The sequence below is a fragment of the Notechis scutatus genome, chromosome 14, assembly GCF_049901735.1.
Source record: "Notechis scutatus isolate UNSWTSFEM ecotype Mainland chromosome 14, rNotScu1.2, whole genome shotgun sequence".
In the NCBI taxonomy this organism is placed as follows: domain Eukaryota; kingdom Metazoa; phylum Chordata; class Lepidosauria; order Squamata; family Elapidae; genus Notechis; species Notechis scutatus.
In genome coordinates this window covers 4,788,617-4,858,848 of record NC_142022.1, presented here as the reverse complement: position 1 = coordinate 4,858,848, position 70,232 = coordinate 4,788,617, and the positions used below count along the sequence as shown (strand labels likewise).

The window sequence follows — 70,232 nt, the reverse complement described above, 5'->3', positions numbered from 1 at the left end:
CATCTTTCTTTCTCTCCTTTTTCTCTCTCTTGTCTCTTTTTATCTCTCTCTTTCTCCCTCCCTCTCTCTCTTTTATTTCTCTCTGTCTCTTTCTCTTTTTTCTCCCTCTCCTCTCCCCTCTCTTTCTTTCTCTCTGTCTCTGTGTCTCTTTTATCTCTCTCTCTCTCTTTCTCTTTTTTTTCTCCCTCCCTCCCTCTCTTTTTCTTCCTCTTTCTTCCCCTCTCTCTCTCACACACATCAGGTTTCTGTCCAATTATTGCTGCTTTCTAGAGCTGGATACTCAGCAATCGAGGTAATCCTTGATTTACAACAGTTCCTTTAGTGACCATTCGAAATTACAATGGCATTGAAAACAATGACGATCATTTTTCACACTTACGACCGTTCCAGCATCCTCGTAGTCACCTGAGTTGCCAGATGCTTGGCAACTGGCTCATATTTATGACGGTCGCAGCGTCCTGGGTGATCCCCGTTTGCAACCCCCTGACCAGCAAAATCAATGGGGAAGCCAGGTTCACTTAACAACCGGGTGGCTAACTTAACAACTGCAGTGATTCACTTAACAACGGTGGCAAGAAAGGTGGGGCCAAACTCACTTAACCAATATCTCACTTAGCAACAGCAACTGTGGGCTCCCTGGCGGTCATAAGTCGAGGACTACCTGTGCATCAACTTTTACACACCTCTCCCAGCCCCAAGCAGATGAATTTTCTGCACTTTTCTTGCCCGGAATCCACACATTTCCTGCTTTTTCCCCCCAGCCAGGATGCCTGCTGCTTTCAGCCTGCACAAGTCTCTGATCCTGGTTAGCAAACTAACCCCTTTTCTGAGTACTCTACGCTCCCCATCTGGCCTGTGTTTGCACCTCTATAAAAAAAGGGGAAAAGGAAAAAGAAAAGAAAAAAGGCACAATTGTCTTAAATTTCAGTGTTTCCTGACTCTGCCTGGCTTCGTCCAGCCCCCCTTAGGGTGATGAGTTGGGGGGCAGGGAAACCTCTAAATTGATGCTGGGGCTTCTCACTCCCCCACCCCCTTAAATCCCAAAATTGTTAACCCTTTGCAGGAGGGTGCAAGATGCTTTTAAAAACCCGTGGGGAAAATCGGCTGGCTCTCCATGGAGAAAAACCTAACTTTATTTGGGGGTGCTTTGAGAATTGGGGGGTGGGTGGGTGGGGTTCTTTTCCAGATCCTTCTGATCCTGTCCCGTCCCCCCGCCCCACCATTTCAAAAGGGAACATTTTTAAGAGTAGGGGGCACGTCATTCTCGTACTCCCCCCATCGATTAGTTCCAATTCTTAGCATTCCTGCATCGTTCCCTCCTTCCCTCCCTTTAAAAAAAAACACCCCCTTTGATCACAAATTTTGCTTTTTTCTTTTTCTTTTTGACTGCTTCCCAGATTTGAGTGGGGTGGGGAGAGGGATGGATAGAGGAGAAGTTGCCAAAGGAGGTTTTATTCCTGGATTATTATTATTATTATTATTATTTTTAAAAAGGGGGGGGGATTTTTATTAAAGAGGGGAACATGGAGAGGGAAGAGAAGGGTGGTGGGTTGTGGGTTTTGCCCACCCCTAGCACAGAAGGGGTTAAATCCTGGAATGTGCATTTTGCAGAGACTTTTAATAAAGACCAGATGGAAGAGACCACATGCTGGAGGGGAGAACCCGACCCCCTCCCCACTGCCCCCTCCCACAGATCCCATTAGATCAGGCAGTCCCTGGCCTCCTCCACTGGCTCAGAGGAGGAAGGCTGATATTCAACAGGTAGAGAGCTTCTCCATCTTCCTATTTGGCTAAGGGTCAGGGGGCTGAATCGGTTGAGTGGCTACCGGTCCATGTTTGAGTTCTGCAGGGGTTTCTGGTCCAAAGGGTTTCTGGTCTGAAGCAACATTGAAAAAGAAAAAGAAAAAAAGAAGAAGGAAGACACTTCTGGGCTGGTTTTACACACACACACACACACACACACACACACACACACACACACACACACACACACACCCTCCGACAGAAGATAGTAAGCAAAGGAATTCATTTTGGGGGTTCAAGGGATGTAACTGATAGAGGAATTGGATTCTTGCAATCGGTTGAGCTGGCTGGCAAATTGGCTTATGCATTAACTTTGCATTTCAGAATCTATCTATCTATGTATAAAAGCGAAAGGCCACTCACGCATCATCACAAAATCTCCAGAACCGTAAAGTCTACAAACTTGAAATCTGGCACGTAGGTTCCTCTTGGCTTCTAGGTGCTCACTAAGAAAGGATTTTTCCAAATAACCATTAGAGCATTAGAATTTCCTATATTATTATTATTATTATTATTATTATTATTATTATTATTATTATTATTATTATTATTATTATTATTATTATTATTATTATTAAAACACTCTGATGCTAAGGAGTTCTACTCCCCCTTTCCACCTGAAAAGAAATCTCTTCCAAATGCAAAACGCAAGCAGAGGAGTTTCAGTTTCACAGCACCAAGCAGCTTGACTACAGAACAGTTGAGCTAAGCCACGCCCAGGCTCCTTGCTGCCTCCTTCCTGCTCACACAGCAAATACTCTTTCAGTTTCCAAACAGCCCTCAACTCCCACACGCTGACAGAATGCTACTGGGCTCTTTGTTGCCCTCCATCATCCATCTGAATTATTGCAGTCTAAATGAGCCAGCATTAATTTATACTGTAGTCGTACCTTAAGCTCAGGGCCCAGCAGCTAAATCCCTCGGTAGTTGGTTTTTCAAACCCTCCTAGCTAAAAAAATTTCTGAGAGGCTTCACACCTCATGCTAAACAAATCCTGGTGGTTAAACCCTGGTTTCGAATGCATGAAGCACAATAGGTGTGCTGGGAAGGGAGGGAGGGAGGGAGGAAGGAAGGAAGGAAGGAAGGAAGGAAGGAAGGAAGGAAGGAAGGAAGGAAGGAAGGAAGGAAGATAGCAATAGCCCTTAGACTTATATACCACTTCCCAGTGCTTTTACAGCCCTCTCTAAGCGGTTTGCAGAGTCAGCCTCTTTCCCCCAACAATCTGGGTCCTCATTTTACCGGAAGGATTGGAAAGCTGAGTCAACCTGGAACCAGTCAGGATTGAACTCCTGGCAGTGGGCAGAGTGAGCCTGCAATACTACATTCTAACCACTGGGAAGGGAGGGAGGGAGGAGAAGATAGAAGAAAGAGGGAAGACAGAAGGAAGGAAGGAAGGCAAAGAAGGGAGAGGGGAGGGAGGGAGGAGAGGGAAGGAAGGAAGGGAAGGAGGAAGGAGAAGGAAGAGAAGAGGGAAGAAGATAGAAAAAGGGCAAAGAAGGGAGAGAGGGAGGGAGGGAGGGAGCAAGGAAGGAGAAGGGAAAGAGGGAAGACAGAAGAAAGGCAAAGAAGGGAGGAGGGAGGGAGAGGGAAGGAAGGAAGGAAGGAAGGAGAGGGAGAGAGGGAAGATAGAAAAGGAAAAGAAGGGAAGGGGAAGGGAGGGAGGAAGGAGAGGAAAGAGGGAAGGAAGAAAGGCAAAAGGGAGAGAGAGAGGAAGGAAGGAAGGAAGGACAAGAAGAAAGGGTAAAGAAGGGAGAGGGAGGGAGGGAGAGAAGGAGAAGGGAAAGGAGGAGACAGAAGAAAGGCAAAGAAGGGAGGGAGGGAGGGAGGGAGGGAGGAGGGAGAAGGATAGAAAAGGAAGGAAGGAAGGAAGGAAGGAAGGAAGGAAGGAAGGAAGGAGAGAAGGAAAGAGAGAAAGGCAAAGAGGAGGAGGGGGGAGGGAGGAGAGAGGGAAGGAAGGAAGGAAGGAAGGAAGGAAAGGAAAAGAAGGAAGGAAGGAAGGAAGGAAGGAAGAAGGAAGAGAGAGGGAAGATAGAAGAAAGGCAAAGAAGGGAAGGAAGAAGGGAAGAATATCCAGCATGGGGTGCGATTCAGACCGCCCTCTGATGCCTGCACATTCTTGATTTCCTCGGCCAAAATATCTCCCACGTTTCCCAAGTTCTTATATTTTCTTAACTAATCCTTGGCTGCAGTCCTGCTTTTGTGAACCCCACCGAGCTTGACAAAATCCCCCCCCACCCCCTGAACCTCCCCTCCCCGAAAAGGGATGCTTGGACTGGGTATCAAAGGTAGTCCTTTTCCACCCTTCTTCTGGGTCTTGGCCGAGTGGAGAAATGGAGGGGGGTTGTGAAAGGAAAAGCTGGAAGCAGCTGGAAGAGCTCTTGGCTTTTGGCTCCCCCCCGCTTGGGGGTCTCGCTTACACACCCTCCTCTGGGCTGGGACCTGGCAAGCCAACCGTCCCACAGCTCTCTGAAGCAATTAAGCAGGAGCAACGTAGCCAAGAAAGCAGGGGGAGACCAAAGGAGAATTAAACACCGATGTCCCAGGACTTCCCTCATCGAGGGGTTTCTTTTTTGGGGTTAATTGTTGAAGATCATGAGAAGGGGGCCTTTTTCCTTCTTGGTCTGCAACCCTGCGGCTGTTCTCACGACTCACGTAACCTGGGTTAACCATGCCATGGCAGACTATATGAATCTCTACATCTCTAGTCTATTTATCTATCTATCTATCTATCTATCTATCTATCTATCTATCTATCTATCTATCTATCTATCTATCTATCTATCTATCTATCTATCTATCTCATCTATCTATCTCTATCTATCTTTCTATATCTCTATCTCTATCTCTATCTCTATCTCTATCTATCTATTATATTTCTCTATATCGATATCTCTCATCTATCTATCTATCTATCTATCTATCTATCTATCTATCTATCTATCTATCTATCTATCTATCTATCTATCTCTATCTATCTATCTATTTCTATATATATCTGTATCTATCTATCTATCTATCTATCTATCTATCTATCTATCTATCTATATCTCTCATCTATCTATATCTATCTATCTTTCTATTTCTATATCTACATCTATCTATCTATCATCTATCATCTATCATCTATCATCTATATCTGTCTGTCTGTCTATCTATCTATCTATCTATCTATCTATCTATCTATCTATTTATCTATCTATCTAATCTATTATATTTCTTTATATCTCTATCTCTCATCTATCTATCTATTATATTTCTCTATATCTCTATCTCTAATATATCTATCTATCTATCTATCTATCTATCTATCTATCTATCTATCTATCTATCTATCTATCTATCTATCTATCTATTATCTATCTATCTATCTATCTATCTATCTATCATCTATTATGTATATCTATCTATCTATCTATCTATCTTCTATCTATCTATCTATCATCTATCTATCATCTATCTCTATCTATCTATCTATCTATCTATCTATCTATCTATCTATCTATCTATCTATCTATCTATCTATCTATCTATCTATCTATCTATCTATCTATCATCTATCTATCTATCTATCGATCCATCCATCCATCTATCTATCTATATCTATCTATCAGCTACACATATACATATGGAAAGAGAGAAAGAGAAGGAAGGTAAGTAGCTAGGTACAACTATAGTTTAACCTTTAGAGAGAAAGGTTAAAATGTATTTGTACTTACAACTCCTGCAAAGTCTATCAGAATTCACTATTTTTCTGTCTTTCTTCTTTCTATCCTATTTTTCTCCAACTGTTTTTTCCCTTTTCTTGCCTTTTTTGTCTTTTGATTTCTTTCTTTTTCTTTCATCTCCTTTACTTCATAGTCGTCTGGATTAGCTGTTATCTTTTTGTAAATGTTTCCATAAAAATCACACACACACTTACTTCCTGAACTGGAAATGAGAATATTATCCTTTGTTAATATATGTCTGTCTGTCTGTCTGTCTGTCTGTCTGTCTGTCTGTATGTATGCAAGTATGTAGAATAGATAGAATAGAATAGAATAGAATAGAATAGAATAGAATAAGTACAGAACAGAATGTAAGAATAAGAATAAGAATAGAATATAGAATAGAATAGAATAAATAGAATAGAATAAGAATAGCACAGAACAGAATAAAGTAAGAATAAGAATAGAATAGAATAGAATAGAATAGAATAGAATAGAATAGAATAGAATAGAATAGAATAAGAATAGCACAGAACAGAATAAAGTAAGAATAAGAATAAGAATAGAATAAGAATAGAATAGAATAGAATAGAATAGAATAGAATCGGAGTTGGAAGGGACCTTGGAGGGCTTCTAGTCCAACCCCCTGCCTAGGCAGGAAACCCTGCACCACTTCAGACAAATGGTTATCTAATCTCTTCTTCAAAACCTCCAGTGTTGGAGCATTCACAACTTCTGGTGGCAAGCAGTTCCACTGGCTAATTGTTCTCACTGTCAGGAAGTTTCTCCTTAGTTCTAGGTTTCTTCTCTCCTTGATTAATTCCCACCCATGGCTTCTTGTCCTGCCTTCAGGTGCTTTGGAAAATAGCTTGACTCCCTCTTCTTTGGGGCAGCCCCTCAGAGTTTGGAAGGCTGCTCTCCTGTCTCCCCTGGTCCTTCTCTTCTTCCCTAGACTAGCCAGGCCCGGTTCCTGCAACCGTTCATCGTATGTTTTGGCCTCCAGTCCCCTCATCATCTTGGTTGCTCTTCTCTGCACTCTTTCTAAAGTCTCCACGTCTTTTTATTGTAGAAATAGATATACAGAGATAGAGAGATATAAAATATATAAATAGGATGAATCAAATGGTCTGGTTTATCACTCTACCCGGGAGTGTAGAGTGATAACTATCCTTTAATTAAAACAATGGATGATATTCCCATTTCCATTCAGGAAACCTCTCACCCCTGAGGAAACCTTCTGCTTTGGTCTCAAAACAAACCAAATTTTACCCCTTTCTTGGGCAGAGTGATAAGCGCGACCATTTGAGTTTTTGCTTGCCTTCCTCCTGTGTATACATTTTATTTTACGGCAGGGATTGGAAGGCGGAGGAAAAATTCCCTAAAATCTCTCACCCTCCCCGTAGGTCCCCGTACAGATGCAAACAGGAACCAGATGTTTGCCCTTCCTTAGGGAAAGGCCTCGCTGCCTTTTCGCCTCTCCGGGCCTCAGTTTCCCACCTCCAAGTCTGCTTTCCCCCCACCCAACACACACATATAAATTTGCTTTTCTTTCTTCTTGTCTCTTGCAGGGATTTTATGCCAGGGAGGTCCTGCGTGATCCAAATTGGCTCCCCCCTCCCAAAAAAAACCTCCAGCCCAGAAAAAGAGGGGAAAGAAAAAAAAAATCCCACCCTTCTTAAACTCTCCAGCCAGGCCCCCCCTCCCCGAAAGGGTGGGGCCCATGACACATCCTCCTTTGCATCACAGCTAGCCCCAGCCAAAAACAAAAAACTGCAGAGAACATGGACAGAAAAAAAGGGAAGAAGAAGGGGTGGTGGTGGAACAGCAGAACTGAAGGATGTTCGTCTCCTTGTAGGTTCACACCCAAGGACGTGCGAAGCCGTGTTGTAAAAGGGCCAACGTGTGTTTCCATGGTTAAACAAACAGGGATTATTATTATTATTTTTTTTGCAAGAAGGGGGCCCGTTCAGAAGCTGTGCGGGGACAGAACTGCGAATTCTAGGATGGGGCACCACAAGGAAAGCCTGGGGCTGGAGGCTAGGCTAGGCAAGTTTTTTAAAAAAATAAAATAAAATCCCGGCCTTGTCCTCAGACCTTGACTTGATGGAGGGTTTGCTTAACAAACCATGGCTTAGCCGTCAACTCTCAGGCTGACCAATGAAAGCGACAGAAGTGGGATTTGTCTGAATCCTGGCAGAATTTAGCTGACCTAAATCTGAGGATAAACTTGAAAGGAAGGAAAGCCAAATGTAACTTGGGTTGCATAACACGCTGCTGGCCATCAAACCCGGTTCAAGTGCCAGAAAGTCAGACTGAAAGAGAAAAAAAAGCCCCGAGCCTAAGCAAAATTTTCCCTTATCCGCAAAGAACAGCCAATTTTGGGGACCTTTGAATGCAAGAATACAGAACGAGACAGTTATTCTGGAAGGGACCTTGTGAGGTCTTCTAGTCCAACCCCCTGCTCAAGCAGAAGACTGTATACCCTATTTCAGACAAATGTTAGTCCTGTTTCTTCTTAAAAACCTTCAGTGATCGAGCAGCCACAACTTCGGGTGGCAAGCTGTTCCGCTGGTTAACTATCCTCGCTGTTAGGAACTTTCTCCTTAGTTCTAAGTTGCTTCTCTCTTTGGTTAGTTTCCATCTGTTGCTTCTTGTTTTGCTTTCGGGTGCTTTGGAAAATAATTTGACCCCCTCTTCTTTATGGCAACACCTCAAATACTGGAAGGCTGCTATCATATCACCCCTAGTCAGTGGTGGGATTCAAATAATTGAACAACTGGTTTCTGTCCTAATGATTTTCTTCCAACAACCAGTTCACCAAACTGCTCAGAAAGTTAGGAAGGAAAAGAGGGAAGGAGGGAGGGAGGAAGGAGAAGGGAAAGAGGGAAGATAGAAGAAAGGCAAAGGAGGGAGGGAGAGAGAGAGGAAGGAAGGAGAAGGGAAGAGGGAAGATAGAAGAAAGGCAAAGAAGGGAGTGAGGGAGGGAGAGAGAGAGGGAAGGAAGGAAGGAGAAGGGAAAGAGGAAAGATAGAAGAAAGGCAAAGGAGGGAGGAGAGAGAGGGAAGGAAGGAAGGAGAAGGGAAAGGGAAAGAGAAGAAAGGCAAAGAAAGGAGGGAGGGAGGGGGGGGGATGGAAGGAAGGAAGGAGAAGGGAAAGAGGGAAGATAGAAGAAAGGCAAAGAAGGGAGTGAGGGAGGGAGAGGGGGGAAGGAAGGAAGGAAGGAAGGAAGGAAGGAAGGAAGGAAGGAAGGAAGGAAGGAAGGAGAAGGAAAGAGGAAAGATAGAAGACGGAAAGGAGGGAGGGAGAGAGAGAGAGGAAGGAAGGAAGGAGAAGGAAGAGGAAAGATAGAAGAAAGGCAAAGAAGGGAGGGTGGAGGGAGAGGGGAGGAAGGAAGGAAGGAAGGAAGGAAGGAAGGAAGGAAGGAGGGAAAGAGGAAAGATAGAAGAAAGGCAAAGGAGGGAGGGAGGGAGGGAGAAAGAGAGAGGGAAGGAAGGAAGAGAAGGGAAAGAGGAAAGATAGAAGAAAGGCAAAGGAGGGAGGGAGAGGAAGGAAGGAAGGAAGGAGACAGGAAAGAAGAAAGATAGAAGAAAGGCAAAGAAAGGAGGGAGGGAGGGAGAGGGGGATGGAAGGAAGGAAGGGGAAGGGAAAGAGGGAAGACAGAAGAAAGGCAAAGAAGGGAGTGAGGGAGGGAGAGAGGAAGGAAGGAAGGAGAAGAAAAAGAAGGAAGATAGAAGAAAGGGAGTGAGGGAAGGACAGAGAGAGGGAACGAAGGAAGGAAGGAAGGAAGGAAGGAAGGAAGGAAGGAAGAAAGGAGAGAGGGAAGAACTGGTGTCAACTGGCAGAATCCCACCACTGCCCTTAGTCCTTTTCACTAGACTAGCCACACCCAATTCCTTGAACCATTTTTCCTGTGTTTTACGTAGCCTTGCCTGTTTTTAGCCTCGATCTTGCCCCCCCCATCCATTCTAGGACCACTACAGGGAGTCTTCGAGTTCGTCACGGCCAAACTCCACGACGCGGTCGTAACTCGAGGCCTGCCAGGAATGCTCCTAAGGGGAAAGAAGAAAACGAGAGAGGGGGGGGGAGCTAGAATTGCCGGGGTTTTTATTTTATTTATTTATTTGCCTTGACCTTTTCTCCATCTGTTTTGCTTACTGGCTGTTCTGGTGCCGAGTTGAGATGAAGTCATACATTCCACACCCAAGGCGGCTTCTCATCCATCCATCCAGCCTCTCTGGCCTGCTGACTCAAACAAAATCTCTTTTTCCCCCCCTCATCCGCATCCATTGATTGATAAACCGACCGCCCGGCTTTTGATTCATGGCATCCAGCTTTCCAAAGCAGGGGCCCCGGCCTGGTGGCCCTTCCTGGATCATCTGTCATGTGCGAAACGGGACTCCGTTCTCCGTGACCTGGGTTAGTAGTCGGGCCTATGGTCGCAGCTCCCGCTGGGATACGAACCGGGGGTGTTCTCGGAAAGACCCGCAAGAGATAATTTTTTTAAAAATAAAATAAAATAACAGAGTTGGAAGGGAACGTTTTGGTAATCTTTGAAATGCAAGGATGCAGAATAAGAGAGTTATTCTTGAAAGGGACCTTAGAGGTCTTCTAGACGAACCCCCTGCTCAAAGGAGACCCGATACCATCCCAGACCATCTCTTTGTAAAAACCTCCAGTGATAGAGGCACCCACAACTTCTGGTGGCAAGCAGTTCCACTGGTTAATTGCCCTCACTGTCAGGTCAATCAATCAAAATAGAGCTGGAAGGGACCTTGGAGGTCATCTAGTCCAACCCCCTGTTCAAGCAGGAGACCCTATACCATCCCAATCAATTGGCCATCCAGTCTCTTCTTCTTCTTGAAAGCCTCCAATGATGGAGGCACCCACAAAGCTGTTCCACTGATTAATTGTCCTCACTGTCAATAATCAATCAATCAGATCGATCCATCAGACTAGAGCTGGAAGGGACCTTGGAGGTCTTCTAGTCCAACCCCCTGCTCAAACAGGAGACCCTATATAATTTGAGACAAGTGGATGTCCAGTCTCTTCTTAAAAGCCTCCAGTGATGAAGCTCCCACAATTTCTGGTGTCAAGCGGTTCCACTGGCTAATTGTCCTCCCTGTGAGGAAGTTGCTCCTTAATTCCGGGTTGCTTCTCCCCTTGATCAGTTTCCATTCATTGTTTCTTGTCTTGCTCTCTGGTGCTTTGGAGAATAATTTGACCCCCCTCTTCTTTATGGTAGCCCCTGAAATACTAGAAGATGCTAGCATGTCACCTCTAGTTGGCCAAACCCAACTCCTGCAACTGTTCTTTATATGTTTTTAAGTCTCCAGGCCTTTAATCATCTTAGTTTGCTCTTCCTTGCACTTCTCCCAAAACCTCAAAAGCTTTTTTTTGTAATGTGGTAACCGAAACTGGATGTCGTATCCCAGGTGTGGCAGTAAATTTCTCCTTAGTTGCAGGTTGGCTTCTCTCTTTGGTTTGTTTCCATCCATTGTTTCCTGTCCCGCTTGCTGGGAAGAAAGAGAAAGGAAGGGAAGGAAATTTCCATTGCTCCTTACCAGATTCCCACAATGAAACTCAATAGGGAAACTAGCAGGAAGTCGGATACTATTCCTGCTCTCAGGGCTTTTTTGCTTGTGGTCATTCTGCTTGTCTGTTTAGGTAAGAAAATATCTATGAAATGATGATCTAATATAGAACTGGCTCTCTAGTAGAGACCAGTTAGTTCAGAGTGCCTTTATTTGTTGATACCCTAATATAGATATATTTTTCCCTATAATACATCTGGATCTTACAATCATACAGCCTAGCCTTCAAAACAAACAACAAACCAAAAACAAAACAAAAGTTAGCACAGAGATTTGCCTCTGACGTCCTAAAAGCCTTGATATAAACTGCCGTAAGTGACAAGAATTTCTTCGTAGTGGACACTGTACCGAGGAAATATCTTAGCGTTTCTGTTTTCTGCTTCCATTGTGGGATGGGGGAAACAGGGACTGGATTTTATGTCATGGATTTTTAGTGCCATAAGCTCCAGAATCACCATGTATAATGAATACTTAAAGCATGCTGGCTGGGGAATTCTGGGAGTTAAAGTCCACCCATCTTAAAGCATAATGAATTGCACAATTACGGGTGACAACGAAATTGAATAATTCTTCTTTTCAAGATACAGGTCGTCCTGGCAACTGCAAAAGGCAGTTTTGCCTTTTAAAGTTAGTCTTTTAATACCCCCAAACAACTACATCTGCCTAGCCCAGGCAGTCCTTGGGAAGGACTGAATAGGAGGCCAAAAGGCCAAATCAAATGTGTAACCAACTATCATAATTCCACTGCAGAAAATCCCAAATTACAAAGACCTGCAAATAGAAGTAGAACGACAGGGGGCAAAAGAAAGCAAGGATAGAACCAACACAGGTAAGTCCTCGACTTATGACCACAATTGTGCCCCAAATTTCCCTTGCTAAGCAAGATGGTTAAGCTTTGCCCTATTTTACGACCTTTTCTTGCCACCGTTGTTAAGTGAATGGCTGCCGGTTGTTAAGTTAGCAACCCGGTTGTTAAGTAAAACTGGATTCCCTATTGACTTTGCTTCTTGGATGGTCGCAAAAGGGGACCACGTGACACCGCCCCGCCGGGACGCTGCCACTGTCATAAATATGAGTCAGTGGTCAAAGGTCTGGATTTTGATCATGTGACCAGGCCAGGGGATGCGGCAAGAGTCGTAAGGGTGAAACACACGGTCGCAAGTCCCTAAATGAATGGTGGAGGATGACTTGTAACTAAATGATGATTTATTGAATAAGCCACCGAAGGCCGGTCTCATACGACACGTTAATTGGCCTCATTACGTCTCCGGCGGCTGCACCAAAACGAGTCATTTATGATCTGATTATGTTTTGCCACAGTTCATTTCAATAACAGTTTGTTAAATAAACCACAGCTGGCTGGCCTTACATGTCGCTCCAAACCGATCAACTCAGATTTATAGGTAGGGTTTGGGGCCTGTTTTAATAAGGCAGAAATTAAAACAACCCCCAAATTTCTGAACCCACATTCCCAGACGAGGATGGGCTTTCCCATCGAGTTAAAAAAAAAAGAGAGAGAGAGAATTAGAGCCATCTGTCTCAGTGAAGCAGCCCCCTCCTGGCTCCAGGCTGCTTTGTTGGAATTAGAGCAGGGTCTCCATTGGCACTTTAAGACTTATGGACTTCATCCCAGAGTTCCTCAGCCAGCTTTGCTGGCTGAGGAACTCTGGGAGTTGAAGTCCACAAGTCTTAAAGTTGCCAAGGTTGGAGACCCCTGCATTAGAGCCTCCACATTCAGTGGCAGTCTACCTCAGTGGCTTAAAAGCACAGGCTTTTTTTTTTTTTCCCAGCATTGAGCCATCCTGACGGTTCCCTAATGGGAAGCCAGCTGGTTTTATTGCGTTGGTAAAGACCACGCTTGGAATGTTGCTTTTGGTCACCACAATCGACAAAAGATCTTAGAAAGAGTGCAGAGAAGAGCAAGGAAGATGATTAGGGGGCTGGAGGCCAAACCATACGATGTGGGAACTGGGAAGAGAAGGAGCAGGGGAGACATGATAGCATCTTCCAGTATTTGAGGGGCTGCCCCAAAGAAGAGGTTGTGGGGTGGGTGGGGGTCAACTTATTTTCCAAAGCACCAGAAAGGCAGGACAAGAAGCAATGGATGGAAACTAACTAAGGAGAGAAGCAACCTGGAATTAAGGAGCGATTTCCTAACAGGGAGGACAATTAACCAGTGGAACTGCTTGCCACTAGAAATTGTGGGAGCTTCATCACTGGAGGTTTTTAAGAAGAGACAGGGCAGCCATTTGTCCAGAATGGTGTAAGGTCTCTTGCTTGAACAGGAGGGGGGGTTGGACTAGAAGACCTCCGAAGTCCCTTCCAGCTCTATTCTGATTGATTGATTGATCGATTGATAGTGAGAACAATTAACCAGTGGAACAGCTTGCCCTCAGAAGTTGCGGGTGCTCCATCCCTGGAGGATTGAGATTTGTCTGGAATGATATAGGGCCCGTGATGGTGAACCTATGGCACGCGTGCCACAAATGGCGCGCAGAGCCATTTGGGCTGGCATGCAGAGCCTCAGGCAAACTTACCTCACTTGCGCATGCCTGTACCTCAGGGCTGATTTTCGGCTGGTTTGAGGCCTTTTGCGGCCTTTTGCGGCCTCCCAGACTCTTGAAAAAAGCCTCTGCAGGGTTTGCAGGACGAATAATAGGCCCGTTTTGTCACTTCCTGTAAACACCAGAAGTGACGAAACAGGCTTATTACTTGGCCTGCAGAGGCTTTTTTCAAGCCTCTGGGAGGCTGAAAAAGGCCTCAAACCAGCCAAAAATCAGCTGTGAGGGGCCACTGATATAGGGTCTCCGCTTGAGCAGTGGGTTGGACTAGAAGACCTCCAAGGTCCCTTTCCAACTCTCTTATTCGTTGTTCTACTAGGAATGCTCGGGAGTTTCCCCTCATAATGTATTTTTTATGGCGTAGACAGCCCCAATTCACTGCCACCGAGGTGGGTCTCAGCAGCCAAGGGGCCCCGTGATCGGAGCTGGGATCTTGACAAGATCCTTTCTCCCCTCCACCCCCCCCCTGGGAAGTGAGTCAGCCCGGCAAACATCTGGAGTGCGCCGTTGCACTCACATCTGATGCAAGCACCCCACCCTGCCCTACACACCCAACGCCAAATGGACCGGTTGAGCCTCTTCTCTCCAAACCACAAAGAGGCCAAAGGTTTACAAGCGGCCCTTGACCCTTCTGGGAATGTCCATCTCGAAACCCGGAGGCCTCTAACCACTAGGCGTCCGCTGCCTGCTGCAAACTACTCTGCGCATGACCTGGGGAGCTTTGTTAGGGAGGGTGGGCTGGGCTGGGCTGCTGCTGTTGCTGCCTCCTCTTCCTTCCAGCCTATCGCATGACCTGAGCCAGGAATGACAGCTGTGTCCCCCAACCTGGGCAGTCCAGATGTGGTGCGCATTCGCTAGGGATTCTGGGAAATGCAGTCCAACAGGTGTGAAGGGAAAGGAGCCATCCCAGGACATGGGGGGAAAGTGGTTTCAGTTTTGGTTCCAGCAGCCAGACACGTTTGGCCTGTGAACCGCAGGGGCAGCGTGAAAAGAAAACAGTGTCTCTGCTCATGGGCAGAGGGCAACATTGTCTGGTTCTGTGCAACAGGGGAGATCCCTCGCATTGTCACTGAAATTACTAACCCAGTGTTTTTCAATCATAGCAACTTTTAAGATTTGGGGACTTCACATCCCAGAATTCCCCAGCCAGTAAGCTGGGAGTCTGTGCTTGGGAACATGCTGGCTGGGGAATTCTGGGAGTTGAAGTCCGTCCATTATAGAGCATGCTAGCTGCGGGGTTCTGGGAGTTGAAGTCCACTCTTAAAGCATGCTAGCTGGAGGATTCTGGGAGTTGAAGTCCATCTATTATAGAGCATGATGACTAGGGGATTCTGGGAGCTGAAGTCCATCCATTCTAAAGCATGAAGACTGGGGAATTCTGGGACTTGAAGTCCATCCATTCTAGAGCCTGCTGGCTGGGGAATCATATAGATGTCTCCCTCAAATACACCAGGCACCGAGTTCAACTGGAGGAAAGATCTTCTTTAAAACACTGCACACGGAAGTAGACCCACTGTGTGCTGATCGAAACAGCAAACATCTGGCTTATAAAGAATTCTTCCCAAGAGAGGAAAAAGCAACTAAATTTAGGGTATTTGTCCCCAGCCCATCTCCAGGGCCTGTCTTCTTCGCCCCCGGAGGAACCGAGGGTGGCAAAGCATGTATTTCCCTTCCCAGCCTCTCGGCATCTGATTTCCGATGCTCCCAGCGCTGTGACACATGGAGAAGGGGAGGTCAGGCCAGATCGGGGCTCCCCTGGGATCTGGTCTCCAGGCCAGCTGTGGGCCAAGGAGGCGAAGGGATCAGAGGGCCGAGGGAGGACGGAAAGTATCCACACAGCTGCGCCCAGCTGTGGCCAAAGGGAGGAAGAATTGGGATCCGGGGTCCCAACAGAAGAGACCACCGGAGCTGGCCAGAAAGAACCGCAAACTTTCCAGTGCTCAGGATCCGCTGGGATCCACTGGGATCCCTTTGCCCCGGTCTGAATCCTTATAGGTCAATTATGGCAGAAAGCGTCAAAGCAGCTGGGCTAAATCTTGGAAACTGGGAAGGGCTGCCAAGGAGAAGTCAGAATGGCCGCTGAGGCTATGCGGAGATTATTATTATTATTGTTATTATTGTTGCCTGCCTTTCTTCCAGATTTTTCTTTTTAATTTATTTTCTCCTTTTTAATGCGGGCTCTTTTGTTTTAAAGGGGATGATTTTATGAAGAAAGGCTGCAGGATTTGGGTCTGGCTAGTCTAGAGAAAAGAAGGATTAGGGATGACACGACAGCAGTATTCCAGTATTTGAGGGGCTGCCACCCCAAAGAAGAGAAGGGACTCCAATTATTCTCCAAAGCACCAGAAGGCAGGACGAGAAGCAACGGATGGAAACTAATCCAGGAGAGAAGCAACCTGGAATTAAGGAGAAACTTCCTAATAGTGAGGACAATTAACCAGTGGAACTGCTTGCCACTAGAAGTTGTGGGTGCTCCATCACTGGAGGTTTTGAAGAAGAGACTGAACAGCCACTTGTCTGGAATGGTATATGTATAGGGTCCTGCCTGAGCAGGGGGCTGGACTAGAGGATCTCCAGGGCCCCTTCAAATTCAATTCAATTCAATTTAATTCAATTCTATTCCATTCCATTCCATTCCGTTCCGTTCCGTTCCATTCCATTCTATTCTATTCTATTCTATTCTATTCTATTCCTTATTCTGTTCTGTTCCTAAATCTGTTCTATTCTGTTCTGTTCTGTTCTGTTCTGTTCCCAGCCAGCAAAGATGCCATGCTGGTTGTAGTTCCTCACCAACAGAAGGGCGATCCAACTTACGACCAAAATCTTTCTTGATTCATCCGTTCTTTGGTTCCAAACAACACTTCCAGCGTAGCCTCCAAAACCAAGGCAGAAAAAAAAACAACCCACCATATTATATATGTACAAATGGAGGAATGTCCTAATGACTAAAACTGCCTCATTACAACCCTGGGAGAATAAACAATGTGGATCTCTACCCCAAACAAACCCAAGCTGATCATCATGCGAATTTCTTCTGAGGATGATGTTTTATTCTTAAATTACCACCACCGGGAAGCTTTGAGGCTGGGTGGCCAGCCTCTCTGCCCATCGGGGACAGCATAATGAGTTTATTTTGCTAAATGCAAAAGAATGCAGACATTTCCCCTAATTCGAACAAACCCAAAAATGTAGTTAAATGCTCAAATCTGCTTTCTCCTCTCTGGTTAGACGTAAGGAAACGATGGAACAGGAGGATTTGGGCAAACTTGACTTACAACATTTAATGACTATTCAAAGTTACAACAGCACTGAGAAACATGACTGAGGACTAAAATAGAATAGAATAAGAGTTGGAAGGGACCTTGGAGGTCTTCTAGTCCAACCCCCTGCCTAGGCAGGAAACCCTGCACCACTTCAGACAAAGGGTTATCTAATCTCTTCTTTAAAACCTCCAGTGATGGAGCACCCACAACTTCTGGTGGCAAGCAGTTCCACTGGTTAATTGTTCTAACTGTCAGGAAGTTTCTGCTTAGTTCTAAGTTGCTTCTCTCCTTGATTAGATTCCACCCGTTGCTTTTTATCCTGCCTTCTGGTGCTTTGGAGAATGGCTTGACTCCCTCTTCTTTGGGGCAGCCCCTGAGATATTGGAAGACTGCTATCATCTCTCCCCTAGTCCTTCTTTTCATTAAACTAAACATATATCCAATTCCTGCAACCATTCTTCGTATGTTTTAGCCTCCGGTCCCATAATCATCTTGGTTGCTCTTCTCTGCACTTTTTCCAGAGTCTCAACCAGAGGTGGTAATTCAGCAGATTCTGACCAGTTCTGGAGAACCAGTAGCGGAAATTTTGAATAGTTGGGAGAACCGGCCAATCCCGCCTCCAATTGGCCCCGCCCCATCTATTCTCCGCCTCCCGAGTCCCAGCTGATTGGCTGGGTTCTTTTTTGGTTGCCCTGCACAGGAGAACGGAGCTGGAAAGCAGGTTAGTGGAGTGGGGAGGGCATGGGAATTTGCAGTATCCTTCCCCTGCCACACCCACCAAACCATGCCACACCAATCACGCCACGCCCACAGAACCGGTAGTACAAAAATTTGAAACCCACCACTGACATCATGGCGACCAAAACTGGAAGCACTATTCCAAGTGTGGCTTTATTTCCAAGGCCTTATAAAGTGGTATTAACACTTCATGTGATCTTCATTCTGTCCCTCTGTTTTCACACTTATGACCGTTGCCCCATGGTCACGTGATCCAAATTCGGACGCTTGGCAAGGGACTCATGTTTGTGACGGTCTCAGGGTCGCACGAATCCTCTCTTGCGACCTTCCGACATGGGAATATCACGATCGCTGAACAACCGTGTGACTAACTTCACAACTGCAGGGATTCCCTTCACGATGGCGGCAAAAGAAAAAAGAAAAAAAGAACCGAATAACAGAGCTGGAAGGGACCTTGAAGGTCATCCAGTCCAACCCCCTGCACAAGCAGGAAACCCTGCACTATTTCAGACCAATGGCTGTCCAATCTCTTCTTAAAAACCTCCAGTGTTGGAGCACCCACAGGTTCTGGTGGCAGTCTGTTCCACTGGTTAATTTGACCCCCTCTTCTTTGGGGCAGCCCCTCAAATATTGGAAGACGGCCATCATGTCACCCCTGGTTCTTCCCTTCATTAGACTAGCTATAGTTCCTGCAAGTGTTCTTCATACGGCTTCGTAAGGTTTAGTCTCCAGAATCGACACAATTCTGCACTATTGAGCTGACCAGCTTTGCCCAGTTCAACTTCTCACCGGCTCATATGTTGCGTTCCCTATCCTTCTTTTTGGACTTCCGTTTTGCGTGACCACATTCTCCGGCACATCTGGAAAAGGCCAAACTGGAGAGATGCGGCAAAAGATGGATGAGAAAAACAGCTCAGGATTCTGCCTGTGGAAATAATAACGAGGGGGTCTCTGTCTATGTGGTTGAACCCCAGAAGGGTTTCGGGGCAGACTGTTAGGAAAATCACTGGGTGTGGGTGACTGACGGTGGGTGGGTGGATAAATTAATCATTTATCCAGAGCAGGATTCCTGATTCCAAAAGTCCATGGAATATAGCTAGGATTGAAGAGAGCTTTCTGCCCTTTCAACCAGCAAAATTTAATTGAATAACAGAATAACAGAGATGGAAGGGACCTTGGAGGTCATCTAGTCCAGCCTCCTGCTTGAACATGAGACCCTATGTTATTCCAGACAAATGGCTATTTAGCCTCTTCTTCAAAACCTCCATTGATGGAGCGCCCACAATTTCTGGTAGCAAGCAGTTGCACTGGTTAATTGTCCTCACTGTTAGTAAACTTCTCCTGAGTTCTAGGTTGCTTCTCTCCTTGATTAGTTTCCATCCGTTGCTTCTTGTCCTGCCTTTCTGGTGCTTTGGAGAATAGCTTGACTCCCTCTTCTTTGGGGGAACCCTTCAAATATTGGAAGTCTGCTATCATGTCTCCCTATTCTTTCACTAGACTAGACGTACCCAACTGTCATGCCCTTGTTGGAGTCTGATTCTGAGGGGAGTGGGAGTGTGGCTCCAGTGGCTGTGGAAGAAACGGGGGAAGGGCACAGTCTGGCTGGGCATTCAGAGGAAAACCCAGGCCCACCCTCTCTTCATCCTGGGGCACGCAGGGAGAAATGGAGAAGGGAGCAATGTGGCTTACGGGAGAGAAAAGGGCCCTGATCCCCTTCATTAGTTGCAGCTGGGAGAACAGGATATAAGTGGGGCGTTTGCACACAGCTCCTTGCTGGAAGCAAAGAGTGCATTTTCTTGGTCGAGGCTTATCTGGGTTTTGGCATCCTCCCAACTGTGGGTGCTGCGTTATGCTTTGAAAGTCTGCAATTTATCATCCTGGCCTGCCGTGTTAATTACTTCAGTGTGGTTTGTGTTAGTTTTTTTTATTTCTAATTATCTTTACTTTGGGTTCAGACTGCATTTCTTTCCTTCATAGACTGTTTTTTGGAAGAGTTTGATCTCCAGCTGAGGATAATTGGACATTGGGGCCAAGTTGGAGGCATTAAAGGGAATTTATTCTACTTTCGTGACTTTGTTATTTTTGTGTCACGTCCCGGGCCATCACACCAATTCCTGCAACCGTTCTTCCTATGTTTTAGCTTCCAGCCCCCTAATAATCTTTGTTGCTCTTCTTTGCACTCTTTCCAGAGTTTTTTTAATATATCTTTTTATAATATAACATAATGACCAAAGCTGGATGCAATATTTCACGTGTGGTCTTACTAAAGCTTTCTAAAGTGGTACTAACACTTCACAATCTTGATTCTATCCCTCTGTTAATGCAGCCTAGGATTGTGTTGGCTTTTTTGGCTGCCACCAGCTGGCTCATATTGAAGTGGCTGTCCAATTAGGATTCCAAGATCCTTCTCACAATTCCTTCTCCTGAGCCAGGTTTCACCTAATCTGCACCTGTACATTTGGTTTTTCTTCCTAAGTGTAAAACCATCCTTTTCTCTAACATTGAATTAGATAAGGTTCTGTTACATCAGATTTCACGGTGTTAGAATTTAGAGGCTGCTGAAAATTGCGTGGCATATAAATTTAATAACTTGAAATGAAATGAAATCAACCCCACCAGTCAGAGACAAAATACTTCTGCTCTGTGTACGTGTCCCTGTGAGTCATTTGGAGCTGAGCTCATTTTACAAGGAAGCTTTTGGGCTTTTTTTTTTTTTTTTTTATAACCTTCCCAGGCTCTGGGGTTTGCAATTTCCAGAATTCCCAGCCAGCCTGCTGGGAACTGGAGTATGCATGTTGTCATCAGCTGAGCAAACCTATTGCAAACTGCAAAGCATAAACTTTTGCAGAGTCTGTCATCTGCACCTCTATAACTGTCTGGTTCGGTTCTGCAACCCAACAGGACAGACACAGACTGTGTCACAGAGAATGATTAGGACTGCCAACCTGCCTTCCATGGAGGACCTGCATCCTGCATGAGTCAAAAAGAGGCCTGTGAAAATATTTACAGACCCCTCACATCCTGGACTTAAACCTGTTTCAACTCCTATCCTCAAAATGATGCTATACAGCACTACACATCAGAACAACTAGACACAAGGGGAGTTTTTCCCCGAACGCCATCACTCTGCTAAACAAATAATTCCCTCAACACTGTCCAACTATTTACAAAGTCTGCACTACTATTACTGTTAACCTTCTCATCACTCCTTATCACCCATCCCCTCCCACTTGGGACTGTATGACTGTAACTTTGTCGCTTGTATCCTTACGATTATTATTGACTGTTTCCTAGTATGATTTGATATCTTATTGTACCCTATAACTATATTCTATTTACTATATACCCTATTACTATATAACTCTATGACAATTATTAAGTGTTGTAGCTGATGATTCTTGACTCTGGACGAATGCATCTTTTCTTTTATGTATACTGAGAGTATTTGCACCAAGACAAATTCCTTGTGTGTCCAATCACACTTGGCCAATAAAGAATTGTATAGTATAGTATAGTATAGTATAGTATAGTATAGTATAGTATAGTATAGTATAGTATAGTATAGTATAGTATAGTATAGTATAGTATAGTATAGTATTGTATTGTATTGTATTCCATTCCATTCCATTCCATTCCATTCCATTCCATTCCATTCCATTCCATTCCATTCTTTCTTATTCTATTCTATTCTAGAATGCAGGCCATGAGATTGAGAAGTCGGAAGGTGAGCAGGCTAGTTTTGAAGTTTGCAGCCAATGGGAGTTATAGTTTGGAACAGCTGGAGAACGCAGGCGCCCCTGATTCTTTGCAGTGGGTTTCCTCCAAGGGGCAAACCAGGATACCCCTCCAGAAAGTGGCAAATCACTGCTTGATGCTGGTCAGCATCACCTCCAATGGCAAGCAAATAGAGGCACGCTGCCCTCTGGTGGCAGGTCTGCAAAACTACAAAGCAACTCTGGCTGGTTGAACATTTTAGAAGATTTTTAAAAAGGAGAATTTGCAGACCTAGAGAAATTCAGAATATTTGTGGTCAGGCAGCTGACCTCCATTCCTCACCCCAGTTCCCAGCCAAGCCTGAATGATGTAACTACAGATACGGCAAGCAGGACATCAGCAAATTTCTCCCCTTTTGGAGGTCAAAAGGCTCATCAATCTTCCGCGTTGGCTTTGAATGCAGATTCTTTAAGATTTTTTTTTCATGGCTGCCCTGAGGCTGCTACTGCTAATGTGGGTGAAGCTTTTGTTCTGAATTTGATTTGGTTTTCTTTGAGATATTTTTATATCAGTTTGCGACTTGGGTAGGGGCTTCATCATAAATAGCACATTTCAGCGACGGGGCAGTTTAAAGTTTTGATATGAACAAAATAACAGAATAACAGAGTTGGAAGGGACCGCAGTGGTCTTCTAGTCCAACCCCCTGCCAAGCACTTATTAAGTGACCGTTTGCAGCTACTGTGTCACTCAAAAAGGGACATGACTGTTTTTCACACTTATAGCATTCCCGCGTGATCAAAATCCAGACGTTTGGCAACTGGTTTCATATTTATGACGGCTGCAGTGTCCCGGGGACACATGATCCTCCTTTTGCAACCAAGAAAAATCAACAAGGAAGCCAACGTGTTCTAACTTCACAACTGTGGTGATTCAACTTAACAATCGTGGTCATAAAACAGGGCAAAACTCACTCGGCCAAGGTCTCGCAGCAGAAATGCGGAGCGTAGTCGTCGGTCAAGGACGACCCATCCTTTTATTAGGATACTTCGACAGGTTAAAAAAAAAAAAAAAAAGACAATGGTGCCATTTTCGGAGCTCTACAGAATTCTTCGTCAGCTGGAGGTGGGACATTCCTTGCACTCAACGATATTCTGGAACTGATTATTTGGAAGAAAGCAACGGGAGGAAAACAGAACCAGATGGGAGGGAAGGAGCGAGAGGCAGAGCTATCAACTCCGGCTTGCCAACCACCCTGGAATGACTCAGCCTGCAACCATCTGCTCCAACGGCCAGCAGCGTCATTAGGTGGAGACCATGTCTTCCCCACAACGCCCCGCGTTCCCGAGCAAAGCTGTTGGGATTTGCAAGTCCGCAGGGAGAGTGAGAGAGCCAGGCCCATTCCCATCTGGAGGTGGCCACTATGCCATCAAATATCAGGAACATATTATCATATCTGGTGGATTTGCCCAGAGGCTAAAATGTGTTGGACTAAGATACACATGTGGTTGGAAAAAATGATTAAACAACATATAAATTTGAAGCTTGAAATATATTCCTATTAGGAATGGTACCAGAAGCTTATAGTAAAGATTTACTTAATCATACATGTCTTAACAGTGGCTAGAATTGTATTTGCCCAAAACTGGAAGAGTGATAAGATACCGATAAAGGGAAAAATTATTGAAAAAATATTTGAATGTGCAGAAATGAATAGACTGACACTAGAAATTAAAGAAAAAGAAGAATCTGAATACGATATGGTATGGGATTTGTTTTATCAATGGATAGAAAATACAAATTAAAAGGGATTGGATGTATTCATAGAGCAATAAGAGAAACTACTGTAATAGATATATTGGATTTCATTTCTATTATTTACATAGGAGCGTGATTTTTGTTATATTGTTAAGTTTGACAAGAAGAACATTATTAATAATGGCTAAATAGTTGAAATATGTACCTAATCAATGCGCGATTGAAATGGAATGGATTTGTTGTATTTAAAACATACTTAATATTTTAAATATTTAATATTTAAAAAATTAAAACAATATAAAAAAGAAAAGAAGTTTGAAGTTCAAGAAAGTTTTGGAGATAACCAGGGGGTAGAAAACTAAGATCGTGGCATCCGTCCCTCTCCATTCCTGGCCAATAGATGGGGAAGAAATGGAGGTAGTGACAGATTTTATTTTCCTGGGCTCCACTGCAGATGGGGACTGCAGGCAAGGAATTAAAAGACGCTTGCTCCTGGGGAAGGAAAGCTATGGCAAATCCAGACAGCCTCCTCAAAAGCAGAGACAAATCCCCTGCCAACGAAGGGTGCGTAGAGTCAAGGCTGTGGTTCCCCCAGTGGCAATGTATGGCTGGGAAAGTTGGACCGTAAGGAAGGCTGAGCGCCAAAGAATGGAGGCCTTTGAACTCTGGGGCTGGAGGAGACTCCAGCGAGTCCCTTGGACTGCAAGGCCATCCAACCGGTCAGTCCTAGAGGAGATCCACCCTGGCTGCTCTTTAGAAGGCCGGATCCTGGAGAGGAAACTCAAAGACTTTGGCCAACACATGAGAAGGAAGGACTCGCTGGAGAAGAGCCGAATGCTGGGAACGATGGAGGGCAACAGAAGAAGAAGAAGGGGACGACAGAGGAGGAGGTGGCTGGATGGAGTCCCTGAAGCAGTCGGCGTGAGCTTCAATGGACTCTGGGGGATGGTAGAGGACAGGAAGGCCTGGAGGAACGTTGGGTCGGACACGACTTCGCAACTAACAGCAACAAAGAAAGGTGTCTGGGTGTGTGTTTGTGTGTGTGTGAATTCCTGCCCTGATCTACTCTGGCTTCTGGGCGAGGAAGACTCCCCAGCGTTGGTCTCCGGCTGCACAGCGTTGCAATTTTGCTCGCCAACTGGACGCCATGGATTCAAATTCTTCCTCGGAGAACTCCTGAGGATGAAGGAGGGGAAAAAAATAAGAGAGGAATATTAAGAACGATCCCTGGGGAGGGAGGGAACTCTTATGAGGAAGGATATGGAGAGCCAGTTTAGTTTAGTGGTTAAGGCAACAGGCTAGAAACCAGGAGATGAGGAGTTCTAGTTCCTGCCTTAGGCATGAAAGGCAGTTGGGTGACTTTGGGCCAATCACCAGGAGACAGAGAGTTCTAGTCCCACCTTAGCCAAGGAGCTGGCTGCATAACTTTAGGCCAATCCCTGTCCCTGAGCACAACCCACATGTTGCAGGGAAAACTGGAGAAAAAGGTGTATTTGATATGTTAGCTGTCTGGAGTTATTTATAAAAATAACAAAGAATGGAAATAGATAGATAGATAGATAGATAGATAGATAGATAGATAGATAGATAGATAGATAGATAGATGGATGGATGGATGGATGGATGGATGGATGGATGGATGGATGGATGGATGGATGATGAGATAGATAGATATATACCATAGAGGGATAGATAGATAGATAGATAGATAGATAGATAGATAGATAGATAGATAGATAGATAGATAGATAGATAGATAGATAGATAGACAGACAATAGATAGATAGATAGATAGATAGATAGATAGATAGATAGATAGATAGATAGATAGATAGATATAGATAGATATAGATATAGATAGATAGGATGGATAGATAGATAGGATGGATGGATGGATGGATAGATAGATAGACAGACAGACAGACAGACAGACAGATAGATAGATAGATAGATGATACAGATGATAGGATGGATAGATAGATGGATGGATGAACGGATGGATGGATGATGAGATAGATAGATATATACCATAGAGGGATAGATAGATAGATAGATAGATAGATAGATAGATAGATGATAGATAGATAGATAGATAGATAGATAGATAGATAGAGATAGATATAGATAGATATAGATAGATAGGATGGATAGATAGGATGGATGGATAGATAGATAGATAGAGAGAGAGAGAGAGAGAGATAGGATGGATGGATAGATAGATAGATAGATATAGATAGATGAGATAGAGATATAAATAGATATAAAGATATAGAAATAGATAGATGATTGATAGATAGATAGACAGATAAGATGGTTGGGTGGATGGATGATGAGATAGATGGATATAGAGAGATATCATAGAGATAGATGATAGAGAGAGAGAGAGAGAGAAAGAGAGAGAGAGAGAATAGAAAAATAAAATCAAGAATTTGCATCTGAACGCCACTCTGGTCCAGCCCAATGGAGGAGAGGCTGCCAGCCCACCTGAACAAAGGTCTCCTTGCTTGTCTCCAGGGCTTGAAGCTCTTGGGTCAATGAAGACAACATCTGGTTGGTGGAGTCCAACGCTTGGACTTGGATGAACCCGGCCTCTTGCAATAACTACGGAAGGAGAACCAGAGGTAAAGCTATCGCACAGGGAGGCACGGATTAATTTGATAGCAAGTGACACACACCCACACCCACATAATAGTAGAAATGGATGAATAGACTTGGTGGAAAGTGACAGAAACATAGGGCTAGAAGGGACCTTGGAGGTCTTCTAGTCCAACCCCAAGGCAGGAGGTTAATTTGATGGTCAGAGATGGATCCTTTCGTACAACAGATGGGGCTCAACTTACAGCCAAAATCAAGACCGGGATGTCTGTTGCTAAACCATTTTACAGATTTACAGATTAACAGCGTTGGAAGGGACATTGTAGGTCATCTAGTCCAACCCCCCACCCAAGCAAGAGACCCTACTACACCATTTCTGACAAATGGCAGCCCAGTCTCTTCTTGAAATCCTCCAGAGATGAAGCTCCCACAACTTCTGAAGTCAACTTCTGTTCCACGGGTTGATTGTTCCCCCTGTCAGAAAGTTTCTCCTTATTTCCAGGTTAAATTTCTCCATGTTCACTTTCCATCCATTATTCCTTGTCTGGCCTCTGGGTGCTTTAAAAAATAGCTTGACCCCCTTCCTCCTCTCTGGGGCAGCCCCTCAAATATTGGAAGACTGCTATCATGTCTCCCCTGGTCCTTCTCTTTACTAGACTAGCCAAGCCCAGTTCCTGCAGCCGTTCTTCATATGTTTGAGTCTCCAGTCCCCTAAATCATCCTGGTTGCTCTTCTGTGTACTTTTCTTAGAGTCTCAACATCTTTTTTTAATAGTGTGGTGACCAAAACTGGATGCAGTACTCTAGGTGTGGCCTTACTAAGGCTTTATAGAGTGGTATTAGTACCTCCCTTGATCTTGATTGTATCCCTCTGTTGATGCAATTTAGGATTGCATTGGCTTTTTTGACTGCCACTGCACACTGTTGGCTCATATTTAGCAGTTTGTCCACTAAGACTCCAAGATCCCTCTCACAGTTCCTGCTATTGAGCCTGGTTTCACCCAGTCTATATGTGTCCTTTTGGTTTTTCTTGCCTAAGTGCAGGACTTTACTTTTCTCTACACTGAATTGAATTTTCACCCAGTTGTTGAGTGAGGTGCACCTGATTTAACAATCTTTTTCTCCCATGGTTGTAAAGCGAAACACTGCCTTTGTTAAGTGAATCACGCAGTCATTAAGCAAACCCAACCTCTCCCATTGGCTTTGCTTGTCAGAGAGTTACACGTGGCAATCGCAGGATGTTGGAACCATACCGGATGGTTGTAAGTGTGAGGACTGATCAGGTCGCCTTTTTCCAGCAAGGTCACAACTTTGGGACGGTCATTAAATCAACGGTCATAAGTTGAGGACTACCTGTAATGATGGAGCTTATCCAGAAATTTCTCCCACCTCACATAATGTTACCTGGCCGTACTCTTCTGGGGTGAGCAGGTTGTATTTCCTCTGCTTGACATATTGGGTGAAAACGGTGGACCACGGGCGTGGCCCACAGCAATAATCAGAGATGAGAAGCTGCCCACCAGGTTTCAGCCACAACTAGGAAGAAGTCAGAGGTGGCAGTGTAAGATTGACAGTAAGCCCCAAGACGGTATTTCTCAAGGTTGGCAGCTTTAAGGTGGGTGGACTTCAACTCCCAGAATCCCCCAGTCAGTATGCTTTGAGGTGGGTGGACTTCAACTCCCAGAATTCCCCAGTCAGTACGCTTTGAGGTGGGTGGACTTCAACTCCCAGAATTCCCCAGTCAGTACGCTTTAAGGTGGGTGGACTTCAACTCCCAGAATCCCCCAGTCAGTATGCTTTAAGGTGGGTCGACTTCAACTCCCAGAATTCCCTAATCAGTATGTTTTAAGGTGGATGGACTTCAACTCCCAGAATTCCCCAGTCAGTATGCTTTGAGGTGGGTGGACTTCGACTCCCAGAATTCCCCAGTCAGTACGCTTTGAGGTGGGTGGACTTCAACTCCCAGAATTCCCCAGTCAGTACGCTTTAAGATGGGTGGACTTCAACTCCCAGAATTCCCCAGTCAGTACGCTTTAAGATGGGTCGACTTCAACTCCCAGAATTCCCTAATCAGTATGTTTTAAGGTGGATGGACTTCGACTCCCAGAATTCCCCAGCCAGCATGCTGAGGAGTTGAAGTCCACCTCTCTTAAACCATGCTAGCTGGGGAATTCTGGGAGTTGAAGTCCACTCTTGTTAAAGCATGCTAGCTGAGGAATTCTGGGAGTGGAAGTCCACCCATCCTAACCCATGCTAGCTGGGGAATTCTGGGAGTTGAAGTCCATACATTTTCAAGCCTGCTGGCTGGGGAATTCTGGGAGGGGGAGTCCACCCGTCTTAAACCTGCCACGGTTGAGTAACCTTGACTAAGGGTTTCTGAGTTTCTTGTTTCTACACAAGGAAGTTTAGCTTCATCTATTTATCTGCAGAGACAAGAACGAAACTCACCAGGAACCTCCGAAAGAGACTAATTTTGTCTTCGATGTGCAGGATAGTATCTCGGCTGTAAACAATGTCAAAGGAGGCTTCTGGAAATATTCTTCGGGTCACATCACTGATTTCAAATTGGACCTGGAATTAAAAATGATCAGAGAAAGGGAGAGAGAAAAATAAAAACGGGAGCCGAAGATAAAACATTAAGTGCAAGAACCTTAACAATAACCTCACCAATATTATCCTACTTCAATTCCATATCTTTTCTTTTCTGATTCTTACCAGGGAACTGGGTTCCTTCTGCGCCCTTTCCAAAGCCATCTCCACCATATTGGACGAAAGATCAAGGCCTAAGACCTCCACCCCAAATTCCTGCAAAGGAAATCTAGATATATATAAAAGCAAAATACCACTCACGCATCATCACAAAATCTCTAGAACCGTAAAGCCTACAAACTTGAAATTTGGCCCATAGGTTCCTCTTGGCTTCTAGAGGCTCACTAAGAAAGGATTTTTCCAAATGACCATTAGAGCATTTAGAGTATTTCCTATATTATTATTATTATTAACACGCTCTGATGCTAAGGAGTTCTACTCCCCCTCCCCACCTGAAAAGAAATCTCTTCCAAATGCAAAACATAAGCAGAGGAGAGGAGTTTCAGTTTCACAGCACCAAGCAGCTTTAGTACAGAACAGTTGAGCTAAGCCACGCCCAGGCTCCTTGCTGTCTTCTTCTTGCTCACACAGCAAATACTCTTTCAGTTTCCAAACAGCCCTCAACTCTCTCACACACTGACAGGACGCTGGCCAGAGGAACACCGATGGATGCTGGTAGGCAGAGGCACAGTTTTTATTTCCTTATTTTCCTCCCCCAAAACTAACCCCGACCACGGTAGTTTTGTACCGAAGCACCGGTTACAAGCTAGTATAGATATAATTGACCGGTTTGGAGATTTGAAGTTTAAAGACCCAACACGTAGTATGGAAGTCCACCTCAACTTAACCTCAGAGTTGAACTTCAAATTTCCCTAGTGAAACAGTACTGACTTCTGAGGTCATTATAATCAGAATAATAGTAATAATAATACAGAGAAACCCAGGGTACCTTGGCCAGGTAAAAATCGCTACCCCCAAGTCCACAGCCGACGTCCAACACACGTTGACCTGGTTTCAAATCCAGTAGGCTGACCAGCTCCTAGGAGAAAATGTGGGATACTAGTTGGACTTCAGAACAGCACAGGACAGGACTGGAGAGGATTGTCTAGTAGTTTAATTAAAAATAAGGACTAGAGGTGACATGAGAGCAGTTTTCCAATATCTCAGGGGCTGCCCCAAAGAAGAGGTCAGTTTATTTTCCAAAGCACCAGAAGGGACGACAAGAAGCAACGGATGGAAACTATTCAAGGAGAGAAGCAACTTAGAATTAAGGAGAAATTTCCTGACAATGAGGATAATTAACTAGTGGAACTGCTTGCCACCAGAAGTCGTGGGTGTTCCAGAACTTTCCAGAAGAGACTGGTATAGGGTATCTTGCTTGAGCAGAGAGTTGGACTAAAAGACCTCCAAGGTGGGATTCAAATTATTTTACTACCGGTTCTGTGGGCATGGTTTGGTGGGCATGGCTTGGTGGAGTCAGTGTATGAAGGAAGGAAGGAAGGAAGGAAGGAAGGAAGGAAGGAAGGAAGGAAGGAAGGAAGGAAGGAAGGAAAATAGCAATAGCACTTAGATTTATATACCGCTTCACAGTGCTTTAGAGCCCTCTCTAAGCAGTTTACAGAGTCAGTGTAGGTAGGTAGGTAGGTAGGTAGGTAGGAAGGAAGGAAGGAAGGAAGGAAGGAAGGAAGGAAGGGCAGTAGCAATAGTAATAGCACTTAGACTTATATCTTGCTTTATAGTGCTTTCCAGCCCTCTCTAAGCAGTTTACAGTGTAGGTAGGTAGGTAGGTAGGTAGGTAGGAAGGAAGGAAGGAAGGAAGGAAGGAGGGAAGGAAGGAAGGAAGGAAGGAAGGAAGGAAGGAAGGAAGGAAGGAAGGAAGGAAGGAGGGAAGGAAGGAAGGAATAGCCCTTAGACTTATATACCGCTCATAGTGCCTTTCCAGCCCTCTCTAAGCAGTTTACAGAGTCAGCCTCTTGCATCCAACAATCTGGGTCCTCATTTTACCCACCTTGGAAGGAGGGAAGGTTGAGTCAACCTTGAGTACCCACAACTTGTGAAGTCTAATCATTCCTCTATCCACGCTAGGGATAGTAGTAAATCCACCTTTAGAGAGGTGATCATTGCACAGTTGACTTAACTAGGTTAGTTAAAACCCTGGTTGTGTTTTGCGGAAGGTCAGTTTTGCATACAGTTAATCATGGATGGTGTTTTGATAGCTTAGAATATTATACAAACAACCATTCATTTTAGATCAATGTTTCTCAACCTTGGCGATTTTAAGATGGGTGGACTTCAACTCCCAAAATTCCCCAGCCAGCATGCTGGAGTTGAAGTCCACCCATCTTAAAGCAGTTACCAAGGTTGAAAAACACTGACGTACATTATGCCGTGCATTGCACAAACTCAGAAAATGCGTTCATCGGGTAGCCAATGTAAGACAGGAAGAAGGACACTTCACATTACCTTGGTGCTTTTCAAGCCCCCTGTGCTGACAAATGTGGGCCCAAAGACCCATTCGTAGCGCTGGATACTCCGAGTGGCATATTGCTCGTTGTCCAGAAATTTCTGGAAGGTGTCATATCCAAGTGTGCCTTTGAGCTCCCGGGGGCCTTTTTGGAGAAGCCAGCAAATCTGATTCTGGTTTTGCTTTCTCTGGAGGGTAAACAAACAGACCATGGAAACAACTTGAAGTTAGGACTGAGAATTCGAGGGTCACATTTGGTTTGTGCTCAAGTTTCTAGTCCCCCGTGTCTTGGCATACCGAGACCACCTTGGCAAAAACATGGTGGTCATTAAAAAAAAAAAGATAAGGCAGGTTGTTTTGCAATTTGTAAGCAGCAAACAAACCCAGAATCACTAGGAATTGGGTGGCCTATAAATTGAATAGATGATAGGTAGATGGGTGTAGATGGGAACAGACAGACAGACAGATAGATGGTAGATGGTAGATGCAGATAGGTATAAATAGACAGAAATAGATGATATATGGGTAGATAGGTAGATAGATAGAGATGAAAGATAGATGATATATAGATAGACATAGATAATAGATAAATAAATAGATGATAGATAGATGATGGATATACATAGACAGACATAGATAATAGATAAATGATGGATAGATGATAGATTATAAGATAGATAGATGATAGATAGATACATAGATGATAGATAGATAGATAGATAGATAGATAGATAGATAGATAGATAGATGGATGGATGGATGGATGGATGGATGGATGGATGGATGGATGGATGGATAGATAGATAAATGGATAGATAGATAGATAGATAGATAGATAGATAGATAGATAGATAGATAGATAGATAGATAGATGGATAGATAGATGGATAGATAGATGGATAGATAGATAGATAGATAGATAGATAGATAGATAGATAGATAGATAGATAGATAGATAGATAGATAGATGGATGGATGGATGGATGGATGGATGGATGGATGGATGGATGGATGGATGGATGGATGGATAGATAAATAGATAGATAGATAGATAGATAGATAGATAGATAGATAGATAGATAGATAGATAGATAGATAGATGGATGGGCGGGTGGGTGGCTGGATGGATGGATGGATAGATAGATAGATAGATAGATAGGTGGATAGATAGATAGATAATAGATAGATGGATGGATGGATAGATAGATAGATAGATAATGGATGGATAGAAATAGATGAGAGATTCATAGATTGTTAGATTGTGTGTGTGTGTGTGTGTGTGTGTGAGAGAGAGAGAGAGAGAGAAAATACTACATTACAGAGTTGGAAGGGACCTTGGAGGTCTTCTAGCCTAACCCCCTGCTCAACCATACACCATTCCAGACCAATGGCTCTTCTTAAAAGCCTCCAGTGACGGAGCACCCACAATTTCTGGTGGCAAGCTGTTCCACTGTTTAATTGTTCTCACTGTTAGGAAATTAGACTGGATCTCACTCCATTAAGCTTCTACCAGTTCCTTCTTCTCTTTCCCTCAGGTGCTTTGGAGAATAAATAGATTGTCACCCACTTTGGGAGAACACTCTTAATGTGTGTGTGTGTGAGAGAGAGAGAGAGAGAGAGAGAGGGAGGGAGAGAGAGAGAGAGAGAGAACTAGGGGGAAGACTGTCTGCTTATGCTCAGAGGCCCCCTTTCCATCTCAGAGTATCGAAAGCAGAAAGGGAAGGGCTGTTACCTTGATGTAGGCCTGCACTGAACGAGATAAAACAATCTCAAATCCATAAGACATGTTTCCGATCGTCACTTGGGCTGAGGTGAGGAGTTGATTGTATTCTGCAGGCTTTCGGTAAAAGGAAGGGTTAAAACTTCTATGGCTGTTTCCTAAAATAAATTGGGAGGAGTGAAAGTCAGCAGATGGTGAGAAAAAACAAACTAGGCATCCAATCTCATGATGAAATCAAAGTGCCACCTTGTAAAAATTCTTTGAAAACAAATAATAAATCAGTATTCTCAGCTTTGCTTGCGTTGCAAGTTTTATTCTCAGGCTTTAATCTCCTATCCAACAGTTGAGCCGCGTGGAAAAAAAACCTGGAATTTTTAAATTGTTCCCCTTGGGAACAGACTTTGCTCTAAAACCATGAGGGCTAGAAACTTTTGAGACAGATCAAAATGCTAGGGAAAAGGAGCACAAACATTGCATTAAAAAAAACCAAAACTATTCCGGGTTAATTCCTTGCAACTTTTGTTGGGGGGAAAAAATGGCTCAAAATTTTGGAGACCTTCAAAGCATTGAGCTGAGGAGAGCAATATTTCTGAGTTTTTCTAAGATTACTTCCTGGATCGAATGGATTTTCAGAATGGGTTATTTAGGATTCAACACGCTGGGGAAATCCAGCTATTATCTTTGCAAAAAGGGAAAAACCAGGCATTAAAGCCATACATTGGTTTATGTGTCTATCCTAAGCAATGTTAAATAAACACAGCAATTAGTTGTGTGAATGCAGCCAAAACTATGCTTGTTATACAGTATTTTGCAAATATGAAGGTTATGGAGGTACATTGCAAACTTCTGCCCTCTGGTGGCTCAGGTTGGCTATTGCAGGTATTCCCCCCAACACCTGAGCATTCTATGGAAAGGATGGTAAATACGCTGCCCTCTGGTGGTGGAAATTGGCCATTACAGTTCTTGGAAAGGGCTTAATTCTAAAAGAGGAGAAAAGGCAGAAAGAACAGTCTGCCCTCTGCTGGCTCCTTTTGGTCATTGCACCAGAAGTGATGGTGCTGTTTAAAAGACTGCTAAATGCTGCCCTCTGGCGTTTGAGTCTTGGCATTGCACCTGTGGGAAAATGCATTGAGGTTTTCACTGTGGCTCCTTCATTCGGTTTTTATTTCTTTAAAAAAAAAAAAAGAAAAAAAACAGCCCCCAAAAAGGCAAAAACACCAGGAAAAATAATCCTTAACTACCGTAGCAAAGGCAGAAAAGTTGGCCCCTGCATTTAGCTCGAGTGGCTGCGTTGTGCCATTGCAGGTCTATAAATAATTCCAAAGGGCACAATAGATTCACCAGGTCACCTAATAACTGGGATTCACACATTTTACCAACCTTGGCCAGGTTGTAATCCCTTACATCTTTGTAAGCTTTGAATCATGGTTAATATTGGCTTTTCTGCTGCTGGAGTTTTGGAGATGGAAGCCAATGCCAAAACCAGTTTTGCAAGCACATCAGTGAACGACTGGACTGATTTTTATATTATTCCTGTTACCATCATCATCCTAATCTCAGTAAACTAACTCGGGTTTGTTCATGGTTTCACATTTTGGCTGGTTCAGAAACCAAATTAAGTACATTCTAGGTGTGTTTAATACAGCCAATGTATCTGTAACCATGTTTCCCAATCTGGGGCACAACCAGATGTGTCAACTTCAACTCCCAGAATTCCACAGGCAGTAGGACCACCGCTGAGAATTCTGGGAGTTGAAGTCCATATGCTCAAAATTGGAGGAGAATTAATCCGGATGCAACCCTGACATTCCAGTGCCTCAGTTTCCAAATTGGATTCGGATCTGGTTTCTCAGGTGGGCTCACCTGACTGGTAAAAACACGATTCCCGGAAGAAAATATGGCCATGCGGTTTTAACCACAGAAGCATCTTCTGGATTAAGGCCTTCAGCTCAGCATCTGACAGGTACATGAACAGCCAGTTGGAGAAGATGAGGTCAAAGCTAAAATTGGGAGGACAAATAAATGATTGGAAGAAGGGAGATTCCTGCTAGAATTTCAAATCGGCACTTCATATTCCGTAGATTTGAAATCAGAAAGCATCAGTTTTCTGGGATATGGAGTTTGGTCTAATGGTTAAGGCGCCAGGCTAAAACCAGGACACGGTGACTTCTAGTCCCGCCTTAGACATGAAAGCCAGCTGGGTGACTTTGGGCCAATCACCAGGAGACAGTGAGTTCTAGTCCCACTTTAGGCATGAAAACCAGTGACTTTGGGCCAATCATGAGTACATGGTGAATTCTAATCCTGCCTTAGGCATGAAAGCTGGGTGGGTGACACACATATATTTTATGCCAGAGATTCCACGTAGTGATAAAAATAAGAAAAAAATGTTGAAAGCAATATGTCCTGGTAGTCCCAAAGGTCCTTTTTCAAGAGACACAAAGTCCAATGGCCTCTTGAAAAAGCACCTTTGCGATAGCTAGCTAGTGTTAGATTTGGCCAAGTTAGATTTGGTGCAAGGTGTTTTCACCTCTGGCTTGGGAACTCCAAGGTGGTAACATCAGCCTGTAAAAACGTTATGTTGGTCCGATGGCCGTTTCCTTCCCGATTCCGTTTCAAGAAGCTATCCATAAAATCAACCGCAGTCACATGATGGGCTAATCCAGCCAGCGATCCAGTAAATCGGCTGAAAAAGATTAGTAATCAGTAAGCCTGTATTAATTTAACCTGAAGTAATGTTAGGTTTGCTTTTTTTTTAAAAAAAAAAATCTGCTAAGAGATTTTACAGATTTACAGATTAATAGAGTTGGAAGGGACCTTGTAGGTCATCTAGTCCAACCCCCTGCCCAAGCAGGAGACCCTGCACTGTTTCTGACAAATGGCAGTCCAGTGTCTTCTTGAAAGCTTCCAGGGATGAAGCTCCCACAATTCCTGAAGGCAGCTTCTGTTCCACTAGTTGATTGATTTAGATTGATATCACTTACCTTCTTACATTTCTTCATTTTAAGGAGTTTAACCTTCTATGCATTTTCTGTTTAATTCACACTTTACAAATTGTTTATAGGCTAAATTTATAGCTTACACTCATGCAGTTCTTAATTTATAAATATAAGTTCCTGGGTATTCTATAGTAAGCACAATTCATGCAGCCATATGTGTAGCCATCAATTTATAGATTGTATTTTCAGTGGTGTTTTTATATATATATTTTAAAAAAACAGCGTGGTTACAATTTTCTAATCCATTTTGTAAATGTTTCGCAAGGCAATCAGTTTGATCATGTTGTATACTTTGAGCTGATCAAAGGCCAAAAGAAATGGATTGCTCACACTCTCTCTCTATTGCACAGGGCAGGCCAACCTGTCAAAATTGCAGACAGGCAGAAAATAATTGCAGACATGATCAACATTACAAAAGAGCTGGATTTGAGCCAAATGGTTAAATGTCTACAGTAGCCTGTGAGCATGTACAGATTGCCTTCCTCCCTGCATGAGATCTGGAACTTGGAGTCGATCACTTATTGGATGGATAGGAGGCAGGAATATTATGCACGTTTTCTTCCCGGAGTTATCCAGGTAGTTCTTGACATACGACCACAATTCAGCCCAGCATTCTTGTTGTTAAGTGAAACATTTGTTAAGTGAATCACTGCAGGTATTTAAGTTAGTCACATGGCTGTTAAGTGAATCTGGCCTCCCATTGACTCTTGCTTGTTAGAAGGTCGCCAATGGGGTTCACATGACCGTCATAAATATGAACCAGTTGCCAAGCCTCTGAATTTTGGTCATGTGACCATGGGGATGCTGGTTGTAACTGTGAAAAAGAGTCCTAAGTCCCTTAGGATGGAGCCTGCCTGGGCAACTGAATGGAGCTGAGTGTTTACTGGCTGGATGCTTTTCCTGTTGCCAGAGCGGAGTTTTTTTTGTTTTGCAGCAGTTATATTCACATTGTGCTGAGAGAGAGAAATATCTGCCTCTATCTGGGATTGAACTCACAGCCTCCTGATTGTGAGGTGAGAGCACCACCTCTAGACCAGTGGTTGCCAACCAGTGGGCTGGGGACCACTGGTGGTCCGTGAGAAAATTTTGGTGGTCCGCAGAGAAATGTCACCCCCAAAGTAATTAATCCAGGCTGCGCAGGAGCACAAGGTTTCGCTGCCCACATGGCCCATGGGAACACAAGGCTTGCATCGCGAACAACACGAGGTAGTGAGGGGGGGGGAAGGATGGAGTGGGGAAACTTGCCCCGTGCGCCTGGCCTGGCCACCGGGCTGCTTCTTTCCACTTCTTTCTTCTTCTGCTTTTGGCTGCATGCAAGGAAAACAGCCAAAGTCTTTCTTTCTCTCCCCCAAACTCCACCAGAAATGAGTCTCTGGGACCCTGCAAGGCCTCCCTGCTCCAAAAGGCTGCGCCGGCAAAGACTCATTTCTGGCAGAGTTTGAGGGAGAGAAAGAAAGACTTCTGCTGCTTCTGCTGCTTTCCTTGCATGAAGCCAAAAGTCTCTCTATCTCTCTCTCTCTTCCCCTGAGAACGGAGCTGGAGATGGTATCCTGCAATCCCAAATAAAGAACAATTGATCAAATCAATAGGAAAATGGGGTGAGGAATTTTCCTGCAGAATTTTTGGGGATTTTCCTAGGGACTCTGGTCCGCGGGATTTAAAATTATGAGTTTGGTGGTCCCTGAGGTCCAAAAGGTTGGCGACCCCTGCTCTAGATCACTGCACTACTCACCCTATCCCGGCTCCCAATTCTAACACTTCCTGTCCCTCTAGGAAAGGCAGAAGACTGAGTATCTCAGGTGTATCTTCTTGAGTGAGCTCCTGGGCTCTGGAGTCCAGCATCATTTCCTCCAGCGAGGAATTCTGTGAATGTTCCTCCCAAAATTGATGCATCAGATGCCGTGAGGAGGCTTCAGGTGCTGTTGGAAAATAAAATAAAATAATGAAAAATATTGAAACATAACTAAAATGTTATTTGTTCCGCCTTCTCCAGGTTATCATTTGCAAGCGGTCCTTTTGCAAAATTACAGGGAGTCCTCAATTTGCAACAGTTCATTTACTGACCATTCAAAGATACTGTGATGACCTGGGGATAAATCATTCAAAGATACTGTGATGAGCTGACACAAAGGCAACACAGTCAGATAAGCAATAAGAGTCCCTTTATTAGCTCCAACTTTGCCCCCAATGTCCTGGTTACCTTTGGGCTGGGAAAAACTCTATCAGGAACAGCCTTTGACTATAGAAAACTCAGTCCAAAACACACAAACTGTAACTTAAAATCCAAACAAACCAAACTGAAGTAATTAGTTTGGCAGGGCAGGAGCAGGAATTTCAGACGTGAAAGCACGGCAAAACTCACACAGTTGGGAAGACGCCAGAAACACCGATAAGCCACCACGATACAAGATAGTCATGTTTGCTCCCAACAGCCTGCCGGATGCAGCTTGCCTTTTTTATAAACTGTGTTCCCAGCTGCAGCTAATGAAGGGAGTCAGGGCCCTTTCCTCCCCCGTAAGCCATGCAATCCACGTTGCTCCCTTCTCCGTTCCTCCCTGCGTGCCCTGGGTGGAAGAGGAGGTGGGCCTGGTTCTTCTTCTGAACTCCCTCTCCCTTGTTCTACCTATGTCCTGCTCTGCCCAGCTGGACTTTGCCCTTCCCCAATTTCCTCCACAGCCAACTGAGCCACACTCCCACTCCCTGTCAGCTGTTCGTCTTCCTCCTGGGATTCAGACTCCGACGGGGGCATGACAAATACAACAGCACTGAAAAAAAGTCACTTATGACCATTGCAATGACTTAAAAGTGACTTATGACCTGATCCAAATTTGGACGCTGGGCAATTGACTTTTATTTATGACGTGTTACTAATGCAATAATAACTGCTGGATTCACTGAACAACTGTGGCAGGAAAGGTCATAAAATGGGAGGGAAACCTTTCTTAACAACTGCCTTGTTTAGCAACATAAATTTTGGGCTCCATTGTTGTCGTTAATTGAAAACGACCTATATCTATAGTATAAAAATCCAAATGAACCCATAACAGAATAATATTAAAACTGCTGTTGAATGGCATAATAATGCCATGAGCTCAAAACTTTATGAGTAACTAAAAAAAATGCCAACCGTAAATAAATAGATGGCAGGGTTGATCGTTCAAAAGTCTTCTTAAATCATTCAATATAGAATCATTTCCTAAAATGGAGGATGCTGGCAGTTGATTGGACTTCAGAGGATTTTAGAGGCCACCTAAAATTGTATCGTTTTTAGCAGCTCTGTCCCCAAACTGCTGGCTCATATTTGAGTTTCAGTCAACTGCAACTAAGGAGAAATTTCCTAAGAGTAAGCACAATTAACCAGTGGAACAGCTTGCCACTAGAAGTTGTAGGTGCTCCATCACTGGAGGTTTTAAGAAGTGATTGGACAGCCATTTGTCTGGAATGGTATCGGGTCTTCTGCTTAAGCAGGGGGCTGGACTAGAGGACCTCCGAGGTCCCTTCCAACTATTATATTATTCTCTTTTCTTCTCTTCTTTTTATATACATTTTATTCTATGCTACTCTATATTCTATTCTACTCTACTCTATTCCATTCTATTTTTACTCTATTCTATTCTATTTTATTCTAATTCTATTCTATTCTATTCTATTCTTCTATTCTGAATCCTATTCTATTTTTATTCTATTCTCTTCCCTTCTATTATTTTTACTGTATATACACTCTACTCCATTCTATTCTATTTTTATTCTAATTCTAGTCTATTCTATTCTTCTATTCTGAATCCTATTCTATTCTATTTTTATTCTATTTTTATTTTAATTCTATTCTTCTATTCTATTTTTATTCTATTCTCTTCTATTATTTTATATACACTCTACTCCATTCTATTCTATTTTTATTCTAATTCTAGTCTATTCTATTCTATTCTTCTATTCTATTTTTATTCTATTCTCTTCCCTTCTATTAGTTTATATACACTCTACTCCATTCTATTCTATTTTTATTCTAATTCTATTCTATTCTATTCTATTCTATTCTATTCTATTCTTCTATTCTGAATCCTATTCTATTCTATTTTTATTCTATTCTATTTTTATGCTATTCTATTTTTATTCTATTCTATTTTTTATTTTAATTCTGAATCCTATTCTTTATTCTGAATCCTATTCTATTCTATTTTTATTCTAATTCTAGTCTATTCTATCCTTCTATTCTGAATCCTATTCTATTTTATTTTTATTGTATCATATTTTTATTCTGATTCTATTCTATTCATCCTTTCCCAGTGGCATTTCTGTTTCTTAAGGGAGAAAACTGATGGGGCATTTTGCAAAAGGGGAGAGGAGGAGGGGCAAGAAGTGTGAGGTGGAGGCGAATCCAGGACTTGGACACCGCAGGAAGAGGTGGCAGATTTTGGAGAAGCAGGTGGACCTTTGGACGCCAGCAAATGACCGAAGATCACGGCCAAAGATGGACTGTGACACACAAGAGATAAAGGATTGAGTGAAGACAGCTTCTGGCAGCAGACAAGGAAACCCCTGCAAACCTTAAGGGGCGAAGCAGCCCCCATTCTGTAAAAATGCTGGCTGGATTCCCACCACCCTGTTGATCCAGGCTCAGTTAAAATCTAGCACTGAGGACTTCAGTAATATTAATGAACAGCACTGATAACAAGAATAAGGATGATGAAAGTGGAGTCAGACTAAGTCAAAAGCTAGAAATAAGCCAGGTTCGAATAGCAATAGGATGGAGGGAGGGAGGGAGGGAGGGATGAGGGAGGGAGGGAAGGAAGGAAGGAAGGAAGGAAGGAAGGAAGGAAGGAAGGAAGGAAGGAAGGAAGGAAGGAAGGAAGGAAGGAAGGAAGGAAGGAAGGGAAGGAAGAAGAGGAGGAGAGACAGGGAGGGAGGAGAGGGGAAAGAGGGAGGGAGGGAGGGAGGGAGGGAGGGAGGGAGGGAGGAAGGAAGGAAGGAAGGAAGGAAGGAAGGAAGGAAGGAAGGAAGGAGAAGGAAAGAGAGACAGGGAAGGAGGGAGGAAGAAAGGAGAAAGAGAGACAGGGAGGGAGGGAGAAAGGAAAGAAGGAGAGAGGAAAGAGACAGGGAGAAAGGAAGGAGAAGGAAAAGAGAGACAGGGAGAGAGGGAGAAAGGAGAGAGAGAGAGAGAGAGAGAGAGAGAGAGGGAAGGAGAATTGGAGGGTAAAGAAGGAAGGGAGGAAATGGGTGCTTTGGACAATAGGTTGACCCCCGTCTTCTTTAAGAGGGGGTTAAATATTAAGAAATGCTTGGCCCCCTCTAAACATTGCCCCATAATTCCTTCACATCGTACAGGTAGTCTTTGACTTACAACCATTCATTTAGTGACCATTCAAAGTTACAACAGTACTGAAAAAAAGGACTTACGACTGCTTTTCACACTTACGACCGTGGAACCATCCCCTGAATTACAATTCAGACGCTTGGCACCTGGCTACCATTTACGACGGTCGCAGTGTCCCCGGGGGGTGAGTGTCATGCGATCCCCTTTTGCGACCTTCTGACGGAGCCGTTAAAGGAAGCCAGATTCACTTAACGACCGTGTTACTCGCTTATCGACTGGAACGGTTCGCTTAACAGCCATGGCAACGAAGGTGGTAAAATGGGGGCAAAACTCACTTGAGAAACGGCTCCCTTAGCAACCGACATACTGGGCCCCATGATGGTCGTAAGGGCGAGGACTAGCTGCATTGGTCGCTGTCTGGTTTGTGATCCCCTTCTTGGGCCCGCTACCATCCCCTAGCCGCGTTCCCACATGCCAAATGTCCCCAAATCCTTACTCACTGTTTGCCATGGCTCAGCTGGAGTCCTTCTGACAGCTTCTCCGACTTGGTAGCCCCGTTTAATCATTAATTGACATTTCACCGATATCGGCGGCTGTATCAGGTTGGCCCGCCTCCTCCTCCTCCTCTTGCCTTAGCTGGAAAATGGGCTTGCATAAATGAAGCCAGATGCCCCCCCCCTTCTAATGTCTGGCACAGTGGCCCCACCCAGTTCATTCTGACCACTAGGTAAGGTAGGGTTTCTACCTTTTTGTCCCCCCCACTTTGGGCAGGGGAGGAAAACACCTGGGAAGAAAAGCAGCCCTTTGTTTGTTTGTTTTAATGGAAAAATAAACTTTATTAAAAATTTGGAATTACAAAATGAAAAGGAAGAAGAACTCATATTTAGAATGGAAAATGAAAGGAGGGAGAGAAGGAAGGAGGGAGGGAGGGAGAGAGAGGGGAAGACAAATGTGCAGAAATCAGGGAAAGGGGAAAAAAGGAAAAGGGGAAGAGAAAGGGAAAGAAAGAGAAAGGAAAAGATAAGGTGAAGGGGAAAGGAGAGGAGAGGAAGGTAAAAGAAGAAGGGGTGGGAAAGAAGAAAAGAAAGAAAGTGAAGAGAAGGGAAGGGGGGATGGAAGGGAAGAAAGGAAAGGGAAAAGAAAGGGAAAGAAAGGGAAAGAGGAAGGGAGGGAGGAAGGGAAGGGAGGAAAGGAAGGAAGGAAAGAAAATAGAAAGAAAGGAAAGGAAAAGAAAAGAAAGGAAAGGAAGAAGGGAGGAAGGAAGGGAAGGAAGGGAAGGAAGGGAAGGAAGGGAAGGAAGGAAAGAAAATAGAAAGAGAAGGAAGGAACGGAAGGGAAAGGGAAGGGAAGGAAAGGAAAGGAAAGGAAAGGCTGGAATTAATGTAGCAATTCCCAATTCCCTTGAAGAAGACTTTTGGGCATCCCCCAGTCTGAAAAAAACAACAACCCACCCATTTTGAAGAGGGGGAAAAATAGCGATAAATCAAACTATTTCAACTTGACATGGCTAAATTTTGCAAGAACAGCATTGAAAAAAAAAAAAACAAAAAACCTCTTGGGAAAGTGATGAAAATGTCACTCCAATTCCACCAATTTCTCTCACCCCAAAGCAGAATTCCTGGGGAAAACTATTTTGGTGGAGTCGGTATCCCCAGGTCCAAGCTCAATGGGGGAACTAGGCAGAAGTGAGTCACAGTGATTTTCCAAGGAATTAAGCAAGAATTCCTGGATTTACTTAGAAGGGAAGATAATCATTTTTAAAAAAAAACTTGTTTTTTTCCCCCCCCTCCAAAAAGGAATTCAAACGGAGTCCATCATCAATGGAAAGATATTTGCTTTCAAGCCTGCAAAAGACAGGAGAAAAAGACAGAAAAGAGAATGCTTTGTGTCCCTCCCGGATACAGGTAGTCCTCGAACTTACAACAGTTCATTTAGTGACTGTTCAAAGTTACAACGGCACTGAAAAAAAGTGACAGGACCGTGTTTCACACTTACGACCGTTGCAATGTCCCGTGGTCACCTGATCAAAATTCGGCTGCTTGGCCACTGGTTCATACGTACGACGGTCACAGTGTCTGGGGCTCTCGCGATGCCCTTTTGCGACCCTTCTGCCGAGGAAAGTCAAACGGGGAAGCCAGGTTCACTTAATGACCATCTTACTAACGTTAACAACTGCAGGGATTCACTTTAACAGCCGTGGCAAGAAAGGTTGTAAAAACCGGACAAAACTCACAATGAACGTCTTGCTTGGCCACCATTTTGGGCTCTGTTCTGGCTGTTAAGTTCAGGACTACCTGTATATATGTATTTACTCGCTGGATACCCGTGCTTCGCTATGAAACCATGTGGTCAGGCTTAGTTTTGGGGGAGGAAATAAGGGGAGAAAAAATTCTGCCTCTGCCTACCAGCATCCATCGGTATTCATCTGGCTAGCATCCTGTCAGTGTGTGAGAGTTGAGAGCTGTTTGGAAACTGAAACAGTATTTGCTGTGTGAGCAAGGAGCCTGGGCATGGCTTAGCTCAACTGTTCTGTACTAAAGCTGCTTGGTGCTCCAAAACTGAAACTCCTCTGCTTATGTTTTGCATTTGGAAGAGATTTCTTTTCAGGTGGGGAGGGGGAGTAGAGCTCCTTAGCGTCAGTGTGTGTAAATAATAATAATAATATAGGAAATACTCTAAATGCTCTAATGGTCATTTGGAAGAATCCTTTCTCAGTGAGCACCTAGAAGCCAAGAGGAACCTATGTGCCAAATTTAAAGTATGTAGGCTTTACGGTTCTGGAGATTTTGTGATGATGGCTGAGTGGTCTTTCGTTTTTATAATTATATATATAAGATTGAGGAAATACTATTAAAATAATAAAACGAAAAATTGAATTTCAACCAGAACTATTTTTATTGGGTATAAAAAAAGGGAAAATATAGTAAAACTGATAGATATATCATTCTACATATAACAACCGCTGCCAGGATCTCATATGCATAACACTGGAAACAGGGGGAGACACTACAAGAGGGAGCAGTGATAAGGAAAAAACTAGGCTGTGCAGAAATGGACAGGCTGACCTGTCCTAAAAAGGTAAAGAGGAATTGAGATACTATTTAATCTGGGATGCCTGATATGCATGATTTGAGAATGGGGGGGCAAGTAGTACTGTAATTAAGGATATGAAGTTATATATACTGAATGTAGAATTAATAGAAAATATATTACCTAACGAGTGGTATAAATACGGAATAAGAAATAGTGAATTAATAGGAAAAGTGATGTGCAATAATTGCAATGTAATAGGAAATTAAGTATAAGAATAAGATTAAGAAATGTAAATGATGTCTTCAATGTTGCTATAACTGTGTATTTTTTGTATTTTTTTTTTTAAACTGTTTGAAAATTGAATAAAGTATTAAAAAAAAAAAAAGATTACGTGTCGGAAATCCTGCTCGTTTGTCACACTTTTGGCACATCTAAGCCAATAAAAATAAAAAATAAAAAAAGTTTAGATAGAGAAGGCCCTGGATATTTATTTGGGGATCCTGGGACTTGGTTTACCCCCAGCCATCACCAGTTGGGGTGAGGATGATGGATGTTGTGGTCAACCCCACCACCCGGAGGGCGCTTGGGGCCTGGAATAATAAGGAAATTAAACATACCGAGACATGAATGCATTTAGTAATGATCTTTATTTGAAAAGTTTCAAAACGCCTGCTCTTCATAGAAGAGGCTGCCTGCACCCAAGGTTTATAAAAAGCAATAACAGCGGCCAAATGACACCAGTAAAACTTGAGTAGTGAAAACGTTCAACCACAGCGTAATAGTTTACCTCTTCAAATATTGAGAGGTCAAACAGAAACACCAATATTTGTTTTTTGTTTTTTTTTAAAGTGGAGAAAGGAAAAATACACACACACACACAGAAAAAACACTACCAGGTAACTAGATACTGAATCTTTAAATGTCCTTATTTGACCTAAGCTTATATTAAAAACATAAAATTATACCTCTTGAACCCCTCTGTCCAACACAAAGCAGCTGACGTGGTTATCAACCTACCCTAAGCAAGGGGGCAGGGTTGGACTAGATGCACTCTAGGGCTCCTTCCAACCCTGCGATTCTAGGATTCTTCCAGGTATACATGGCTTCGATTCATTTCTTTAAAAAAATAGTATTGATCGATCACTTCGTATGCAGCTTTTAGTGATTCACTTCACAATCCTGGCAAAATAGGTCATAATGTCGGGCTCGCTTAACAACTGCAATGGAATCCCGATTGTGGTCGTTAAGTTGTGTACTACCAGTAATTCTCCCTTGGACACAACAATTGGGGGTTGGACTAGAAGACCTCCAAGGTCCCTTCCAACTCTGTAATTCTATTCTATTCTATTCTATTCTATTCTATTCTATTCTATTCTATTCTATTATTTTCCTCTACATCTATTCCGTTCTGTTCTATTCTTTCCTCTTTCCTCTTCTATATTCTCCTCTACATTCTATTCTATTTTAATCCATTCTATTCTCTCTTCTCTTCTTTACTCTTCTCTTATATATTCTATTCTGTTCTCTCTATTCTATTCTATTCTATTCTATTCTGTTCCTTATTCTATTCTGTTCTGTTCTATTCTATTCTCTTCTCTACTATTTTTACTCTTCTCTTCTTTCTCTTCTTTTCTTCTCTTCTCTTCTCTTCTCTTCTCTTCTCTTCTCTTCTCTCTCTCTTCTATTCTATTCTATTCTATTCTATTCTATTCTCTATTCTATTCCATTCCATTCCATATTCCATTCCATTCCATTCCATTCCATTCTATTGTCTTCCGTTTCTTATGTCCCTGCAAACCCCCAAAAGACACAGGCGAGCTGGAAATGTAATTCTGGATTCCGGGCTCCGTTTCCTCCTCATCTTGAGCAATTGGGGAGGGGGGGGTGCTAGGGACAACGTTCTCCATCAGGCACGCCCCCCCCCCCACACACACACCTGTTTCCTGCCCATCGTGCACAGCGGCCGACCCAACGAAGCTGAAGGAGCAAACATTTCCGTGTTTTTAGGAGTCCTTCCTCCCGGTTGTGCAGTATTCTCCGTTGGGACATTGGCTTTTCCCGCGGGGGGCAGGGGGCTGGGGTGGGTGGGGAGGGGTCTTCTTTTGCTTCTTCTTGCCAACAGGAATGGGGGGCGGTGGGGCTGCCGGTGGGGAGAGGGGGCTGGCAGCCTCGGTGGAAACCTGCACCTTGATGTTACTCTTGAAATACTGGCGTCGGACGCTCACGTCTTCCAGGGATGGGCTATCAAGAGAGGTGGAGGGAAGGCCAGGGGCTTCGCTGGGCTGTTCCCCACCCATCTGGGGCCCGTGCAAACCCTGGGGGTCCCTTAGAGGGAGGGAGGGGGAGACTGCACCCGTGCCGGAAGTAGATCCCAGGGAAGCCAGTCGGGTGGGTTCCTTGGCATTGAGAGAGGAATTCCAGAATTCTGCAGGAGGAGAAGGAGAAGGAACAGAACATAGAACGATCGATAGGGAAGGGATCTCAGAGGTCTTCTAGTCCAACCCGCTACCCAAGAACAGAAGACTTTAGTCTCTTCTTGAAAACCTCCAGGGATGGAGCACCCACAACGTCTGGTGGCAAGCTGTTCCACTGGTTAATTGTCCTCACTGTTAGGAAGTTTCTCCTTCAGAAAAAAACAATGGCTACCAACCTGCCTTCCACGGAGGACCTGTATCCTGCACGAGCCAAAAAGAGGGCTGTGAAAATATCTACAGACCCCTCACATCCCGGACATAAACTGTTTCAACTCCTTCTCTCAAAAGGACGCTAAAGAGCCCTGCACACCAGAACAACTAGACACAAGGGGAGTTTTTTCTCTGCTAAACTACTAATTCCCTCAACACTGTCCAACTATTTACAAAGTCTGCACTACTATTACTATTAATCTTCTCATCACTCCTGATCACCCATCCTCTCCCACTTGTGACTGTAGGACTGTAACTTTGTCGCTTGTATCCTTACGATTTTTATTGACTGTTTCCTAGTATGAATTGATTGCTTATTGTACCCTATGACTATTATTAAGTGTTGCACCTGATGATTCTTGACGAATGCATCTTTTCTTTTATGTATACTGAGAGCATTTGCACCAAGACAAATTCCTTGTGTGTCTAATCACACTTGGCCAATAAAGAATTCATCCATCCATCCATCCTCCATTCATTCATTCATTCATTCATTCATTCAATCATCCATCCATCCATCCTCCATTCATTCATTCATTCATTCATCCATCCATCCAACCATCCATCTATCCATCCATCCATTCATTCAATCATCCATCCATCCATCCATTCATTCACTCATTCAATCATCCATCCATCCAATCATTCATTCATTCATTCGTCCATTCAATCATCCATTCATTCATCCATCCATCCTCCATTCATTCAATCATTCAGTCAATCATTCATTCATCCATCCATCCAACCATTCATCTATCCATCCATCCATCCATACATTCAATCATTAATTCATTCATTCAATCATCCATCCATCCATCCATTCATTCAATCATCCATCCATCCATTCAATCATTCATTCATCCATTCAATCATTTATTCACTCATCCATCCATCCCTCCATTCAATCATTCATTCATCCATCCATCCACTCCAGGTTGCTTCTCTCTTTGATGAGTTCCATCGTTGTTGCTCTTCTCTGCACTCTTTCTAAAATCTCAACATCTTTGTTATATCGCAGTGACCAAAACTGGACGTAGTATTATTCCAAGTATATGCGGTTTAAAGTGGTATTATCACTTCTTGTGATGATCTTGATGCTATCCCAACCTCTGAGCATCCTAATTCTAGACTGAATTAGTTTCTGAGCCCAGAAACTCAACGATCCAGAAGTCCGGAGGTGCGTGGACTGGGGAAGCATTGAAGGTGAGGTGCGGTGGGATTACCTCCCCCATTGCTACTCACCTAGCCCCAGGTGTGCAATGGCTTCCAGCTCCTGGCAGGTGGAAGCCTCCCAGATCGGCTGTGGGAGACGTAACGCAAGAGGCAGGATGTCCCTTAAGAGGGGAGAAAAAAGAGAACCTCGTCCAGAGTTCCCAAACCCATAAGGCTGCTTTCAAAAGCCAGAAACCCATACAGGTACCACAATTGGAACCTGAATCTCTACCACTAAGCAACGTGTTATTCAATGAGTCATGCCCAATTTTTTTTAATTGAACTACTGCAGTTGTTAAAGGGAATCTAATTAATAAGAATAGAGTGGAAAGGGCCCTTGGAGGTCTTCTAGTCCAACCCTTTGCTCAAGCAGGAGACCCCATTTTGACAAATGGCAGTCCAATCCTTCCCTTTTTCCTTTCTTTCTCTTTTCTATCTCTCTGTCTCTCTATTTATCATCTATCTATCTATCTATCTATCTATCTATCTATCTATCTATCTATCTATCTATCCATCCATCCACCTACCTACCTATCTACCTACCTATCACCTATCTGTCTATCTCAATCTATCTACCTACCTATCTATCTGTCATCTATCTATCTATCAATCTATCTATCTATCTATCTATCTATCTATCTATCTATCTATCTATCTATCTATCTATCTATCTATCTGTCTGTCTGTCTGTCTGTCTGTCTGTCTATCTATCTATCTATCTATCTATCTATCTATCTATCTATCTATCTATCTATCTATCTATCTATCTATCTATCTATCTATCTATCTATCTATCTATCTATCTATCTATCTCAATCTCTATATCTATCTCAATCTATCTATCTATCATCAACTATCTATTATCTATCTATGTCAATCTCTATATCTATCTATCTGTCTGTCTGTCTGTCTATCTATCTATCTATCTATCTGTAAAATTAGAAATTCAAACAAAAAAAAAAAACAATTATAATGTGACAGGGGTGAAAAGCAGCTTGGGATGAGGTCTGCCAAAATCAAGTTGGAATTAAAACTGTGGAAGTTGTAGCAGCTGAGACCACGTGAATAAGATATTCCAGACTTGGACAAAAATTGAACTTTTGATAATCACGTTTAAAGCGCTTTACATTAGGTTTAAAGCGGTTGTTTGCAGGCGTGACATTACCATCCAAACTAAAAACAAAATCATTTAGGGGGTAAGAGGTAAAACTATGGACAAAGTTGTATGATTTGACGTGAGGCTCTTAACTTCATTAGTGAACTGAACCCAGGCATCACCCTCTCCAAAGATTTTGCTAACATCACTTACGGAACTGAGCAGTAAGAAGCAATAAGATGAAGAAGCGTGGGAAAACTCCGATCGGATGCTTCCAGTGTAATGGCTAGGAAAAAAAATTTAAAAATATATAATAAGAGGATATTAAAACACTAGCTCGATACCCGTGCTTTGCTATGAAACTATGTGGTCGGGCTTAGTTTTTGGGGAGGAAAAAAAGGGGGAAAAAATTCTGCCTCTGCCTACCACCATCCATCAGTGTTCATCTGGCTAGCGTCCTGTCAGTGTGTGAGAGAGTTGAGGGCTGTTTGGAAACTGAAAGAATATTTGCTTTTTGAGCAAGAAGGAGACAGCAAGGAGCCTGGGCGTGGCTTAGCTCAACTGTTCTGTACTAAAGCTGCTTGGTGCTCTGAAATTGAACCTCCTCTCCTCTGCTTGTGTTTTGCATTTAGAAGAGATTTCATTCCAGGTGGGGAGGGGGAGTAGAACTCCTTAGAATCAGAGCATGTTAATAATAAGAATATAGGAAATACTAATGTTCTGATAGTCATTTTGAAAAATCCTTTCTTAGTGAGCCCTTAGAAGTCAAGAGGAACATATGTGCCAAATTTCAAGTTTGTAGGCTTTACGGTTCTGGAGATTTTGTGATGATGCGTGAGTGGTATTTCACATGCATATATACAGTATATTTATATTTAATTAAAGAGGAAAAAGGCCTTTTCTTCGTCTCTAAAGAGAAGAATATATATATATATATATATATATATATATATATATATATATATATATATATATATATATATGTATGTATGTATGTATGTATGTATGTATGTATATGTATATTAGCTTTGTTCGGGTATTTTCCCACGTCATTATAGTTGTGCTTTTAAAGTTGTAGCAACGTTTCGGCAGAATCTCATCTTTAAAAACTTTACAACTTTAAAAGCACAACTATAATGACGTGGGAAAATACCCGAACAAAGCTGAATACCATACATATAAATACCCGTGAAAACTTAACATACATACATACATACGTGCAGGTCTTGGCGTGTTCAGGTCTTTTCCTGTGTAAGATTGAGAGTATTTTGGCGACGTTTGACGAGGTCCCACTTGCCATCTTCAGGCTGATGCTTTCGGCTTTGCTCGCACAAGCACAAAGCCAAAAGCACCAGCCTAAAGATGGCGAGTGGGACCTCGTCAAACGCTCAAGATACTCTCAATCTTACACGGAAAAGACCCAACATGCCAAGACCTGCATACTCTGTACCTGTGAAAATCTATGAAAACAAATTATATATATATATAAAATGATTATATATATATTAAAGAGGGAAAAAAGGCCTTTTCTTCTTCTCTAAAGAGCTGCATTTATTTTTCATCTGCAAATCTGTTGCAAAAAGAAAAAAATGCAGAACACAGGTAGACCTCGACTTACAATGGTTCGTTTAGTGACCGTTCAAAGTTACAACTGCACTGAAAAAAAGCGACTTAGGACCGTTTTTCACGCTTACGACCATTGCAGCATCCCCCATGGTCAAGTGATCAAAACTCAGGTGCTTAGAGACTCATATTTATGACGGTCGCAGTGTCCCAGGTTCATGTGATCACACAGACGGACTATCTGACAAGCCAAGTCAAAATGGGGGAAGCACAGATCCACTTAACAACCGTGCTGCTAAGTTCACAACTGCAGTGACTCACTTAAGGCATGTGGGTGGAAAGGTCGTAAAATGGGGCAAAATTCACTCAACAACCATTTTGTTTAGCAACAGAAATTTGGGCCTCTGTTCTGGTTGTAAGTCAAGGATTACCTGTAAAATTGACTCCCCCCACACTGAATTTACGGTCGCAAAAGGGGATAACGTGACCCCAGGACATTGCAACCATCATAAATATGAGTCAGTGGCCAAGCGTCTGGATTTTTAATCACATGACCATGGGGAGTCTGCAAAGGTCGTTAAGTGTGAAAAATGGTCATACATCTTTTTTTTTTCAGGGGCGTCGTAACTTTGAACAGTCACTAAACGAATGGATGTAAGTCCAGGACTTTCCGTATACAATGTCCAGCAGAGAAACACCATACAGAGAATCTACTTGTCCGTTTAAATCAAGTGAGTTTTGCAACTCCAATTTCATGGGTGTCTCCCTACTTTTTTCAAAAAAAATGCCAACCGGCTCTTACCTGCCCGTTCTTCGTGTAAACGGTAATTCGTCACAAAAGCAGGCGATGAACCATTCAAAAGACGGAGGCAGAGAACCTGGCACTGGCGAGTGTTGGATCTTCGCACCAGAAATGTCTGCGGGAAGCGAGAAAGCGGGTCATGTTAGAGCAGTGGTGGCTAACCATTTGGGGGCCCCTGTGCCAAAAATTGTGTGGCCGTGTGCCAGCACCCAGAAGGCAATGCGTACGGCCCCCCTGCCCCCTGCACATGCTAGCGTGATTCCCACCTGCCACCCCTTACCTGCACTGCGCCTCCCAGCTGATTTTCAGCTCATTTGAGGTCTTTTTCAGCCTCCCAGAGGCTCGGGGGAAGCCTCTGCAGCCTTTGGAGGCCGAAAAATAGGCCCGTTTTGTCACTTCCAGTATTTTCAGAAATACAGGAAGTGACAAAACGGATCTGGTTTTCGGCCTACAAAGGCTGCAGAGGCTTCCCTCAAGCCACTGGGAGGCCAAAAAAGGCCTCAAATGGGCCAAAATTCAGCTGGGAGGTGCGCGCATGCGCAGTGAGGTAAGTTTGACTGCACAAATGGCTCTGCGTGCCACAGGTTCACCATCACGGTGTTAGAGGCAGGGGGTGGGATTCTACCAGTTCAGACCGGTTCTATAGAACCGGTTGTTATGATTGTGCGCAGTTCGGAGAACCGGCAAACCGTGGCCCTGGCTGGCCCCACCCTTCTCCACCCGTCCCTCCCCTCCCCGCCCAGTCAGTCCTTATCGCATGACATCGCTGGCTGCGTTCTCCCCTGCCCAGTCACTCCTTAAGGTATTTCTTTTTTTTTTTTCTCCCCTCCCGACAATCAGCTGTTCTGACGATCAGCTGTGCCGGGATCCGCCCTTGCTGACTTACTGCTTGCTGCTATCCATACATGCAAAACTAAATATATAGTCCCCTTATCGTAGCCCTCCGGCATTATACCCAACAAAAATATTTCTGTTTTCAGATCTATAGGTTTGCCAGCAAACCTCCACTCCAACCAATAACTCCAAGACAGACATCTTCTGAAAAGTTCTTTTTATTTTGGATAGTAAACTGGCACATACATCCGGGGAATCCCAAATCTGAAAGTTCTGGGCTTCCTTGCATTAAGCAAAAACTACAAAATCCATGCCTTGCATCATATCACATGCCCCAATCACTACCCGTCCCAACTTGAGACTTCCCCTCACTTATGTGCAACACAACCTGACCTTGAATTCAAAAAAGAATGTTATTACGTCTAACTACATACACTCCAAGAAATTTCCCCCCTCCCACTTTCCCAGGCTCATGGGGGCATCTGATCTCAATATGGCTCCCAACGCTGTCGGTGTTGTTTGATCATCTTTTCCAACCATGTATGTATTTTTCATCCAATATTTCCTCCTCCCAGGTCCTAAGCCCCCGGTCCTTACCCCTGCCGGTTCCCGTTGCAAGATGTGGAGGGCTGTGGCTGAATTGATGCCCAGCTGGAGCCAAACGGGCTGGGTGAGCCTCAGTCGCCCCACGAGGCTGATGTTATGGGGCAGGGACACGGCCCCTTGCCGGGGATTGGCATAGGGCTCAGGGTAGTCATAGGCTGGGTGGGAGGTCATCCTGGTCAGGGGATGATGGACGGGTCTTCTTTAAGTCCTCGGGAGAGCTGGAATAGATGGAAGAGTCAGTCTTACACTTAAGCAAGAAAAACCAAAAGTACACATACAGACTGGGTGCGAACTCCATCCCTGGAAGCTTTCAAGAAGAGACCGAACTGCCATCTGTCCAAAATGGCGTAGGGTCTTCCTGCTTGGGCGGGGGGTTGGACTAGATGACCTACAAGGTCCCTTCCAACTCTAATAATCTGTATCTGTAAACCAGGTTTAATAGCAGTGACTGTGAGAGGGATTTTGGAGTCTTAGTGGACAACCAGCTCAATAGGAGCCAGCAGTGTGCAGCAGCTGCCAAAAAAGCCAATGCAATCCTAAGCTGCATTAACCGAGGGATACAATCGAGATCAAGGGAGGGACTAATACCACTCTGTAAAGCCTTAGTAAGGCCACACCTAGAGTACTGCATCCAGTTTTGGTCACCACACTTATAAAGACACTGAGACTCTAGAAAGAGTGCAGAGAAGAGCAACCAGGATGATGAGGGGACCGGAGACTAAAACATATGAAGAACGATTGCAGGAACTGGGCCTGGCGAGTCTAGGGAAGAGAAGGACCATGGGAGACAGGAGAGCATCTTCCAATATTTGAGGGGCTGCCCCAGAGAGGAGGAGGGGGTCAAGCTATTTTCTAAAGCATCTGTAGGCCAGACAAGGAATAATGGATGGAAACTGAACAAGGAGAAATTTAACCTGGAAATAAGGAGAAATTTTCTGACAGTGAGAACAATCAACCGATGGAACAGAAGTTGCCCTCGGAAGTTGTGGGAGCTTCATCCCTGGAGGCTTTCAAGAAGAGACTGGACTCCCATCTGTCAGAAATGGGGTAGGGTGGGGGGGGTGGATTAGATGATCTACAAGGTCCCTTCCAGCTCTGTTATTCTGTTTTCCAGGTTCTCCTGCTCGGATGGGAGGTTGGACTAGAAGACCTCCAAGGTCCCTTCCAACTCTTCTGTATTCTGTAAAGGTTAGGTAAAGCCAGCATTAGGGTAACAAGACCAAAAAAAAAAAGATTTCAATTTCCAGGCTTTTTCCCTCAAGAGAGCCACACTGAAAGGGAAACGGCATTAAGTCCCTTTTCCTAAAATCAGAGCCAAATGCTGGCTTGCTATCTTTGGTGGAGTCACAACCTGTGTGTGTGTGAGAGAGAAAGAGAGAGAGACAGACAGAGACAGAGACAGAGACAGAGACAGAGACAGAGAGACAGAGGCAGACAGAGAGAGAAGAGAAAGAGAGAGAAAGGGAGAGAAAGGGAGAGAAAGGGAGAGAGAGAGAGAGAAAGGGAGAAAGGGAGAGAGAGAGAGAGAAAGAGACAGAGAGAGAGAGACAGAGACAGAGACAGAGGCAGACAGAGAGAAGAAAAAGAGAGAAAGGGAGAGAAAGGGAGAGAGAGAGAGAGAAAGAGAGAGAGGGAGAAAGTGAGAGAGAGAGAGAGAAAGAGACACAGAGAGAGAAAGAGACAGAGACAGACAGAGAGAGAAGAGAAAGGGAGAGAAAGGGAGAGAGAGAGAAAAGGAGAGAGAGAAAGAGAGAGAGAGAAAGGGAGAGAGAGAAAGAGAGAAAGAGAAAGAGAGTAAGAGACAGAGACAGGCAGACAGAGAGAGAAGAGAAAGAGAGAGAAAGGGAGAGAAAGGGAGAGAGAGAAAGGGAGAGAGAGACAGAGAGAGACAGAGAGAGAGAGACAGAGAGAGACAGAGGCAGACAAAGAGAGAAGAGAAAGAGAGAGAAAGGGAGAGAGAGAAAGGGAGAGAGAGAGAGAGAAGAAAAAGAGAGAGAGTAAGAGACAGAGACAGAGGCAGACAGATAGAGAAGAGAAAGAGAGAGAAAGGGGGGGAGAGAGAGAGAGAGAGACAGAGACAGAGAGAGACAGAGGCAGACAGAGAGAGAAGAGAAAGGGAGAGAAAGGGAGAGAGAGCGAGAGAGAGAGATAGGGAGAGGGGGAAGTTAAGCATTGGCTGAGTGGTACCAACCTTGAGCTGTTGCAAAACACAGCGGGGGCGAGCAGCTGTGAGTCAGAGCCATGGCAGGGGTCCACGTGGAAGTGCAATCTGGAAAAGAGAGAGAGAGAGAGAGAGAGAGAGAGAGAAAGAGAGGGAGGAAAAAAACCCAGAAAGAAAATATTTAAAAAGAATTGCAAAAAATTCCCCCCTCCTGTCTGCCCCCAGAGAGAGAAGAAAATCTGTTTAGGTTATTTAATCTCCATCTCCCTCCAGAGCATCAAATATGATGGGGGGGAGGGAAAAACGAATGACTGGATCTGGTGGTTTTTTTCCGCCTCTTTGCAAAAAAATATATAATAAAAATAAATTCATTTTGGATTGGAGGCCTTTTTCAGCACAGAGGCTCGCCCACGCTTAGCCGAGGCTCTGGGCATCTTCGCCGAAGGCAGAACTATTTGTGTACAAAACGTTCTCCCTCCTCCCCCAGCGTATGGCAGATATTCCTTGATTTACATTCATTTATTTATTTGGAACCTGCCTTTATTATTTTTACAAATAACTCAAGGTGGCGAATATATCTCCTTTTATTTTCCACACGACAACAACCCTGTCAGGTAGACTGGGCTGAGAGACAGCGAGTGGCCCAAATAGTCACTCAGCTGACTTTTACCTGGCTGAGGCGAGACTAGAATTCACCGTCTCCTGGTGATCGGCCCAAAGTCACCCAGTTGGTTTTCGTAGCTAAGGTGAGACTAGAACTCACTGTCGCCTGGTGATCGCCCAAAGTCACCCAGTTGGTTTTCGTAGCTAAGGTGAGACTAGAATTCACTGTCGCCTGGTGATCGCCCAAAGTCACCCAGTTGGTTTTCGTAGCTAAGGTGAGACTAGAACTCACTGTCGCCTGGTGATTGGCCCAAAGTCACCCAGTTGGTTTTCGTAGCTAAGGTGAGACTAGAACTCACTGTCGCCTGATCGCCCAAAGTCACCCAGTTGGTTTTCGTAGCTAAGGTGAGACTAGAACTCACTGTCGCCTGGTGATCGCCCAAAGTCACCCAGTTGGTTTTCGTAGCTAAGGTGAGACTAGAACTCACTGTCGCCTGGTGATCGGCCCAAAGTCACCCAGTTGGTTTTCGTAGCTAAGGTGAGACTAGAACTCACTGTCGCCTGGTGATCGGCCCAAAGTCACCCAGTTGGTTTTCGTAGCTAAGGTGAGACTAGAACTCACTGTCGCCTGGTGATTGGCCCAAAGTCACCCAGTTGGTTTTCGTAGCTAAGGTGAGACTAGAACTCACTGTCGCCTGGTGATTGGCCCAAAGTCACCCAGTTGGTTTTCGTAGCTAAGGTGAGACTAGAACTCACTGTCGCCTGGTGATCGGCCCAAAATCACCCAACCAGCTTTCATGCCTAAGTCAGGACTAGAACTCCCAGTCTCCCAGTTTCTAGCCTGGTATTTCAACCACTAGACTCAGTTGGCTCTCCAAATGAAATATAGGCAGTCCTCAACTTACGACCACATTTAAGCCCAAAATTTTGGTTGCTAAGCAAGACAGTTGTTAAGTGAGTTTTGCTCCATTTTACAACCTTTGTTGCCTTTCTCTTTTTTTTCTTTCTTACCTTTCTCTTTTTTCCATGAACAGGCTGAGCCCAGGTTGGGGATTCTACCTCCAACCTGGGTTTAATGTGTTGTGCACGCTCAGACCGAACTAAACCTGGGTTCAAATCCCTCCCAATGTTCCCATCTGAGCTGCCCTTCCGGCCTGGCCTACCTTGCAGGGCTGCAGAGAAGGACAGAAAAGCCAGTTGGTGCTGGAGAATAAAAATGGAAATTAGAAAAACCTAAGAAGACTAGCGAAAAATGGTAAACAGGGAAATAAGAAATTGAACAGGCTAAGAATTGTTATTATAATTCGATATATCATGTGTGGTAGTAGTATGAAGTAAGAATAGAGTAATATGATACGGTAGGAATTAGTAGGTACTAATTGTGATATTTGTGCCCAGATGACACACTGTTTAAATAAAAGATGGATTGTTTATATAAAATAAAATAAAATAAAAATTTATTTAAAAAGAAGCCAGGAGGTACAAGGAAAACCTGGGACCAAAACCTACTCGGATCCAGCCCATTCCACCCACCCCTGCATTCCTATCATCCCAGCCAGGTGTGCCCAGGTGAGGGGTGTGGATGCTGGAAAGAATTTTCCCTCCGACCCCACCTTGAGTGGATTAGCTTAGCTGGCTCAGTGTGTGTGTGTGTGTGAGAGAGAGAGAGAGAGAGAGAGAGAGGAGAGAGAGAGAGAGAGGGGGGAGAGAAAGGGAGAGAGAAAGGGAGAGAAAGAGAAAGAAAGAGAGAAAGGGAGAGAGAGAGAGAGAAAGAAAGAGAGAAAGGGAGAGAGAGAGAAAGGAAGAGAAAGGAAGAGAGAGAGAAAGGGAGAGAGAGAGAGAGAAAGAGAGAGAGAGAGAGAAAGGGAGAGAGAGAGAAAGAAGAGAGAGAAAGAGAAAGAGAGGGGGAGAGAAAGGGAGAGAGAAAGAGAAGAGAAAGGAAAGAGAGAGAAGAGAGAGAGAGAAAGAAAGAGAGAAAGGGAGAGAGAGAAAGGAAGAGAAAGAAGAGAGAGAGAAAGGGAGAGAGAGAGAAAGAGAGAGAGAAAGGGAGAGAGAGAGAAAGAGGGGGGAGAGAAAGGGAGAGAGAAGGGAGAGAAAGAGAAAGAAAGAGAGAAAGGGAGAGAGAGAGAGAAAGAAAGAGAGAAAGGGAGAGAGAGAGAAAGAGAGAGAGAGAGAGAAAGGGAGAGAGAGAGAGAGAGAGAGAGAGAAAGGGAGAGAGAAAGGAAAGGAGAGAAGACAAAGAAAGAGAGAAAGGGAGAGAGAGAGAGAGAGAGAAAGAGAGAAAGGGAGAGAGAGAGAAAGAGAGAAAGGGAGAGAGAGAGAGAGAAAGAAAGAGAAAGGGAGAGAGAAAAAGAAAGAGAGAGAGAAAGAGAGAAGGGCGGGTAAGGATATTGCAACCCTGAAGAGGGCGGGGAGGGAACTTCTTCACGTGCAAAACGCACGTGGGAAAACGTGATCTAGCTCCACGTTGCTGGGGCGTGGGAAAGGGAAGAGGGCCGAGTCAAAATGCCCCTTCCCCGGCTAAAAAATATGACTTTCCTCCCCCCCATCCCCGTGGGTGCTGACCTCGCTTTCCCCCAGCAGAAGACACCCCCCCCCCTCCAAAAAAAAACCTCTCTGGCATTTGCTGGGATCATCAGCGCAACCAAATAAATCAGATCAAATCAATAAACCTCCACAAACATGCCCGACCCACAGAAATGCCCTGCTGCTGTGCCCGATGGGGAGGCGTAGTCCTCAAAGGGTCGCGAGGAAAGGGGGAAGGGGGACTGAGGGATCCCAGCAGGGCGGGACCCCCGTGTTGGGGATTAATTCACGCGCGTGGTGGCGGGTCCCGCATTCCGATGCTTTCTCTGCTCGGTTGCAAATTCCCCCCGCCTTGATATAGAGAACAGAACAAGAGTTGGAAGGGACCTCTGAAGGTCTTCTAGTCCAACCCACTCGCTCAGGCAAGGAAACCTTACACCATTTCAGACAAATGGTTGTGTGTGTGCGTGCGTGTGCGTGTGTAGAGAGTGACGGCGCCAGATAACAGATAATCAGAGTTGGAAGGGACCTTATAGGTCATCTAGTCCACACACACACACACCCGCCACCCAAGCGGGAGACCCTACACCATTTCTGACAGATGGGAGCCCAATCTCTTCTTGAAAGTCTCAAGTGAGCACCCATCGCTCCCAGCCTTCCAAGAGCCCCCTCCCAATTGCGAAACCTCCCTTGGAAAGCTGTCCCTAAATCTTAAGCAAATGTCAGAAAAGCCAAGAATTAAAAACACCTCCCAGATCAAGCCAGCTTCTCTCTCCCCTTCCCACCTCCCTTTTTTTTTTCAAAAGCCCCTTCCCCAAGTTAAAAATGCCCCCCTCCCTGCCACTCCTATGGTCCCAATAATAACCCTTTGCCCAGCTCCCTTTTCTGAAGTCCCAGCTAACTGGATTCAGAAATCTGATTAATAATAATAATAATAATAATAATAATAATAATAATAATAATAACAACAACAACAACAACAACAACAACAACAACAACAACAACGTATCAGGACTTACAAATTGAAATTAAGCGACTTTGGAAAAATAAATTGTGTGTTATCCCAATTGTAATTGGGGCCCTTGGAGCAGTATCTAATATCTAATGCTATTTGGAAATCCTGAATTTATCAGACTTGAATACCCTGATTCTACAAAACATCACCCTACTTAGAACAGCTTATATTCTCCAACCCTACCTTAACAGTTCCTAGGTCCTTGGTTAGGACTTGAGCTGTTGAGCTACCAACCAGCCCCAAAGGCTGTGAATCTCACCAAAGATTAACAACAACAACACAACAACAATAATAATAATCACAAGTGTTCAACTAGTGATTTGTGATATGAAACCCAGCATAGTTATCTCGTTTGCTGTGTAGTCATTTTTTGTATATAATAATTCTGAAATTCTGAATTTATCAGACTTGAATACCCTGATTCTACAAAAAAGACCCACCCTACTTGGAACAGCCTATATCCTCCGAGGCTGCCTGAACAGGTCCTAGGTCCTTGGTTAGGACTCGAGCTGTTGAGCTACCAACCAGCCCCAAAGGCTGTGAATCTCACCAAAGATTAACCAACATCATCATCATCATCATCCATCTCAGGAGCCTCTCTCTCCTGGCTCTAACTTTTGAGCCATCCTACCCGTCCCTGGGCAGGGGAATTCCCAAGGAAGCGGACTTTCCCGGCTGGGGAAACTGGCACTCAAAACTGAAAGAAAAACAGATGGACAAAATAGAAAAGTGACATTTGTAAATTTTGCCACCCAATCCGAACCTTCTTAAGAGCTGCTCCTTCACCAGAGGCACCTCGGTGCATGCTTTCGTTCCTCGACTGCTCCACGTGATTTCCCACACTTCTGCTTTTCGCACACCCAGGGAAGTGAGGTTGTCAGCACACACACACACATCCAGGCTGCCTCCCAAAGAGAGGGCGAGGCCCTGGGCAGGCAGCTGGCAGCCGGGAGAGAAGAGGGGGGAGGCACCCTGTGGCCTGCCAGCCCCATTTACCAAAAAAAAATAAAAATTGTATTTTTATTCCAATAAACCAAGTTTGGGAAAGTTGAGCAGCCTCACCTGATGTCACCACAGATGGGGGGGCTTTATAAAGTGCCAGGTAGCAGCTATTTTTGAGGAAGAGGCAAAGCAGCTGCAAAGGAAAACTTTCCAAGAAAGGTTTTGGGGCTGTGAGGAATAGGAATAGAATAGAATAAGGAATAGGATAGGATAGGATAGAATTCTTGATTGGACACACTAGGAATTTTTGTCTTGGTGCATGTGCCCTCAGTGTACATAAAGAAAAAATAAAGTATATTCGTCCAGAATCATAAGAAAAAAGAGAGGTAAGAAAAATGGAAGAGAAATAGGAGAGAAATAGAGAATAAAATATGATACAATAGAACAGAGGAAGAAGGGGAATAGAATAGAAATCTGTAAGGGATCTTAGAGGTCTTCTAGTCCAGCCCCCTGCTCAAAGACGAGAACCTATACCATTTCAGATAAGGAGGGGGGCAAATTTCCTTTTTTACAAGAAAGGAGAGTTAATTATTCTTCTGAGCTTAGTTCTATGCTTGGTAGCTGCTACTAAGGAATTCTGGGAAGTCCACCCATCTTAAAGCATGCTTGCTGGGGGATTCTGGGAGTTGAAGTCCACCCATCTTAAAGCATGCTGGCTGGGGATTCTGGGAGTTGAAGTCCACCCATCTTAAAGCATGCTTGCTGGGGATTCTGGGAGCTGAAATCCTCCCATCTTAAAGAATGCTGGCTGGGGGATTCTGGGAGTTGAAGTCCTCCCATCTTAAAGAATGCTGGCTGGGGGATTCTGGGAGTTGAAGTCCACCCATCTTAAAGAATGCTGGCTGGGGGATTCTGGGAGTTGAAGTCCTCCCATCTTAAAGAATGCTGGCTGGGGGATTCTGGGAGTTGAAGTCCACCCATCTTAAAGAATGCTGGCTGGGGGATTCTGGGAGTTGAAGTCGACAGTCCATCCACCTTGAAGGATGCTAGCTGGGGGATTCTGGGAGTCACTGGAAGTCTACACCTCATAAAGTTGCCAATGTTGAGAAACACTGGCTTAAGCCACCCATTGATAACTAGGCAATGCCTTTGGGCCACCATTTTGTGAGTGCGCCTCCACATTCCATCACACTTCCCAGTTATGTTCAAAGCTGCAGCAAAATGGACAACTGGAGCTTATCCGATTGACTTGTTTTTTTAGATGCAGATGAAAAAAAGAGATTAAAAGTACAGTAATTCCCGATACGAATTGGCTTGGAAGCATTTTGTGAAACGAAGATCAGAATCTTCAAGTGGAAAAAACAACAACACTTTTTTCTCATTTTTCCATGCACTGGGAGGGACGTGTGGTTTTGTGTGCTACCTATATTTTTCGCACACGCAGATAAAACTTCGATCTCTTGTGTGGCCTGGTTCCCAACGATTGGCCAAGCACCTGAAATTTGATTACCTGTCCACTGGAGTGGGTGGGTGGGAGAGAATCCTGCAACAGTCGTTAAGTGTGAAGGCTGGTCCTGTCACCTTTTTCAGAGCCCTCGTAACTTCAAACCGCCACTAAACGAATGGCTGCCAGTCCAGAATCAACCTGTCATTTTATCGATTATTAGACTGGTAGATCTTTATGGAAATGGCTGGTTTCATATTATGATGAAAAAGCAAAAAAGTGGTGATTTAATGTTGATGCCTAATTTTACCTCAGCAGAGAGTTGGAAGTCAATGCTTCTTTTTCTTTCTTTCTTTCTCCTATCTTGCCTTCCTTCTCTTCCTTCTTTCCTGGCTCTGATTTTCTATTTTGTATTTCACCATACTTTATAACTCAATACTTTTCTTTCTTTCTTTTTCTTTTTCTTCTTTCTTTTTCTTTCTTTCTTTCTGTCTGTCTTTCTTTCTTTTGTTCCCTTTCCTCTCTTTCTCTCTTATCTTACCTCCCTTCTCTTCTTTCTTTCCTGGCTCTGCTTTTCTATTTTGTATTTCACAATACTTTATAACTCAATACTTTTCTTTCTTTCTTTCTTTTTCTTTTTCTTCTTTCTTTCTTTCTTTTCTTTCCTTCCTTTCTTTCTCTCTTATCTTACCTCCCTTCTCTTTCTTCTTTCCTGGCTCTGCTTTTCTATTTTGTATTTCACCATACTTTATAACTCAATACTTTCTTTTTTTCTTTCTTTTTCTTTTTCTTCTTTCTTTCTTTCTTTCTTTCTTTTCTTCCCTTTCCTTTTCTTTCTCTCTTATCTTACCTCCCTTCTCTTTCTTCTTTCCTGGCTCTGCTTTTCTATTTTGTATTTCACCATACTTTATAACTCAATACTTTTCTTTCTTTTTCTCTTTCTTTCTTTCTTTCTTTCTTTCTTTCTTTCTTTTTCTTTCTTTCTTGTCTTTTTTCTTTTCTTCCCTTTCCTTTCTTTCTCTCTTATCTTACCTCCCTTCTCTTCCTTCTTTCCTGGCTCTGCTTTTCTATTTTGTATTTCACAATACTTTATAACTCAATACTTTTCTTTCTTTCTTTCTTTTTCTTCTTTCTTTCTTTCTTTCTTTCTTTCTTTCTTTCTTTCTTTCTTTCTTTCTTTCTTTCTTTCTTTCTTTCTTTTTCTTTCTTTCTGTCTTTCTTTCTTTCTCTCTCTCTCTCTCTCTTATCTTACCTCCCTTCTCTTCCTTCTTTCCTGGCTCTGCTTTTCTATTTTGTATTTCACCATACTTTCTAACTCAAATAAAAATGTTCAACTGACCTGTAATTTAAAAAAAACAAAAACAAAAACCCCGGAATACAGAGAAGAGTTAAACCTTTGGTGCTTTCATTTTTAAATTTCGGTGCTTTATTTGAAATTTCTTCCAGAGGGAGATTTCTTCCACCCTTTATAACGGTTTCCCTTCTCTCTTTTGGGGTGCCAGGGAGAAGCACACTTAAAAATGCAGAAATCACCCCCTCCAAACAAAACCAACTCCAGAAGAACTGTCTGCTATCCGGTATAACGTGGAAGAAGGAAAAAAAATAAAACCCAGCTCGTTCTTGGCTAAATCTTTCCATTTTATTTTATTTTTTGCAGCCTCCGTCCAAACAGGCTTGTGTGTGTGTGTGTGTGTGTGTGTGTGTGTGTGTGTGTGTGTGTGTGTAGGAATTGCCTGTTGCAACAGGATCTCCTTCCGTTTCCAGGAAAAAAAAGTCCAGGTTGATTTCGGAGGGGGGTGGCTGAAGCCCCCCCCCCCGAGCCCCCACCACACGGGATCCGCTAAGCCTTATGGACGGAATATTTGCCTTTTTGGAGTTGGGAAACGTAGATCTTGGTCTTGCTGGCGTCTTCCCGCCGCAGCCAGACCTCCCCGGTACTGATGGCGGTGATGACGGCCCTAGAAATCCAAGACACAATTGGGGGACAGGAGGAAGGGACAAGGAGAGCGGGGGGGGGGGCTCAGTAAAGAATCAATTAAGACCGCCGGAGATCCAGCTTCCCCCATCAATTCCACACAATTCAGCATTCAGTGGAGGGAGTCCTCGACTTACGACCGCAACCGAGCCCCAAATTTCTGTCGCTAAGTGAGACAGTCGTGAAGGGAGCTTCGCCCCCCCGCTCCCCGTTTTGCGACCTGTCTTGCCACCGTTGTTAAAGGGATTCACAGAAGTCGTTAAATGAGTAGTAATACGTTAAGTGAATTCGGCTTCTCCCCAACCCCCCCATTCACTCTGCTTGTAGAGAAAGTTGCCAAAAGGGATGGGGTGACCTCGGGACGAGGCAGCCGTCGTAAGTGTGAGTCGGCTGCCAAGCGCCTGGATTTTGATCACGGGGGGGGATGTTGGCGAGGGTTGTTAAGCGTGAAAAACGGCTGTCGGTCCCTTTTTTCCCCGGTGCCGTCATAACTTTGAATGGTTACTAAACAGAGTGTTGTAAGTGGAGGACAAACCTGTAGAGGAGGATGGGAATGAAAAGAAGAGAGGGAGGGGTGGATAGGGGAAAGAGACAGGATGGAGGAAGGAGGGAAGGAAGGAAGGAAAGGAGGGTGGGAGGAAGGAAGGAAGGAAGGAAGGAAGGAAGGAAGGAAGGAAGGAAGGAAGGAAGGAAGGAAGGAAGGAAGGAAGGAAGGAAGGAAGGAAGGAAGGAAGGAAGGAAGGAAGGAAAGAAGGGAGGGAGGGAGGAAGGAAGGAAGGAAAGGAGGGTGGGAGGAAGGAAAGGAGAGAGGGAAGGAAGGAAGGAAAGGAGGGAGGGAGGGAAGGAAGGAAGGAAGGAAAGCAGAGAGAGGAAGGAAGGAAGGAAAGGAGGGTGGGAGGAAGGAAAGGAGAGAGGGAGGGAAGGAAGGAAGGAAAGGAGGGTGGGAGGAAAGAGAGGGAAGGGAAAGAAGGAAGGAAGGAAGGAAATGGGGATGGGAGGGAGGGAGGGAGGGAGGGAGGGAGGGAAGGTAGAAGTAGAGGGCCGAGCCCCACCAGGCTGAGCTGGCTGCCCTCCCCCCTCTTTGCAACTCACTGGACGGGGGTCTCGTCTCCCACTTGCAGGAAGATGCTCTCCCCTTTGACGTAGACCTCGCCCTCGTAATGCAGGTGGCCCTCCTCGATGTGGGCGGCGAAGAGGGGCGGCGAAGACAGCTTCTCAGCCTTCAGCGGGCCTGGAGGAAGGAGAGGAGGGGGCAAAGTGGGGGTGGGGGGAAATCAGGGCTGTTCGGGGTAGGAGAAGGGATGTAATGGCCTGTGGGAACGGCCTTGGGAGTCAGTGCAAAAGCCCAGGTGTTGAACAAAGAGGCAGGTGAGTCCTTGGAACCAACTACTGGAGCGATGGGACATTTACAAAGGGACACACACACACACACCCCTAGTTTCCTGGGCTATAAAGGCAGGGGTGGGGGGCAGAAATGCACTTTCAGATTTGCAAGATTCTGTTGGAAAAAAACTTACAATAAAGATTAGAAATTAGTTAGAACTAGGAGGAGAGCCAAAGGTATTTTTATTTTAAAAAAAATGCCTAATTTTAAAATGAATTTTCTTGGGGTTGCCTATTTACATCTTTGAAAATGTTTCGCTTCTCATTTAAGAAGTCTCTTCGGGTTTTCTTCTTCCCCATGCTGGCTGGGGGATCCTGGGAGTGGAAGTCCTCCCATCTTAAAGGAAGCTGGCTGGGGGATTCTGGGAGTTGAAGTCCTCCCATCTTAAAGGAAGTTGGCTAGGGGATTCTGGGAGTGGAAGTCTTACCATCTTAAAGGAAGCTGGCTGGGGGATTCTGGGAGTTGAAGTCCTCCCATCTTAAAGGAAGCTGGCTGGGGGATTCTGGGAGTTGAAGTCCTCCCATCTTAAAGGAAGTTGGCTAGGGGATTCTGGGAGTTGAAGTCCTCCCATCTTAAAGGAAGTTGGCTAGGGGATTCTGGGAGTTGAAGTCCTCCCATCTTAAAGGAAGCTGGCTGGGGGATTCTGGGAGTTGAAGTCCTCCCATCTTAAAGGAAGCTGGCTGGGGGATTCTGGGAGTGGAAGTCTTCCCATCTTAAAGGAAGCTGGCTGGGGGATTCTGGGAGTTGAAGTCCATGCATCCTCAAAGCATACTAGCTGGAGAATTCTGGGAGTTGAAATCCACTTATTTTAAAGAGGATTTCATTTGAAGCATGCTGGCTGGGGAATTCTGGGAGTTAAAGTCCATCGCTTAGAATAATGCACAAACCCAACTATTATAGCCTAGAAATAATCACAAATCTGGCCCTTTTGGGCCAGCCTAACAAACCCGGATTAAGAAAAAAAAAAATCGTGACTAAGCGTGACATTTTCCCCTACAATTTAGCCTTCCAAGGCTGGCTTTGCAAGGAGTTCTGGGACTGCTAATTCAGCACCCACTGGAGTTTGAATAGGCAAACACAGCAGGAGATCCCAATTCTGCAAAGAAATCAAGTTACTTGCCTTCAAGCTTCCTCTTTGAAGGGGATACAGCAGCTTTTGCCTAGGGAGGGAGGAATAAGGAAACCATGAAGGAAAAGTTTTTAATTCCACTGGTTAACAAAACAACAACACTGTTTGAAATGAGAGGTCTTTGGCGACCATTCCCTTGAATTTCATACAAAGTTTGTTCATCTGGGCATTTTAAGCCACTTCCAGCTCTTTGGCTGTCCCCCTCCGGCCCACGTGAAGTCAATCAGAAGCCAAAGGTGCAGCGGGTTGGACTACAGGACCTCCAAGGTCCCTTCCAACTTTTCTGTTATTCTGTCCATGCAATACAAATAGCATGGCTTTTATTTTTGAAGGCGACGGTTAACTTTTTTCTTTCTTTCCCAATCAATGTTATGTGCTTGCATGTGAGCCTACGCAATTTCACTGGTTTTTCGCCCACCCCTAAAAGTCTCATCAAGGGGTTGTTGCCCTCTGACCTTTTTGATAGCCGTCCAATCTTCCATGATGTCGATATCGTGCAGCATGTACACGATGTATGGGCGTGAGGAAGGAGCTGCTAAGGAGGAAATTGTGAAAAACCAGGCGCCGCTAATCCCCAACCAACTTGTTCAGAGGGTATGTTTTCTTTACTATTTGTGCCTTACTTTTTATCTCGCCTTTATTGCTTTATGAGTAACTCAAAAGTGGCAAGCGTACATAATACTCCTTCCTCTTCTTATTTTCCCCAATACGACAACCCTGTGAGGTGGGTTGGGCTGAGAGAGGACCAGATCAAAGTCATCCAGCCGGCTTTCATCTGAAGGTGGGACTAGAACTCCTGGTGATTGACCCAAAGTCACCCAGCCAGCTTTCATGGCTAAGGCAGGACTAGAACTCACTGTCTCTGGTGATTAGTCCAAAGTCACCCAGCCAGCTTTCATGGCTAATATGGGACTAGAACTCACCGTCTCCTGGTGATTGGCCCAAAGTCACCCAGCCAGCTTTCATGGCTAATATGGGACTAGAACTCCCAGTCTCTGGTGATTGGCTCAAAGTCACCCATCTGGCTTTCATGGCTAATATGGGACTAGAACTCACCGTCTCCTGGTGATTGGCCCAAAGTCACCCAGCCAGCTTTCATGGCTAAGGCAGGACTAGAACTCCCAGTCTCTGGTGATTAGTCCAAAGTCACCCGGCCAGCTTTCATGGCTAATATGGGACTAGAACTCCCAGTGTCCCGGTGATCAGTCCAAAGCCACCCATGGCTAAGGCGGGATTAGAACTCCCTGACTCCTGGTTTCTACGCCACACCTTCACCCCTGCAGCTAGCTCTCTTTTTGCAGAAGCCTCAACTCCCCAAATCAGGACATCGACATCCCATTCAGAAGGAAAAGTACACAAAAGGATATCGGACACCAAAGGCGGTTTCTTCCTCTTGCTGGGCCAGAGGGAATCCCATTCCTTGGAGATGTGCTTGGGCCGAAGTTTGCCATCCCACCACTCTAAGAGAAAGAAAAACAGGCCTCCCAGGTGAAATAAAATTCGTTAGCCTGGCCAGTGCTATCAGCTTTAAATCATCTGCACAGAAAGCAGATGCGGATGTAATTCAGAAAATACTGGACTGTGAAGAGATGGATAGATTGACATTAAAAATAAAGGATAAAGAAGACACAGAATATTACTTAACGTGGAACAGATCTTAGGAGTGGCTAGAGATAAAGGTAGGAATTAGGTAAGAAAGGTTGTTGTTATGTAAGAACTAAATAATTAAATACAAAAGAATTAAATTGACAATTAGAAACATGTTGATATAAATAATAGAACTATAAGTAAGCTAATATAAGAAACTCTGCTAACATTATTTTGTTACCATATCACCATTGTTACTAGTATATATGTTGATATTTGTTTGTTTTTTTCTTTTTTTTCGTAAACGATATGCCCTGACAATACAGTCTATTCAAAATGTTTATGAATAAAAATAAAATGTATACTAAGAAAGAAAGAAAGAAAGAAAGAAAGAAAGAAAGAAAGAAAGAAAGAAAGAAAGAAAGAAAGAAAGAAAGAAAGAAAGCAGCTGGCTGGGGAATTCTGGGAATTGAAGTCCACAAGTCTTAAAAGTTGCCAAGGTCGGATACTCTTGCTTTTCGATCTATGGCAGGGAAGCTCCCATCCTTCCTACGGCAGGCTAGCCTGGCAACATGGGGATTGTAGTCCAAGACAGCTAAAGAACCCTTGGGTCTTTTCCTGGTAGACAGCAGCTTCTCAGCCTTGGGAAAAATCCAAGGATCTTCCCTCCCCACAAACCCATGGGACGGTCCACCCGTACACTGGAGGCTCCGAGATCGAATTCTGATCCGTTTTGGCTCTCTCCAAGGGACGACGTTGGCAGCCGGGCTGGGGTGGGGGAAAGGAAGGAGAATCCGCCGGGCAGGGGAACTCACCGGAAGTGAGGCCCACGCTGTGCCTGTCATCTTCCAGCCGCTGGATGCGCTCCAGCAGGCGTTCTTCAAGGCTGTCGAAGAGCAGCACTTTCTCACTCTTTAAGATGGACAAAGCAGAGAAATATTTGGCACCCCTTTTCTTTCTTTCTTGGCGGCCAATCCCCCCCAAAAGAGGCCTGTGGGATCCAACAACCGGAAAAACACCCCAAGCCAACTTCTATGGGCCTCTGTCAATGAGGACTGGGCACCTAGGTGCAAGGGTGGGGGGCAAATATTTTTTTACTACCAGTTCTGTGGGCGTGGCTAGATGGGCATGGCTTTTTTTTGCAGCAACCTCCCCCACCGTCGCTCCGGGGTTTTTTTGCCTCCTGGGCCTCAGGGAAGCCTCCTTCTAAGCGGGATCTTGGCACAGCTGATCCTCGGAACAGGTTATAGTCAGCAGGAAAAAAATAAAAATAAATACTCTAATGGGGATCCCGGCACAGCTGATCGTCGGAACAGCTGATCATCGAGAAGGAAAAAAATAAAAATAAAAACTCTAATGGGGATCCCGGCACAGCTGATCGTCGGAACAGCTGATCATCAAGAGGGAAAAAAATAAAAATAAATATTCTAAGTGGGATCCCAACACAGCTGATCGTCGGAACAGCTGATTGTCAGAAGGAAAAAATAAAAATAAATACTCTTAAGGGGAATTCCGGCATAGCTGATCGTCGGAACAGCTGATCGTCGGAAGGAAAAAATAAAAATAAATACTCTTAAGGGGAATTCCGGCACACCTGATTGTTGGAACAGCTTATCGTTGGGAAGGAAAAAATAAAAATAAATACTCTAAGGCAGTGGCCCCCAACCTTTTTTGTGCCACGGCCCGGTACCGGCATCAGAAAATGATCTGCGGCCCGGTACTGGCATCAGCACGCATGGCAAGGCGAGCCAAGTGACCAGCCAGCCAGCCGTCCCCCGCTTCTCCCCGCCACCTTCAACTCCTCCTTTGTGCCTTTGTCAATGGGCTTCGGGATGGTCGCTCGGCTCGCCTTGCCTTGGGTGCTGAAAGAATCCTCGCGCCTTAGTTTTGTTCGAAGCCGCCCCCCTTCGATGAAACTAAGGCGCGAGATTCCTTCAGGACAAACGCCGCTTTCCAACCGGAAAAGCTCACCGGAAGCACATTCTCATCTAAACAAGATGGCGGAGCCCAGCAAACCGGCGGCCTGGTAGAAAATGTTCCACGGACCGGTACCGGTCCGGGGACCGGTGGTTGGGGACCCCTGCTCTAAGGGGGATCCCAGCACAGCTGATCATCAGAACAGCTGATCGCCGGGAGGAAAAAATAAAAATAAATACTGTAAGGACTGACTGGGCCGGGAGAGGTGGGCGGGGAGGAGAGGAGAGGGGCCAGCCAGGGGCATGATTTGCCGGTTCTCTTAACTGCGCAGAATCGTAACAACCGGTAGAATCCCACCCCTGCCTAGGTGGCTCTGGACCCTTGGTTTGCCAACTCATGCCCGTTCCAGTCGATGGAAGGGGTGAAGAATGACCACCATCGCCATTCAAGTACGGACGGGTTACAAGAGTCGGGGGAAATGGGCCGGGTCTGGGTACGAATCCCCACGACTTGCACCACGTCGCTCACTGACTGAAGCTGTCTTACGGTAACCTCGCAAGGTTGCTGCGCTGAGGATAGAAGGGAGGGTTAAATTCTAAGTGTGTTGCCTTGGCTTCCTTAGAAGAAAACCAGCTGATGAACGCCAAGAAGGCAAGAGGATCGGTTGGCTATGGAAGGAATTATTCCTGAAAAGCCACACTGGCTACCCCCAAGGGATTTAAGACTGGTATGGAGCAGCATGGTTTCACAACAACCCTGTGAGATAGGCAGGGGAGGGAAAGGAAGGGGAGGGGTGAGAGAGGAGAGGGAAAACAGAGAAAGAGACAAAGGAAGAAAGAGAGAGAGAGAGAGAAGGGAAAAGGTGGAAGGGAGGGGAGGGAAAACAGGAAGGGACAAAGGAAGAAAGGGA

At 44.4% G+C, this 70,232-nt stretch overlaps 3 protein-coding genes across 9 annotated transcripts in view; all 3 read right to left on the bottom strand.

Annotated features, from left to right (window-relative positions):
- Positions 1-24,069: 24,069 nt before the first annotated feature.
- On the bottom strand, positions 24,070-41,390 carry LOC113425423 (uncharacterized). 2 transcript variants are annotated; one of them, XM_087943405.1, is made up of 12 exons: positions 41,310-41,390; positions 37,228-37,414; positions 35,027-35,182; positions 34,360-34,496; positions 32,509-32,654; positions 30,776-30,964; positions 29,262-29,351; positions 28,439-28,528; positions 28,172-28,294; positions 27,128-27,259; positions 25,614-25,730; positions 24,070-24,305 (listed from the first exon to the last, which is right to left on the bottom strand). In XM_087943405.1, the coding sequence occupies exons 1-12, from the start codon at positions 41,317-41,319 to the stop codon at positions 24,192-24,194; spliced, it is 1,491 nt and encodes a 496-aa protein (XP_087799531.1). In that variant the 5' UTR covers positions 41,320-41,390; the 3' UTR covers positions 24,070-24,191. The 2 variants fall into 2 exon arrangements, with proteins under 2 accessions (XP_087799531.1, XP_087799532.1); XM_087943406.1 differs by lacking the exon at positions 41,310-41,390 and adding an exon at positions 41,145-41,213.
- Positions 41,391-45,584: 4,194 nt separating this feature from the next.
- Positions 45,585-59,837, bottom strand: RIN1 (Ras and Rab interactor 1). Its single transcript, XM_087943144.1, has 7 exons — positions 59,708-59,837; positions 54,831-54,908; positions 52,631-52,857; positions 51,200-51,314; positions 49,048-49,120; positions 47,769-47,860; positions 45,585-46,267 (listed from the first exon to the last, which is right to left on the bottom strand). Exons 3-7 carry the CDS (start codon positions 52,808-52,810, stop codon positions 45,846-45,848), a joined length of 882 nt encoding a protein of 293 aa, XP_087799270.1. The 5' UTR covers positions 52,811-52,857; positions 54,831-54,908; positions 59,708-59,837; the 3' UTR covers positions 45,585-45,845.
- Positions 59,838-62,733: 2,896 nt separating this feature from the next.
- Positions 62,734-70,232, bottom strand: part of BRMS1 (BRMS1 transcriptional repressor and anoikis regulator) — a 16,373-nt gene continuing 8,874 nt past the window's right edge. For all 6 annotated transcript variants that reach the window (XM_087943401.1, XM_087943404.1, XM_087943403.1 and 3 more), the window contains 6 exons: positions 68,221-68,317; positions 67,186-67,278; positions 66,274-66,338; positions 65,810-65,849; positions 64,398-64,536; positions 62,734-63,288 (listed from right to left, as the gene is read on the bottom strand). In XM_087943401.1, coding sequence (XP_087799527.1) covers positions 63,171-63,288; positions 64,398-64,536; positions 65,810-65,849; positions 66,274-66,338; positions 67,186-67,278; positions 68,221-68,317 — 552 coding nt within the window. In that variant the 3' untranslated portion in view covers positions 62,734-63,170. The remainder of the gene's footprint in view (positions 63,289-64,397; positions 64,537-65,809; positions 65,850-66,273; positions 66,339-67,185; positions 67,279-68,220; positions 68,318-70,232) is intronic.

Coding starts and splice junctions, on each gene's coding strand:
- LOC113425423 (XM_087943405.1), bottom strand. Junction 28,529..29,261: donor GCGATTTTTACCTGGCCAAG/GTACCCTGGGTT, acceptor TTTCCTTTGCAG/GAATTTGGGGTGGAGGTCTT. Junction 28,295..28,438: donor AGAAGGAACCCAGTTCCCTG/GTAAGAATCAGA, acceptor TTTTAATTCCAG/GTCCAATTTGAAATCAGTGA.
- RIN1 (XM_087943144.1), bottom strand. CDS start 52,810: ATGACCTCCCACCCAGCCTATGACTACCCTGAGCCCTATGCCAATCCC. Junction 49,121..51,199: donor TTTACACGAAGAACGGGCAG/GTAAGAGCCGGT, acceptor TTTTTTTCCTAG/CCATTACACTGGAAGCATCC. Junction 47,861..49,047: donor GCTTCTTACTGCTCAGTTCC/GTAAGTGATGTT, acceptor TCCCCTCTTAAG/GGACATCCTGCCTCTTGCGT.